The sequence below is a fragment of the Symphalangus syndactylus genome, chromosome 18 (assembly GCF_028878055.3).
Source record: "Symphalangus syndactylus isolate Jambi chromosome 18, NHGRI_mSymSyn1-v2.1_pri, whole genome shotgun sequence".
Lineage (NCBI taxonomy): Eukaryota > Metazoa > Chordata > Mammalia > Primates > Hylobatidae > Symphalangus > Symphalangus syndactylus.
The window spans coordinates 107,366,244-107,438,332 of record NC_072440.2 but is presented as its reverse complement, the minus strand read 5'-3'; positions in this window follow the sequence as shown (position 1 = coordinate 107,438,332).

Sequence of the window (72,089 nt, the reverse complement as noted above, 5' to 3'; positions counted from 1 at the left end):
AGTTACTCAAAGGTCAGAAAACTCTATGAGAATCAGAGAAAAGAAAATGTCAACCTGGGAATTACTGGATATGTGCATGTGCAGAAGGCCAAATCTTTTAAAAGATAAATATCATAGACAGAGAGTGCGCAGAGGGACCTTCGGGTTTTCACAGTTTACCGTGAGATTTATAACATCCAAGCTGCTCAAGACAGCACTCCGTGTAGCATTCAAAGATCTCCAGGAGCTACTTTTATTTGTTTCTCAGCCCTTCACTTGCTTCTTTTCATTCCTTTTTCCCCACATTTCTGGGGACTGGAACTTAACTTGACCCAGGTTAGATTAAATGTTCACTCCCACGTCACATAACTGTAGCCAGGAAGTTAGAGTTATTTTCTTAAGAAAAAATTAACAGCTGCCTGAAATGTTTAGTTAAAGAAGAAGACTGGTAGATGGTTTGTTTTTTATTATCTATGACTAGAATAAAACAAACAAAAAAGTACATCAAAGATTCTACTACTACTACCCTCATCAGTAACAACAAGAAGAACAATACATTGCTGACGTCCATCCAGTGACAAATTTTGGAAAAGGTAAGCACAAAAGGACTAGACCTGAATACTCATGAGAAGGTTGCTCACAACCCCTCTTCCACATGCGTGCTTGCAGCCCTGTGCCAGGCAAGCATTCTCTTCCTTATCTTGCCCTGGGAACCCTGGAGAACCCAGGAGATAGAGTGATAAGATGTGAATATGCAAGATAGTTCAGACTTTGGAGTCACACTGAACACCAGATGTGACTTAATGCCACTATTTCTAATCCATGTGGCCTTGAGTATGGTCACTTAGAAATCCCTTAACTTCCCAAAGCCAAACTTGCCTCACTTTTAAAATGGGCATGAGAGCAATATCTGGGACCTCGAAGAGTTGAGGATGCACGCAGCACACTAGGCCCAGTGCCCATCCCCGCTTCAGCTCTGGACTCCACTAAGAGAAATCAAACATGGTGAAACGTGGTCCTGAGGATGACAGCTGCGATTCACTTCCAAGCTTCAGACCCTGCAGTGTCACCAAGACAACTGCATTGTTTCAGATGCTGCTCCTTAAGGGGCCAGAATTAGCCCAGAGCATGAACCAGATTCCCTTAGTACTAAAAAGTCCTGCCAGCACAATGGGGACTTCCTGTAAAAAGCAGTATTATTGTTCATCCTTAGGGTCTACAAAATGCTTGGTTATAATTATACAGTATTATGGATAGAAGTGTTTTAAGTTTTGAAGACTAACCAGGAGATAACACATAAAGTAGGATTTTAGTGTAAAGCTTCTTAAGATGTATTTCCATGTGATAAAAGACCAGATAAATGTGTTGACTCACTCTGTCCTGAAAAGAAAAACATCAGTAAAAATTAATTCTTGTTACTCCTGTGTTCAGGTTAATAAAAACATTGCAGTACTTTGAAGCACTTGAGAACTTACTGGTTTTAAAACAATGATGACCTCTACAAAATAGCCTACATTGACAAGGTGTTGGTTAGAGGCAGTGTGGAGTGAACTAGATCCATATATATAGTTATGAAAAGCTTTGGTGACGTTTCATGAGTTGCGTTTTTTACAGATTTTTTCAACATTTTAGTTGTATTTTTGTTTCTATTTTTAGGTAAACCAGACAACTATGTTATATTTATCTTCAGGTTTAGAGGAATTGTGATCATTTTGGCCTTTTACATTCAAAAGGAAATCGTTGTGGTAGGTGGAAATTATTTGTCACATCTAACTTTCTAGAATGGCAACATTTTAAAGGTTAGATAATTTTTTGGAAAGAAAAAATAGTACCACATTGCCCTTAAGATGTCACTTTTGCTGGTAAGTAGTGATACTTCCTGGGGCAAATGTCATCTCTGCACCGCAGGGCACCACTGGACATGGAAGTGCAGCCCTCCCCCACACCACTCCCCAGTGAGCTCACTACAGCCTTTTGAATTGCACTGGAGCTATGTGGGCTTCCAAACACATTCTTAATGATCAGCGGACCGTGAGCTCGGAATCTTTGTTTCATGCCTCCATCAATAATCGATCTGTAATTTCCATATGATTAAGACAAAACTGTCTCTTTAGTGAGGAAGTTGCTTTACTTCCTAGAGAGACATATATAAAACATACAAATCAAGTTAGGGAAAACTGAATTTCCACTGCTATAGGTAAAGGAAAGAGCCAATTGTCCCCATTTAAAATACATAATTTGTATTTTCTCCCATTATACTAAGAAAAATGTAGAACTATATTTGCCTTCTGATTCCAGTTCTCCTCTCCTGGGTGCAGTCATACACCTTTGCAAAAGTTCATATGCCTTCTTTTTAACCAAATCCCAATTGCTGGAGAAGTTTGTAAAAACTTCCTTTTGTGGGAAATAAATACCATTAATGTCAGGACTATATTCTGTTGTTTTGAGGCAAGGTATTCAAACAGAAATGTGTGAGAATTTCCCCAGAGACAGGTGCAGGAGTATCTCAGAGGAGAACATGACACAAATCTCCAATCTACCGCAAAAGCCCTTTTGCCTAAAAATCATTTTTGTGGGATCTGTGTCCATAAAAATTAGAAGAAATTTGCCTTTGCTGTCCAAAGTAAGGTTAAGAAGACTGTGATTGGGTATCGGCATAGTCCACAGCCATTGCTCTGATGGAATAATAAGAGGGGAGGACCATCCTTTCCCATCCTACACTGGATAGGTCTAAGGTGAAGCTGCCCACATTCGACTGACTGGCAGGTGCTGTGTGATAGAAATTTCCTGGAACCCACAGACTCCAGGCCTTTTGGAAAGTATGTGCACCCCATCTTCCGGCTAAGCTCAAAAGCTGCCTGGGTAACAGGTTTTTTTTTAATTACTTGGCATTATATTTAATATGGAAAAAGACATGGTAAAACAACTTGTCTTTGTCTTAATGTGCTGTAATTTACCTCTCTCACTAAGTATGTTTAAATCAAATGATAATATTGCCCATAAAGGCAAGACTCACTGATTTCTTTCAGGCCAAGCATGTAACCTTCCTTGAGCCAAATCTCCTTAAACTACAAAAACACGTCATTTGAATGACAGTCTTTCTTTATGTTGCAGACTGTCAAATGCTCTATAGAGTTGAAAGGTTAGATATAAGTATTAATAGTTTTATTGAGAATTCCCTTTAGATGCACATTTCTACAAAACAAAATGAAGAATCCAAAAATATACTATAAGCAGTAAATGAATAAATTGGAAGCAAATACACACACACTGTCAATTTTTCAGTCTCTCACCAATATATTACTGTCCATTTTTTCAGTGTATAGAACGACTCCCAACAGAGTTACTTATCTGTACAATACCTGGCTTTTGTTTTATTGTAGAAATGGACAGGGAGAGCAGGAACAAGCTTCCCTTGTCCACTTTCTTGTGGACACATAGTGGTTTTATAAAAGTGCCCATGGAGGCATTAAGCAAGCTTTTGTTAGATTCCCTTGAAAAACAGGGTTTTCTGGCAATTTGTTCCCTATTTGTTCAGAGATAGACTTAATGCACCTAACTTATACTGAGAATGGGTCTGAGGTTTTGCAATGTGTTTATTTATTTTATTTTTAACTGCCTCTGCCCCCGAGGATCTCATTAAAGTGAGAAACAGACATAGTGCAGTCGTGGATTGGTTGTGTGGCTCTTGCGTATTCTTGATAATACCTAAATTCTTCCACTTGTTCCTATAAACCAAGGTGGATCTGACAGGTGTTGTGCAATCATAAAACCAGAAAGGATTCCTTGCAGCAAGGGTCACTGAGAAGGCTGAATGCTCATATATATTTCCTTCTTTTTACCTTGGAGCCTGAGGTTCAGCATGAGAAGACAGAGGCTCCGCACAATACTAAAGGGCACGCAGTTAGACAAAGAATAATTTGAGAGTTTCATGTAACAAATAGTGATGCACCTTGATAAAAAATATATATATACATATACATAGATTTTTTACATATTTACATTTAATATATAATATACAATATATAATATTGTATATTACATATTATAATTATATATTACATAGCATATAATATATAATTATATATAATTATACAAAAATATATAATATATAATTATGTATAATTATACAAAAATATATAATATATAATTATATATAATTATACAAAAATATATAATATATAATTATATATAATTATACAAAAATATATAATATATAATATATGTAATATATATAATTATACAAAAATATATAATATATAATATATGTAATATATATAAATATATATTATAGAACACATATATATAATATATATATTTTAAATTACTTGGCATTACATTTAATATGGAAAAATAAATGGTAAAACAACTTGTCTTTGTCTTAATGTGCTGTATATATTATATATATTAAATGTATGTATGTAAAAAATTTAAATTATTATATTAAACATATATATATACACATACATACATTTAAAATTGATAAACTCTAGAGTTCAGACATAAAAGTAAGCTAAGTTACAGATTGTGATATTTTAGACTTGTAGAATCTGGAGCAGTCACTAGTAGCCTGCTGTCTTACCATCCAGAAGCATCAGTAAGGCCTGGGTGAAGAAATGGTAATATATTAGTCATGATAGATTTAGTCCAAGTCAAACCTTATCTCTGCCAATGAAGGGTGATCAGAGGTCAGGTTGAGGGAGAGGGCGTAGGGTGGCAAGGGAAGGGGTCTGTCATATGCAATTGTTTCAACAGGACAGAGATTATCTGTCTGGGTGAAGAATTACCTGGCGAGGAGAAGAAAGGTGGCTGGGGAAACGCGCTGCTTGTGTTGAAAGTGAGTTCTACTTGGCCGGGCGCGGTGGCTCACGCTTGTAATCCCAGCACTTTGGGAGGCCGAGGCGGGCGGATCACGAGGTCAGGAGATCGAGACCACAGTGAAACCCCATCTCTACTAAAAATACAAAAAGTTAGCCGGGCGTGGTGGCGGGCGCCTGTAGTCCCAGCTACTCGGAGAGGCTGAGGCAGGAGAATGGCGTGAACCCGGGAGGCGGAGCTTGCAGTGAGCCGAGATTGCGCCACTGCACTCCAGCCTGGGCGACAGAGCGAGACTCCGTCTCAAAAAAAAAAAAAAAAAAAAAAAAAAAAAAAAAGAAAGTGAGTTCTACTTAATGCTATATGACTTTGTTCCTACGGGCATTTCCTTTGCCCTCATCTCCAAATGTGTAAATATAGAATAAAATTTAGAATTAAATATCAGAAATTTATTCAGAACGTTAGTAGTCAAGAGCTTCATTTAACTGGATGTAATAATTGTATTACATGTGGATAATGTGGGCTCAGTATTCATTTTAACTTTCTCTTGAGGATTAAGGAGCTCCTCTGTGACTGGTGGGGGGCTCCAGACGGTTCTCCCAGGTCTCATGCTGCACGGAGACCCTGCCCTGTCCAGAGGGTCATGGACAGGAGTGAAATAAAGGGATTGACAATGTAGCCCAGCATCACATGGCTGTGAGCATTTCACAAATTGCATTGGATTTGATGCAAAAATTTCATTTGGGAAAATCTCCTTCCTGGATAAGCTGATCTGGACGAGTTCCCACATAGCAGCAGGTCATGGTGGACTTACCTTGAGAATTACAACTACCAGGGAGTCATTTTACAGAAAGAGTTAGTAAATTTGTTTTTGTATAAAACAGCTGGGACCTCATACAGCTTGACTGATTGGATCATTCTAAGACACAATCCTATTCAGATGTAGGTACTGTTTTGGAAGGAGGGCACTCTTTGAGTTCGGCACTATTTATACCTTACCATTCTAGCCAACTCTTAATGGATGGCCGGATGGTTTATTAGTATTAGGTTTTAATATGGAAACAGCATACTACTATTTACTATTTCCTCCACTCCAAAGCTAACCTAGTCCAGAGAACTAGACTGAGATATTGATCCTCTTCTATTCTTAGAGAAGAAAGAGGGTAAAGTAGAGAAAATTCTGATAATTCAGAGGAGACATACCAGAAACCTGGGCTTCATCCTTGACTGTGTTACAAACTAGTGTGTGACTTTGAACAAGTCTCCGAATGTTAATTCCCTCATCACTAGGGGATCATAGACTTGATTTTCTGTTCCAGGATACCATTAAAGTGAGTGGGGCTACTGTTAAGTATAATAATAATGGCAAGACAGTAAGCATAAACCAGAATGGCTCTGGGCAAGCCAGACTTATGAGCACCCTGTGTGTCCATAAACTGACAATTCATGTGGAAACTTTGCCCCTTGCATTCAGGAGAACAAATTTCTCTTTTACATATTGTGATTCCAAGTATGATTTCATTTGGAACAAAACTTTCCCCAGGGAGAAGGATAAATCTGAAAATCACAAATCCAGTGATGTAGAGAAAAATGGCCTTTGTTTCTAGAAGCATTGTGGATGTCTCTTCAACTCCATAGCATGTAGAAAGGGCAGAAGCCAAAGTTCGAAACGTGGGCACCTACTTGGTGGTACCTGAATAGTGTGCACAACTACTGGTATCCTGGCATCCTAGCATAGCCCAGTGAGAACGACTGTGAGGTGGGAAACCCAGTGCGCATGCATCCATCACTCACCAGCAGCGGGGAAATGCAGCTGGCAACAGAAAAGAGTTTGTCCTTTCTCGGTCTCCATGGAGAGAAAGAGAGAGAGAAAAAGACAAGGGGAGGAAGAAAGACAGAAAGGAAGAGAAAAGAGAGATCACTCAGATGCAGGATTGAATTCAGTTCAGGAAATGCCTTACCCACTCAGTTCAGAAATAGTCTGCTTGGAAAGAGAAAGATAGCCTCAGCTTATTTCCACCAGTCTTATTTTTTTCCCTCTCTTCTTTGCTTGCTTTTTCATTTTTGTTCCCATGTGCTTCTCCCTGTGTATACCTGGGGCATAGATCAATGCAAAATTCCAGAAATATAAGCCCCTTCAGGCCAGGAAACTTTTCCAACGTGTTCAACACGAGTACTTAGAACACCATTTGGCACATAATAGGTTTTCAAAAAACTTTTTGCTGAGTCAGTAAAGGATTAGCTCAACTGAAAAACCCAATAGACAAGACGTCTGGCTGCCTGGAAAGGATGAAGGCTGGGGTATGAGCAGACAGGGGTGCAAGTGCCTTCGCCATCTGTGGTCCCTGCTCCTGCCACCCCAGCTTGGCTTCTCAGATGGTGCTTCTGCCACACAGTCACTCTCTTCCCACTTTAACCTACCGTTTTCCTCTTACATCTAGATTGTTTAACCAACTTGCTATGCAGGAACTTCAAAAACCAAATTAGGGAGGTTTATCTTCATTTCTTTTAAAATGGAAAGACCTTTGGAATAAGCTGCAAGAAGACTGTGATATGAGTGTTCTTAAGGGGCAGGATTTAGCAGTACATGAGTCCTCGTACTGGAACTCCGTGGAAATTTTGAATGCATGGTTGCTGCTTGAGATTTTCTACAGGCTTCCTTAGAACTCTGAAGGATGTTAATTTGGTACCACATGTTCTCATTTATAAGTGGAAGCTAAATAATGAGACCACATGGATAGACAGGAGAACAACAGACATTGGGGCCTACTTGAGGACGGAGTGTGGGTGGAGGGAGAAGATCAGAAAAAATAACTATTGGGTACTAGGCTTAGTATCTGGTTGAGGAAACTATCTGTACAACAAACCCACATGACACAATTTTACCTAAATAGCAAAACTTCATATGTACCCCTGAACTTAAAAGTTAATTTAAAATAATAGAATTTTAATTTAGGTCAGCCATTATGTGAACGATAGCCAGTGGCGATAACAACAGTAGTTCACATTTGTTTTAGTTGTTACTGTATGCCAGGTATTGTGGAAGGCACTTTATATGATGTAGCCCATTGAATTTTCACAATCATCCTATGAGTTAGGCATGCTATCACCACACGCTCAGGATAAGGAAGCTGAGACAAGGCTTGCATTTTCATGGGAAAGATCTCGGTGGAATGAGACAAAGCACTGTAACCTGTAGAGGACCGTTGTGTGATTTAGTAGACAAAGGAAGGAATTGTGTGATAAGAGCTGAAGATGAGTGGCCTCTGTTTGTACCAGTCCTCTTTGTCCTTCTGTGTCAAGGTAAATTATGCCTTTTGGAATTAATTCGTTGATTCTCTTACCTTGCACTTACTTGTCTTGCTTAAATCATAGAATCATAGCTCAGAATAAGGTCCATTAATGTCAGCTTGTCTACATTCCCAAACCAGGTAATGCTAAATCAAAATTACATGAGAATATGTTCTAAAACAACTGTGTGCTCTGCATGTTCTAAACGGAATGCTTGGCAGAAATACCAGGATAATTTAATGCCCCAAACAATTCCTCAAGTACTTTGTATGTTATGTGATTCACTGTAAATTTGAAGAAAAAATAAAGAGACAGACTGATAGAGATTTTTTTTCACAGTAAACCAGAAAGTCGATAAGAGAGCAATGGATCCCACCAAGATATATTATTGAAAATGTCAAGTAAAATCCTTTGTTTTCTAGTTAATGCCAATGTAGAACTTTTAAAAAATGCAATCTTAGTTCACAGTATTTTAAAATAACATAGAGAAACATCTTTAAATCTATGTGAATTTAATTCTGTGAATCTTATACAAAATTACAATGACTCTTCTTTTTTTCTATTTCCTCATTAGCAGATGCTTTATTCATTTGGTCTTAATATCAAGGTTAAACAGAACTTGACTATCACTTCAACCTCTACGTGCCCGAGGTTAAATGTAATATATGCTCTATTCTTGAGCCCTATTTATACTTTTAACCATTTGTCTCATGTATTATAAACTCCCAAATACACCATGAAAGGAAGAAATTGGAAACTTAACAATTTTGAAAGCATCAAAATCCAATTAGATACTCATCTGATTCATATGCTAAATATGCAAGGAAAACACAATGTAAAAATGAGCTATAATTGTTTTGGGAAATGTTCCAGAGACACCAGCATTATTTGCAATAAATTATTGCGGCTTTCTTTTTCTTGTGTTTCTTTAGATATTGTAATTACAATATTGATTACCTCTGAAGGATTAGTCCATGACTAAGTGAACATAACTTGCTTTGCCTGGGTAAATCAGCAAACACTACACGTTGTTGATTACTAATATTTACTACCAATTAGTAACCAGAGAATAACCAATCACATATCCTAGGCTTTGGATATTTTGGATTTATGAGAATTGCTTCATGCTAATGTGGAACACTTCTTTCCCAATGCAGGTGGAATGTTTCATTGAATTAACAGAGGTCACTATCAACATTTTAGCTTTTCTTGTTTGCTAAGAAACAAAACCCGGGAAGACCTACAAATGAAATAGATTTAGCATTCATGCCCCAGCTCTGATCAAGTACCTTAGAGCTTCAAGAATAATTCTATTAACTCACTTAGCGTTACACTCAGTATAACCCCCCAGAGTTTCCTGGAGAAGAACACAGAATAAGAAACATTATTGATATAGCACTGTTGCAATAAAATAGTGGACTAGCTCGAGGATTGAACACTGTGGACCAAGCTGAATTTTGCATTTTCAGGCCTACCAAGAGCTCATAAATGCTCAGCCATGGGTTTCGTTTGCATTTACCCTTCTGTATGATCCTTCATTTTTTTTTATACGCAAATTCAACTTCAGGTGAATGGAACAGGCTCAGATCAGGCAGGTGCATCTAGTATTTAATACAGAGACCTCCTTTAAGGTAGAAAGAACTTTCCACAGTCCAGAGATCATTACTGGGAAATCCGGGGGCCCACGGAATGCCTTTATTCTTCAAATAGTTCTACTACTACCTCTTACTCACCATTGCTTACCCTTCTAACCATTTCCTCAGTGTTCTAAGAAGTCTTTTAAATTCATATATTTTATTTTATTTAAATTCATATATTTTATTATTTTAAATTACCTTTACAGTAAACTTAATACACAACTTAATTAAAAGCATCAGTGAATTCAGTCACATGATTTAGAGTTTGAGGTCATGTTTGCTTTTATAGAGAAATACATTGTTTATTTGGATAAGAACGTGACAGAGGTGCCCTGCTGCGCAGTGTAGATTTTACCCCATATCCTCCCAACTACAATGAGCTTTTCCATTTAAATTATTATTATTATCTTTTTACTGGTGGAAGATTGAATAGAGCAATAACTCTCTGAAGTACTCTGTGGAGCCTCGATAAGTCTGGAAGATATCACAAATCGTTAGTTTTGGGGATAAAAAGAAATGCTCGCAATTTGGCCCTGCCTACGTTCACTTAAACACACAAACACACACCTATAAAACTGTTGGCCTTTGTTCGTGGCTGTATACGTTGATGTTATTCTTCTGAAAAAAAATCAACAAATGGCAAAAATCATTTATATTTTTATGTATTTACAGTCCAACAAATGTCTTCAGAACTAATCTTTTCATAGAAATATAAATATATGCAATGGATGTGTTCTTCCCCCATTATAAATAATAATAAAATTTGGAATGTTACACAAACACCATTACTATTATAAAATCTATATAGAAGAGTAGCAATTATATCATATTTTTCCAAGAAAAGAGAAAATAGGTTCCTATGATTTCAACTGTATAAATATGTATACAACATAAACATATATATACACATTATATATATATATATATATACAAAATGTAATAAAACACACAGAAGAGAAAGTCTTATATTTGGATGGTAAGATGACATTAAATATTTTAAAAAATGTTATCTCATTTTGTCTTCAGTTAAAATAAATTCATTAATTTTAAGATCAATGTTAAAACACTGTTATTGTGCAACTAACCATTATTTGAAGTCAATAATATTAAAAGATACTTATTTAAAGCACCAGCATCATCAACTTTAAGTTGCAATTTGGCATTTGTATTACTCAACTGTTTCTGGAAATTTATTCGTATAAAAATTGTTAGATTGAAAGAAAAGAGACAATGACATCTGTGTGAAGATGAAATTTGGGGTGATGAAGGGAGCAGTGGAGCCCCTATTTCCTTGTTGACAGGCCACAGATTTCAGAATCTATTACGCAGTGACATTTCAGTGCTGTGAAGCCTGCTCACCCTGGCGCATGGTATCTGTTTGACGGGCCATTGTATTCAGCATGGTGAATCCGCAATTAGGGAGTGTTAGTAATTCGATATAGGCAGCAGGACCCCGGGGCATCCGATATCTCCAAGGCCCCTCAAAGAGAACATGTTCAAGGGGAGGCCATTCAAATAATGGAAATTAGGTCAGTGTGTTAGAGAACTAATTAGAATTGTCTCTTTATAAGAATCAGAAAATGTGTCCTAGAGGCATTTCAGTGATTGTGGATAAGATTTAAAAAAAAACGAACAGAGTTGTGATTTGGATGAGGAACCCGCTTAAAGGGAGACACTGCCACTTTGGCTCTTAGGAGATTTAGCCATATTTGTTTAACTGGGGCAACAGTGAGTTACAAAAGTTATCCTAGAACAAAATCCCTTTCCTCACTAACGAGGGGGGTGGACTTAGGTGTCATGTGGCAAATAGTCATTGCCAATCCCACTTGTGGGCATGGGATACATTTCTCAGGATGATCAAATTTTATTTGAGAATGAGGAGAGAGAAACCTCTGTCTGCTGAAGCACCACTGATTGCCTCAAGCATCTGAGGGAAAGATCGGTCTCAGCTTGTCCCACACTAGGGACCAAATCAAACCCTTGGTGATTTTCATCAGCTTCAGGAGCAGGCAGATATTTCTGCAGGACCAGACAGGAAATTAGGCTATTAAATTACAGCCTTTCTCTGAGAGGCCCCGTCATTCTCCTCTCCCTTCCTACAGATGTTCTATCAAAGCAAGTCATTGTAGCCATTTATCTTGCCAAACTTAAAATACCTTCTCCAGAACTAATTTTTCCCTCAGTACTTGAGGTCTTTGTACTCTCTGTCTTGCTTCCCTCATCTTGTATCTGTAAGATTAATTTGCACTCGCTAGGAGTTCAACAACAAAATCAATTTCAATCGGGTCAGACGAGGTCACCCCAGGTTCAGTAGTGTGAGGAAGGAAATAGATGATGATCATTCCAGGAGCACAATGCTAAGGTCCAGTCTGAGGGAAAAGAAAAAGCACATTCCCATAAAAGCAATAAAGAATTCTTTCTAAACCGTCAGAAACAAATAGGAATTGGCTTATTTTCCACCAGAGTTTCCAAAAACTATACATAAATAGGTAAACTATGCCCTTCAAAGGAAGCAGGGAAAATTAGCAAACACAATTTGGCATATTCTTTGTAGAACTGCTTTAGAAACATATTCCAGCATCACTGGTGGGCTTACTTTCCTAAGCTCACATTTTCTATATAAGAATCTTCTCTGGCATACTGCACAAACCAACTTAGACAGGACTTCTGAGCATACTTTCTGAAAAAAAGTCAAACAATGATTACATTTATTACCCTCTGTCATCGAAGTGTGTTGTCAGTGGGCAAGGCACTCAGTGAGTAAATTAAAATCAAGCTGTGTGTCTCATTACTCTTTTTTTGCATTTTACTTGATTATTGAGGTAAAAAATTGAGACTAAAAACAAAGTTTTCTCTGTTTCTTCTTTAAAAACTGTAGAATCTATAATGGTTCTTGACAGTTTAATTGGTATAAAAATATATCAATCACATGGGAAATAATTCTTATTAGCCTCTACTCCTCTTAATTCAAAATGTATTTTTGGTTACTGGCTATGCAGAAATGCATCCTGTTGGCTATTGGGACAGAGAAAAGATTAATCAACCACGGGTCTTATTCTCAATGAGCTTATGTCAGAATGATCCTACAGCTAACAAATGTGGTGTTAATAAAGTAGGATTATTTTTAACTGGAAAATGATGATAGTGCATTTACGATGTGTAAGTGATTATTTTAGATGAACGTATTATTTCATTCAATTGCAACAGGCACGCTGGAAGATTATTGTATGGCTCTAACTTTAGTGGCACAGATAAAAATCTCCTCTAGCTAATTTAAGGAAAAAGAGATTTATTATAGTTATTGATTGCCAGAAGGACTAAAGAAAAGCAACTCTAGACTGAGATCTGAATGTGGACGGCCATCATCACGTGTAGACCTGAGCCATCAGGGGAGCCACTGGCCCTCCCCAAATCAGGACATCACAGCTGTTTCTGAAAGCCCACGCAGCTGCAGCTCCCAAAACACAAAAACAGAACGGGTTTCTCATGCACCATCTCTACTCATAGGATGTATTTACAAACTCCACAATTCCAACTAATTCTGGTTGGTAGATCTGACAATACATCTAAAATTTTAATTTCAGCTGAGTCTGAAAATTGCTGTTTTTGCCTTTCTAGCTTCTACACCCATGAAGGGGGTTGGACCGATCAACCAACCAACAGTATCTGTCACAGTGGTTATTATCCCATTTTTCACAGGAGAGACGAAATTTAGGGATGATCTACATATAACAAATACATGAGGCAGCAGGGCTGTGAGTCAGATATAACCCAGATATTGATATCACCACTCCGTTCCATTACTCTACCAGCTGGACAAACAATTATATTCTAAGCTATAAAATACTTAAGTCCAGAAGACAGAGGCACAGAGTATTTGTGGATTAAAGGGGCAAAAGGTACTAGGACTGACGGAGAAGAGGGAAAGTCCTAATGCTGAGAGTCACAAAGACTTTCTTAAGGACATGGCCACTTACCATACTCTGTGAAAGACACAAAAAATTTAAATACAAGTAGCCAGAAAAAGAAAGGCCTTACAGAAAGAAAAGAAAAAATGGAGTAAAGACACAAGGCAAATGATTATGATGAAGTACAATTTTGGTTAAGATACAGGTAAATGAGGAGGAGTGGGAAAAAAGAAAGTATAAAGAAATGTGTTTTCTCATCGTGTTGGGCTTTGACCGCCAGTGGAGGCATCTGGGCTCTAGAATGTCATTTGTGGGTTTCTCAGTGGGAAGTGTTATGGTCAGGTTTATGCTTCAGGAAAATCAATCTCTTTATCAGTGTGCCTTAGTAATTGGGTAAGAATTTTCCATAAAAATGTACTTACAACACAATCAGAATTGGTTACAGACCCAGCTATCGTGACAAGGCTTGACTCTACTTTGACCTGGACATTTGGAAGGGGGCTATGAGAATGAAAGTTGGACTCAGTAGGGTACAGACAGAGCTTCATTCAATTTAAAACTAGTAGAGTTCTGCTATTCACAAAACACACACGTTCCATAGATATTTTTATTATATAAAGAGGTTGGGAAGGAAGCCTTTGACAGTCACCAAAGGAAGAAAAAGATTATTGAAAAGTGAGATGTGAATATAAATACTTACAACTTTCTTCATAAAAAATACCTAAAGGGCTTTAGTCTTGTGTTTGGAAAATTTTTTAAAAAAAATATATATAGTACAAAAAGAGTCCATCCTATAACCTACTTGGATATACACAGACTCACTAAAATGGTAGAAAAACATTCTCACATTTCATGTGACTGATAAAGTGTGAGGAGATTCAGAATAAAATAAGAATCCACTCCATGGGAAGCCAGCCCCAGATGGGAGGCCTGGACTAAACAGCTCTAGCCTCATGACTATAAATTTTGCAGAAGCAATCCTACAATAAGGGCAGCAAAAAAGGAAGTGAACCCACTCTAATTGAGAGATGCTTATTTTGTGCTTAAAGTACTCGTTCTGAATATGATTTTGGCACAGAACTTGGGTTTAGGCCCATTGTTACACTGGAAACAGACGCATGCATACACACACAGGCACACAGGCACCTAAAAAAATCAGTGGTATGCCTGTTATCATAACTAATGAAAAGCCAGGGCCCAGGCACTTGTCCCTTGCCCAGCTCTTAATGGAGGTTTGCAGAGTGCACATACAGAAGTGTGTCTCCAGGGCTAGTCTTGGTGAGGGAGAATTTCTGCCATCCTAGCCCCACTGGCAAGGCAACATTTAAAATAACAGAAAAAAATGAGAATGCACATTTACGGGCATGGTGTTAGATGACACCAAGTAATAATTCAATTTAGTAACTGCAACAGGCCTTTAAAAATATACATTGAAAATAATAGAAATTTGTCATTTCCCACAAGATCATTGCTTTCTAATGAGCTGCGTAAGTGTGAAAGTGTGAATTTTGCCCATCCAGGTCGTGCCCAGGAGGATGAGAGTAGGAGAAACCGAGAGTGGAAGTGTCCTTGCTCTGGGGAAGGATAGGCCCAGGGGGAGCTGGAGAGGGCAGAAAGCCCAGTGGCTCTGATGCAGGATTCAGGGAGAGAGGGCAGGAGGTGCCTGCAGATTTGAAATGAGTTTATAATTTAAAAAATGTTTCCAACATAAATTATTCTTCCCCTTTTTCCCCCCAGTTGCTGAATGAGACCCATATTATTGTTAAGGCCGTAGCAAATGTGGGTCTCCTTGGGCGTGCGATGGGTTTGCTGTAGCTTCATGGATGCGTGTGAGAGGATAACCTGGAAGGGAAGCTATGAATTGGATTGCATATTCACAAATGATAATCATAATAATAATACTTCTTTATCAGAGAAAAATGAAAAAATTATCATGAAATTCAGGAGAAAGAAACACCTAATTTGGCAGCTCTACTTGAAAATCTGTGTCTTTTACACCCTTAATGTGGGCAGGTAGAAATGTTTGGATTCTACGCCCCGGTCTGATAGAGCCGGGACCACAGGCCCAGAAGCCTTGTGCTGTCCTCCTCGGTGCTGAAAATGATGCTCGCAGGAGGTGGAAAAGGCATCTCCATTACATTAATGTTCACTGTGAGGCAAAGTGTGGCACTCTTTAAAGCATGTGGCCTCAAAGAGCTAAAGTACACACACATGCCTATGCATGTGCAAATGAGCAAATATGTACATATAAGCACACATGTGTCTACACATACACTCAGACACATGCATATATGTGCAGGCATATGTATATACGTATGCAAATACATATACGTGTATATATGTGCAGGAATATGTATATACATATGAAAATACATATATGCGTATATATGTGCAGGCATGTGTATATACATATGCATGTATATACATATATGTACACACATACACATATGTATATACACATATAGTCCAATACTCCAATACATATACATACACAGGTATGCACAGACATATACATATATGGCTTCAATCAAACTTCTCATGTAAAACAAGACTGCGTTTTTTCCTGGTAAACAAACAGAGCGTTTGAAACGATGTTTGGCAACAGCAGGAGAGCACAGGCAGCCGGCACACAACACGCCATGGTGCTGATAGAAACACACGTGGGCAAACACCATCATGGAGGATCATCTGACATTATTTCTGGAAGCAAGAACCACAGCTGTGCATGATGAGGTCTTCTGTTATTGAGATTTTATACTAAAGATAAATAAGAATTTACATGAATACTTACCGACAAGCACATTTATTGTATCAGAAATAAAAAATAAAATACTCATTTAATAGCACAGATTTGGTGAAGTAAATGGTGGTGCATACTTAAAATGAAACAGTAAGCAGCCGTTTAGGACGATGTTATGTTAATAAATATAGCTATGTATGAAGATACAGTGAAGTGAAAGTAGCTTATAAAACAGATTATACACTATGAACCATTTATATAAGCAATGTTTAGAACTCAGAGCAGTAAATATCATAATAGTTGCAGTTATTTTTGAAGTGAAGAGAGTAGAGGTGATTTTTGTTTACGTTTCCTTTGCAAGTGTTTTCAAAACATTTCTGACATATGATTTATAATATATGTGCATGTACTCTGTCCTTCATATTGAACACTGCTGTTTGTCTCTATGGGAATTGCTTCTAACTTTTCTATTTTCATTATGCAATGTCCTTCAGACCTGGCCATGATTTTTTTGATAGTTTTTGATTTTAGTTTTGCTCAATATTTTGATGATATATTTTTAGCAACCAAATGTTATAAGACAAATTAGTAAAACGATAGGAAATCAAACTATGGTCTGTAACAATGTGTAAAGTCCAGCAGTGAATTTATTAAGGTGTTTTACCAGAAGAAAAATTAGATTGCCAAGTGCTGCCAAGAGAGAGGGAGGTATCATTGCCAGTCCTAGGTCACAAAGCTGTTTTGTTGCTAATGACCTGAAATTCTCATCGAGCATGTTTGCAAGTCTGTGTGTATATGTAAATATGTATTCTTCCTATTGTATATTTAATCATCTATTCGCTTTGTTCAGTAGTCCTCCACTTCTGTTAAGATAACGCTTGAGAAAGAGAAATTTCCTGAGGTTTAGGCATTTTGTGTTTAGGAACCATGTGCTCAAACGCTATTTCTTGATGAATTTCAAGTCTGAACTTCTAAGAATAGGGAAATGTGACACCTCATCTAAATAAAATGTAGGCAAGACGGTGCCACATGGGGAAGAATCCAAGAATCCAGGATTTAAGTCCCAGTTCCATATTGGAAAATGGTTTCATTGTGTACCTGTTTCTTAAACTCTCTGAGCTTTAGTGAACTGGCTACCAAATGAGCTTCAGAATGCTTTCTCTATTTCAGTCACGTAAGTTGGCATAAGAACCAACTTATGCCAAGTTTCATGACAATTTCACTAGTGTAAATTTTTGTTTAAGTCATAAATATTCAATTAACAAATAAAAGTAATAAATAACGAGTTAATAAGAAATAATTTAAGTATAAATATAAGATGATCCTATTATTATTACCTCCGTAATTCTCTGTTTCCTTATTCGGAAATGTTGGCTACTTCACAGTACAGCTCTGCCTCTCTTGGGACTAATCAAAGCCTTGATATAAAATAAGCAGGACTAAGAGGAGCTACTGACATCTACCCGCCCCTCATGAAAACGGGGTAAAGACCAGAGACAAAGTTTTCAATCTGGCACACAACGCAAAATTAAAACAATAATAAATAAAAATAATGATAAAAATATACACAGAGTAAATAGATCTTTATGCTAGTGTCAAGCAGTGTTGTAAATATTTTCTCTAGATCAATTTCTGGAATCCATACAGCAATCATATTGTTGACACTATTCATATCTCTATTTTATATATGAGGAGACTGAGACTGATTAACTTGGCCAAGATTACACAGGTAGGAACATATCCTGCTGATCCGGCCCCACCGGCAATGCACTTAGCCATTATCCCGTGCAACTTCTACTATCTTCAAATTATTCTGAAGAAAACCCAGGGGGAAACAGAGCTTTTTTTAATATGCTGCTCTCATTGGATCCTGTGTTCCTGCTGTGAGTTTTAGAGCACAGCAATGCCTTGATGAGAATGGGAAGGGATTTCTACAAATGTCATTTCTCTTAGGAAGGGTCTGGAGTCAGGTGGACCCGAGTGTTTAAATACACATCCTGCCTCTCATTAGCTTTGTTGCTAAGCACTTGCCTTTTCCAAGCCTCATTTTCTTCACATTAAATGTAGAGAAAAATGAGTATTTCATGGGGCTATTGTGAAGATTAAATAAAATATCTATCAGTAGTCCTACTATAATGCCTTTCAGAGAAGGAAATCCATATATGTGTTATTCCTTCTCTTCCATATCAAACAGGATCCCATAGTCTATTGTGGTGTAGACTTTGCCCAGTGGGCACTAATTGGAATGCCTAACTGGTCTCCACCTTCTGGCCACTCTTTCACTCAAGTCTCTTCAATTTTTCATCAAAACACTGACCACCTTTTATCAAGTTCTGCCATGTTCCTTTTGTTTGCAATTTGTACCGAGAACCATAGACATGAAATTGAGGGTTTAAGTTAATGGTAGGGCTCAGAGCCAAAGTCAACAGACTAAGGAAGAGCTTTGCTTCTTTCTTTAGATTTATCTTTTATTCCTTTTTCTACTTATAAAGAAATTGTTGTTCTTCTCATTAGCTTGCTTAAGGCTCTCCCTCGTTGCTTTCTGTTGCTTCCAAACCAAGAACTCCAAGAGGCTCTTCTTAGCCCCTGAAAACTGCCACTTCCACTAACACCTAGAACAAAGAATTTGGATAATTGTCTTAAACATGAACACCAGTGATGATGTTTACTAAGATGAGGTATGATCACTTAGTTTTCTTCCCTAAATGTAACTATATTTTAATTCTTTATTTTAGAGATTTGAAAAATGTGTGTTTTATAAGACATCTTATCAAGCAGAGATTAATTCTTCTATAACATCATGACATTTATAGGTCATCCATTATTACTTATGGGAAATAACAAGACTTAAGTTTTCATATATGTCTTATTCCACCACCATCTTGAAAACAATGGATGCAGGGCAGATAAGCCCGAAAGTTGAGCTTAGCCAGTGGAGGTTCTTGGCTTTGCCCAGGAAAGAATTCAAAGGCGAGCCACAGATAGAAAAAAATAGCCTTATTGAAGGGGCAGTGTTACTGCTCCGTGACTGCTCCTGAAGAGCAGGGATACCCCATAAGCAGAGAGTAGCAGTTCAGGACAGTTTTCTAGTCATATTTATACCTACTTTTAATTGCATGTAGATTAAGGGGCAGTTCTTCCAGAAATTTCTAGGAAAGGAGTGGGAATCATTGGGTTATTGCCATGGAAAGGGATGGTAATGCCCAACTGTTGCCATGACAATGGTAAATTGGCATGGCACACTGGTGGGCATGTTTGACTGAAAGATACTTTTATCCTGGTCCTGTTTTAGCTAGTCCTCATTCTGGTCTGCTGACTGAGTCCTGGCTCTGGAGTCAAGTCACAACTCCTACCTCATAATTGGTAGGAAAAATTAAAAGGAAAATACTTTCGAATTGATAAAGTACTCAAGAAAATATCAAGCATTCTGAGTATATTCACAGCATTCTAAAATGGACTTGTAATTGGGTACAGTGTATACTGCTCCAGTGATGGGTACACCAAAATCTCAGAAATCCCCACTAAAGAACTTATTCATGTAACCAAACACCACCAGTTCCCCCAAAACCTTTGGAAATAAAACATAAAAAATAAAATAAAAGACTTGTAAGATGCAATACAAATACTTAAGTCAAAGAATATAAATATACTTGTTTTCTCTTTTTGATATGGAATTTTCTTAAGTTTTAACTTTTGGTTTTTCTCTCAAAGCCATTTTGGATATCTGTCATAATGTAATAATGTCTTTAAAACAGGTATTTAAACTCTAAACTTCAAAAAAAATTCAAAGATCTTAGATTTATGGTGCTGTATCTGGCAGGCCTTCAGGATTCCAACCATATGCAGACATTTTGATCTCTTTTAGACTGGATGTGAGCTCTAGGACCAGGGGCTGAATGAAAGCCGTGGCTTCTGGCCAATGACAGCAAAATGCAAGGTTCACTGGCATTGTGTTTCCAAACAGAGCCAAGTTAAACTGCATTGTTATACTGTTAGCAACAATACAACTTCCTAGAAAATTGCGTGTATTGTTAATGCAGGAACACGCTGGCAATTAGCAGATGTGCCTGATTTAAAATGGGAATGTGCTTATTCAGTGTAAATACTGTATGACATTTTCTGTATCATTTCAGTTGCAGTTTCCTTGCATTGGAACATCTATTGGCAGGACAAGTTAATGATTGACAATATTGACAATAGACGCAATTAAACTGTGTAAGTAGAAACAAAATTTGCATTCATGGGCTACTAGAAATTTTTGTTTGAATTAGAAGAGGCATCTCCCTAATAAAATATGCCTACTTATAAGAGGAATAGCTTTGCCTTAAAAAAAACAAACAAACAACAAAAAATGAGTAGACGGATAATCTAGAAGTGAGCATTTTTCCAGGGAGAATAAAAGGTGCACAGCAGTGAAGAGGCTGATGCAGAAAGGACCACACCCATGACCTGAAAGTAGAGTTGTTTTTCTTTTAAAGTTGCCTTTTAGATGAATACATTCAGTTCTCTGGCAAATGCCACGCCAGTATGTGAAAGAATCAAGTATGCATGCTTGGGATCATCTAAATCTTATTTGTAGTAGCCCATGAATGCAAAGGAAAAATAAAAATCTACCATAAAACTCCCAGCAAATTCATTTTCCTCTTGGCTCTAATCCCTACAGGGAACACAGTAAAACCAGCACCTAGGGAGGGAGCTGAGGTCGCCCGGGCCTCAGAGCCCCATGGTGCAGGGGTGCGTGTGTCCTGCCAGGGATCAGAGTGTGTGCACTGTGGGTCCCAGGTTCTGTCAGTGATGCAGATGGACAGTGTTTTCTCCTGAGAGCGAATGACGGCCCAGCTAGAGGCGGTTATCTCAGGACACCAATGGGGCACCCTGGGGTTTGCTGAGTGAGGTGCGTGGGGGCTGAGGCAGCTGCTGCCTGGGGCCTCTGGGCCAGGGCTGGTGAGGACCCCCAAGTCCCCCGAGACTGCACAGCAAGGGGCCAGCCTGGCTGGGCTCCTCGCTGCCCACAGGGGTTGAAGGCAGCTGTCACACAGCCTGTCTAAAATAACAACTGGTCACAGCAGCGCCAGGTAAAGGCAATTTCTCTGCAGATAGAAAAAAAACCTGAAGCTTGTGATGAGCAGCTTGCTGATAAGATCTGAGGAGTTGGGCGAGTGGGTTCACACAAGCGCACTAACAGGCAAAATGGCGAAATCCGAGATATGACCTTCCAGGGTGCTCCAGGGAAAAGGGAGGAAACTGCCAGGTCAGCATGTGTACAACTCCGGTAAACACACTGGCCATGCTCCCCTCCCAAGCCTTAGCAGCTCACCATGCAGGTGGGCAGCCCACCCCAATGGAATAATCAGGGGAGAAGGACACAAAACCCTGGAAATGAGGTGACAACATGTTAGCAGCCCTCGCTTGCTCTTGGCGCCTCCTCTGCCTAGGGGTCCACCCTGGCCGCACTTGAGGAGCCCTTCAGCTCACCGCTGCACTGTGGGAGCCCCTCTCTGGGCTGACTGAGGCCAGAGCTGGCTCCCTTTGCTTGCAGGAACTGTGGAGGGAGTGGTGCAGGTGGGAACTGGGGCTGGGCTCGGTGCTCACGCGTTCCGGCTGGGCGTGGGCTCAGTGGGCTCCCAGTGCTGGGCTGCCCGCAGGCACCTCTGGCCCTCTGGCAGTGAGGGGCTTAGCACCTGGGCCAGCAGCTACGGAGGGTATGCTGGGTCCCCCAGCAGTGGCAGCCCACCTGCCCTGTGCTTGAATTCTCGCCGGGCCTCAGCTGCCTCGCCATGGGGCAGGGTTTAGGATTTGCAGCCCACCATGCCTGAGCCTCCCCCCAGACTGCCCTGCTGTGGGCTCCCCAGTGGCATGAGCCTCCCCAGCGGCCTGAGCCTCCCTGATGGGCACTGTCCCCTGCTCCATGGCACCCGGTCCCATCGACTGCCCAACGACTGAGGAGTACTGGGGAAGTCAGCTCCGCCGACAGCCCAGGTGTGGGATCCACTAGGCCAAGCCAGCTGGGCTCCTGAGTTGGGTGGGGTCTTGGAGAAGTTTTATGTCTAGCTGGAGGATTGTAAATGCACCAATCAGCACTCTGTGTCTAGCTCGGGTTTTGTGGATGCACCAATCAGCACTCTGTATCTAGCTAATCTGGTGGGGACTTGGAGAACTTTCATGTCTAGTTAGAGGATTGTAAATGCACCAATCAGCACTCTGTGTCTAAAAGCTTGTAAACGCACCAATTAGTGCTCTGTGTCTAGCTAATCTAGTGGGGACTTGGAGAACTTTTATGTCAAGCTAGAGGATTGCAAATGCACCAATCAGCACTCTGTGTCTAGCTCAGGGATTGTAAATGCACCAATCAGCACCCTGTCTAAACGGACCAATCAGCTGTCCGTAAAACAGACCAATCAGCTCTCTGTAAAATGGACCAATCAGCAGCATGTGGGTGGGGGGGGTCAGATAAGAGAATAAAAGCAGGCTGCTCGAACCAGCAGCCGAAAGCTGGTGGGGTCCGTTTCCACACTGTAGTGTCTTTGTTTTTTTTGCTTCTTGCAATAAATCTTGTGGTTGCTAACTCTTTATGTTTGCACTGGCTTTATGAGCTATAACACTCGCAGCGAAGGTCTGTAGCTTCACTCCTGAAGCCAGCGAGACCAAGAACCCACCAATCCAGACACAGAAGCATGTCAACATCTAAAACCAAAGACAAAGGTCAAACCCTGCACTTGTCCTTCAAGTCTCCCGCTTGGGCCTCTTCCCAGTGTACTTTCCTTCTTTTCATTCCTGCTCTAAAGCTTTTTAGTAAACTTTCCGTCCTGTGCTAAAAGTTTCCTCAGTTTCTCCTTCTGCCTTATGCCCCTCAGTTGAATTCTTTCCTCTGAGGAGGAAAGAATTGAGATTGCTGCATGTAGGGATTCACCACCAATAAGAGAAGCAGTTGAATTTCAACTTCCAAAGTCCAATGTGAGAGCTGGCTGACATAAGTCACTTCAAAGTGATATGGAGCTATTTTTAATTCATACTTATTTTATAGACAGAAATGTGAATATGTTACATTTGTAGACAGAAACATGAGTATGTTACATTCTTAAGTTTCTAAAAATTAAAACATCATTTGGGGTTGTTGACCACAATTTTTACTTTTTATTCATCAAGTGAGTAGAAATATCAGATAGCTCTAATTTAGATTATTTTCATAAAGTGAAAAATCTTTAAAAAGTTATATACTGCATCTTCTTAGGCAACCATGAAGAGAGAAATCTATTTTCTTTGGAAGACCATTTTAAAATTTTTTCTAATATTTTAGATAATGGCAGTATATGATCATTTCTAAAAATTTAAAATGCAATTACATATTAAAATTACATTGATCATATCGCATCTCCAAAAAAATAGTGTTAATATTTGTGATATATGCTTTCAAGCACTTTTGAACAGGTGTATGGGTAACAAAAAATGTCATTCATATGACAGTTTGATTTTTGTATAGCTGTATATATCCATGTACATACTAAGCATATAGATATTCCAAATGGTATATGCTTCTGGTGTAGTGAAATAGTCTATGTGTTTTTTAATGTTGTATGCTTTTTAACCTTTTGAATATATCCCAATGTTTTGAAGTATTTTTCAAATGCATGACAATGGCCGCACGGCATTCTCTCATTTGAGTGTGTAATATTTAAAACACTTGTTCAAAATGGCCGTGCTTATCCCGTAATGTTTTCATTTTTAAAATCTAGACATGAAATTCCAGGATAAACTGGTAGAGTCATGTTGAGGGTTGTGGGGCACTTTTCACAAGTAGCTCTCAGAAAGCTATGACCAGCTTAGCTTCTCCCAAGCAGTGTATCAGTTCCTTTTTCACTGCACCCTTGACAAACCTGGAGGCTTAAAAACATGTCATCGTGACATGTGAAAGGTGTCTTTACTTGTTGGCATTTTTACTCATTTGTTTTTTTGAAAACTACGTTGACTGTTCACACTATGATGTGAGCTGTTTATCTCCTTGCTGTGCTCTTTATTGTAAACACATTTTTCATAATAATCCAATATTTTATTCATGTATAACGTGCCTCTTAATTCTATTTATGATGCTATTCAATGTAAAAATGTCATGAAATGTTTATGCTTGCAAGTTGTTAAATTCCACTGTTCAATTACTGACGTTTTCTCCTTATATTTACCTTTTTAACAAATAAATCTGATTAGTCTGAAACTTAAAATGATGAAATTAGTATTACAATTGTCAAGTTGCTAGCAGTTTCTCCAGTATCATTTATTATGTCCATCTTTGTCCCCCTAATTTGTACTGTACTAATTTCTTCAATGTGCTATTTTGTTTCTCTGAAATAATTCTATTCTTTGTCCATTGTTAGGTAAGTACCACACTGCTTTATTTCAGAGCTAAAATGTACTTTCATGTCTCCTAGCCCCATTATGTCTATTTTATTTTACCAATAGTTTCCTGTATTTCCCTTCAAATGAATAGGAATATTTCTATGATGTTCTAAAAAATAGGGGATTTGGCTTCTAATTTCATTAACCCATTAATTCATTTTGAGAAGACTGTAAATTTTACAGGACTTAGTTTTTGCCTCAAGGAAGATTATGTGTCCTTTTATGTGCTTCTATTTTTGCTTGCTCCTTCAGTTGTATTTTGTAAATTTCTCGCTATGCTTCTAACATATTTGTGTTTAAATTTTATATTTATACAAAATATAAAACATGTTCATATTAAAAGATGGCATTTAAATAGGTTTAAATACTGATATCTTGGTTTCCAAATCCCACTCTTCACTAGAATGAACTGAAGTTCCTGGAAGAAGCAGTTTGCCAGTTTGGAGGCCAGGAGAGTACAAGCGAGTGTAGGACATCTCATGCCGGAAAACGAAAATATTCAAACATTGATGGGATGTGGAGTGTGGCTGAAGGGGAGGAGGAGAGGGCACCTGCACGGCTTGCCATTTTCTACTGCTTGAGCGCAGTGCAGGGTACACAGGTGGTCTCAAATTGTGAAAATTAATTGAGCCTGTAGAGAGTTTCAGTAAGTCCTGTGTGTGTGTGTGTGTGTGTGTGTGTGTGTAGAAAGCTTCAACAGAAGGTTTGAAAACTATGAATAAGAATGTAAAAAAAGATAATTCTAAGGGGTTCCTACTGGCTAAGTTTGAAACAATTTCACCATGAAATTACTAATGATACCAATGAATAATAATAGATTGAAAATGAAATGCATATAAATCAAGATTTTTTAAAAAAATGAATATACAGGGAATGGTTTAAGCTCTACTTCACAGAAGAATGTCAATTAGTAAATATTGAAATGTAGAAGGAATGAAAGAACTACAAAATAAGTGCAATAATTGTTTCAGGCAAGAACCATCAATGAGTGAAAGAAATCATCGGATATTATTGTCACAGATTACTTATTAATTACAAATGAAGATGTATCTTTGCAGTGAACAAATCTGGCAGACAAAACCTGAAGTTAAATTTAGCATCACCAATATTGGAGCGACCTGACATGAGATTTCCTCTGATGTAAGGCGATGGGAATTACAAAAAAAAAAAAAATTGCTTACGTAGTATATTACCTAAAGTACTTAACATAAATAAAGGGGAAATAATCAGACTTATCTTGATTGTAGACATTCTCCAAAACGACAAGCACTTATCCTTTAAAATTATCAATGACATGAAGCTTTAAAAATGCAAGGGAACTTGCAGTGAGCTGTGATCACGCCACTGCAATCCAGCCCTGGGCGACAGAGCAAGACTCCGTCAAAAAAAAAAAAAAAAAAAAAGTAACAAGGGAAATATTTGAAAGGAGATAAACAAAGAGAAAAACTAAATTCAAAGGGTAGTCCTTGGATGAATCCTTGTTGGGGCATGTGCAAAAACACACCAAGTTTTATTTCCACAGGCCCTCCTGCCAAAACTTGAGGGCAGTGAGCTGTTGCAGCCACATCCTTAGCAAGGAGCATTAAGATGTATTTATTTCCAAATGAAAATTCTGTTTTATTTTACTATAATAGATAAATATATCCTTAATTTAGTAAATATGAAAATACAAAAAAATGAAGAAATGTAACCATATTCCTCCTTTGCAAAAGACAAAGCCTGCATTTTGGTCTATTTTTGCCCATACTAGTTTTATGTATAGATTATTTTTATTCATTCTATAATAGTTATGGGTTTATTTTTATCAAATATTTATTAATCACCTTCAATAGACAGAATATAGAAGCAGGTTTCTGCTAATGGGATAACACTTAAACTTTTCAAAGTATAGGATGTACATGCTGTCGTTCTAGTTGACATTTACATCCAAGCTGTTCAATGTCCTTACACCTAAATGTATACTTTAACTTCCTTCCAACTGTATCATTCACAGAAAACACAATCTTTTTTCAAAACATTGGACAGAAATAATGGTGGCTTACACTAGGGTAGTAAAATATGAGAATAAAAATTATATTGTATGTATATACTACTAATATAAAAATATTGAATTAAAAATAAACCATAAGAAAATGGGATCAATTCAGAAAAAATGGAGGTAATTTTGAAGGTTGGCATGAATAGTTTATTTGGTTGCTCATGTGAATTCAACACATAGGAAAGCTAAAAGGTGGTCATTGGTTTTCATGATGATATTAGTGAGAATAGATTTGGTTTAATAGTAGAAGCTGAATTCAAATTGAAGTGGTATGTGAGTCTATTCAGGCTGCCATAGCAAAATACCTTAGGCTGGGCACTTTATAAATCACAGAGATTTACTGCTCACAGTTCTGAGGGTTGGGAAGTTCAAGATCGAGGCAACAGCATGTGTGATGTCTGATGAGGGCTCACACTCTGCTTCAAATGTGGTACCTTCCTGCTGTCTTCTCACATGGCAGAAGAGGCAAACAAGGTCATTGGGGCATCTTTTATAAGGGCTCTGATCCCATTCATTAGCAAAGGCCTTCATGACCAAATCATCTCTGAGAAGTCCCACGTCTTAATGCTATTGTATTGGGGATTCTACTTTAACTTATGAGTTTTGGAAGAACACAAACATTTAGGCCATAGCAAGGGGACTGAGGAATAAAAAAGATGTAAGAAAATGGAAGATTTTATTTAGAGGAAAACACTTTTGAAGACAATGAGCATAAGAGAAAGAAGATCTGAGAGAAAAAAATCAGAGGGTATTATGGAATCAAAGAAGGGCTCCTAAAATGAAAGACCTTCAATGGCACTGGGAGGGAATAAGGAGTGAGCCATCCTGGAGTTAATGGAAAGCAGAGATGATTAACAGTCATTAACAGTATAAAGGCCCTGAAAATGAAGGCAGTGGGATTTGGTGAACATAAACAGAAGCTGGCTTTAGGAGAAAAAAACAATTCATTTTTTGTAATAGAAGTTAATGAAGGATTTTTCCAGGTATACAGCCATATTTACTGCAAATATTGTTTCTGCCCATGTGTTTATAAAATCAGTAAGTTCTCTTTGTCTTATTTAATTTCCTTAGCTAGCATTGCCAGAGCCATGTTAAATGTTCTCTTTATAGGAAACATGTAATTTTAATCATGTTGGTAATGTACAAATCTGTTTCTGTATTATTATTACCATTATTTATTCAGTAATTAATTATATCAAATTTTTGTTATCAATATATTTAAATATTTTGAATTATTATGTTTATTATATCAATGATACCTGAAAGTGGCTTGCTTTCATATTAAGTAACCTCTCAGGGACGTACTGTATGCTTAATACATATATATAGTATGCTTCATACAATAGCATTAGGAGGTGGGACCTCTCAGAGATGATTTGGTCATGAGGGCCATTCAATCTCTAAGTAAAAGCTATGTCGATTTTCTTAACAATTAGAAAATGAGAAGTGAGGAAACAAATGTCCCAGATAATAGAACCCTTGTTATAGCATGAAAATAAATTTACTTAAAACTGTAATCTATAATAACCAGGGAGGCATTTCATGTTTCTGTAGTGAAAATAACTGCAGAAGAAGCAAAGAGGAAGACCTAAAATATTAATATCTGTTATTTGTTCCTTTCTGATTTTGGCAAGTTGTTGCAAGAGTGAGATTAGCTTAAGAAAATAATGGTGATTTTGAAGACAAAGATGTATGGCAATAGAGTCTAGTTGGAATTAGACTCTCACAGATTTGGAAAAGGCAGTTGCTTTTCTATCCCAAACGGCAGGAAATATATATATAGTTAATTCTTTTTGTCAAGTTCTTTCATTTAGGGTTTTTTTTTGTTCAAATATGGGGTGATAGGTGTCTCAAAAACTTCCATGTAGCTACTTATTAAAATGAAGCAAAGAAGAATGAGCCCAGCATCGGAGCACATAAATAAGAAAATCTTTTTTCAAAAGCAAATTCAGGTAAGAATGTTGAGGGTTACTAACTGGCACAGAGTATAACCAAAATAAATAAAGCAAAACACAATCAATTTTTGCAATATTTAATGAATATTCACTTCAATCTTTGAAGCAATCTCTATACTCCCAAACTCACCATAGAAGGAAGTAATCTACAAAAGTAGTATGTCCTTCATAGAGGGAATACTGTATGAGATCCCTTTCAAGTAGGGCCAGGTGGGGTAACAGACAATGCCGAACTCACAGATGACAAAGCCAGTGACCCAGACCACCTTGGACAAGGATGCGCTTCCCAGAAAGTAGAACTAGGGTCTCACCAAGGAATATACACTAACGCTGGGCTTTAGGGTTTCAAGCTCCTCCCAGACAGGACTTACTGATTCTATGAATTGTGATATTTTGTGTCTCACATTCTTTACATTTTCCAACAGAGATTTTTATTGTGATACTCCTGTTCCTGATCTGCCATATATTTTGTTAGTAGTGAACAGGTCATTTATGTCATCTAAAGATCATGAGACAAGGGGGCTCTATGTTCACAGCTTGCAGAGAAAGCTCTACATTCTTCAGAATCCTGGACTTTGATCTGGATGCAGTCTAATGAAAGTTCAGGTTTCTTGCCTTGGGGTGAGTGTATTATGTACAGGAAAAAGAGTTTGCACAGCTATTTTATAGGTCATTAGTTGTTCCTTCCTTCCTGATTACACAGCCACCCAGCTAGAGATAACCTTTTCTAGCTTCCCTTCTAGGTAGGTGGAGCCGTGTGAGCAGGGCTTTGCCAATTGAATGTGACAAGAAACTAGGTATAAAACAGTCACTGCTCCTGTTATGAAATGTTTCCCCTCTGCACGGCCTGGAACCACACACATGGTGGTGGCATCTTCAAGTCTACAAATGGAAGACAAAACCTAGGAGTGAAGTGGCTAGAAGAGAAAATAAATCTGGGCTTTTATGTGACCTCAAGAGGAATTACTGGCCCCCAAACCTGAATCAGTTGTAACATTAACTGAGAAATAAACTCCCTATTAAAGTTTTCGCACTTGAGAGGCTCTTCGAGTATCTTAGCCTTTGCCCTGATTAATACACAGTCCTGTCATTAATGAGACTCAGCCCCACGTGCTTACGTTCTATGATCTTTCAAAATGCCACTGGAATCATCATGCTAACGTTTTGTTGTCATTATGTAAATTCTATATTAGTTTTTTTTTTTTTAATCTCCTGGGGATTTGCTGCCTACAGATTTCCTATAGACAGGCAATACAAACAATTTGAACCTACTGCATCTTCAATCAGCAATTTAGAGAAACCGAGCTTTGCCTCTTCAAGTTGATCTTGGGTAATGACTTGAGGATAAGCATCAGCAGGGCATTTAAGTCTCAGAGACTTTCTAGAACAGAGAAGGTGGAGTTTTGCTAGTCTTCCTAGAAACTAAAACAATATTACCTTAGCAGATGATTAAGATAAGAAGGAATTTAGATCAGCCTGGCCTTCAAACTAAAACCCTGTCTCTACCAAAAAATACAAAAATTAGCCAGGCATAGTGGTGTGCACTTGTAGTCTCAGCTACTTGGGAGGCTGAGGCAGGAGAATTGCTGGAACCCAGGAGGCAGAGATTGCAGTGAGCCAAGATCGCCCAACTGTACTGGGTGACAGAGCAAGACCCTGTCTCAAAAAAAAAAGAAAAAAGAAATTTAGGAAGTTTGAAAACTATGGAAAAATACATTGAGCTTTTCAAGTCAGTCTTTATCACCACAGGCAACAAAAATTAGCCAGGCACAGTGGCTCACGCCTGTAATCCCAGCACTTTGGGAGACTGAGGCGGGCGGATCATGAGGTCAAGAGATTGAGATCATCCTGGCCAACATGGTGCAACCCCATCTCTACTAAAAATACAAAAATTAGCTGGGCGTGGTAGCGTGCGCCTGTAGTCCCAGCTACTCCGGAGGCTGAGGCAGGAGAATCGCTTGAACCCGGGAGGCGGAGGTTGCAGTGAGCCGAGATCACACCACTGCACTCCGGCCTGGCAACAGAGCAAGACTCCGTCAAAAAAAGCAAACAAACAAACAAAAAAACCACAACGGCATTTAATAAGCAGATGTCAACCGAATTAAAACATTCACAAAAGCAGACCTCTGAACTTAGGGAAGGAAGGGCACAGTCTGCAAAAGCAGGCGGTTTTAATCATTATGTACAAAAGGTGAGGTGTGGGGCTAAGCACTACAAATAAAATGATAGATCTAATTTATAATAACTTTTGTGAAATGGCTATTTTATTTTCACTATGGAGAAATAGTTACTGACAACTATTAGTACACAGTTCTTTTCAAGGAGCAGGACAAAGCACTAAAAAAGACATTGAACTAGAGTCTAGCAGTTCAACATTTTGTTCTATCAGTAACTAGTGGCATCTGCCTCCATTATCTTATCTAGAAAAAAGTGAGAATAAACCACTTGGCCCTCCTATTCAAAAAATGTGCTGAGAATCACATGTTTTGATGCCTACATAATACTCTGGAAAATCATAAAACTAGGATCAATTTATCTCTTTTAAATTGTGTGAAAATATATATAACATAAAATTGTAGGGCTGGGCACAGTGGCTCATGCCTGTAATCCCAGCACTTTGGGAGGCCGAGGCAGGTGGATCACCTGAGGTCAGGAGTTCAAGATTAGCCTGGCCAACATGGTGAAACGCAGTCTCTACAAAAATACAAAAATCAGCCGGGCGAGATGGTAGGTGCCTGTAATCCCAGCTACTCAGGAGGCTGAGGCGGGAGAAGAGAATTGCTTGAACCCGGGAGGCAGAGGTTGCAGTGAGCCTAGATAGCACCATTGCACTCCAGCCTGGGCAACAGAGCGAGACTCTGAAAAAAAAATCATAAAATTGCCATTTTAACTATTTTTAAGTGTATAATTCAGTGACATTATTTACCTTCACAATGCTCAATTTACCTTTGTAATCCATGAGATTGCAATTTGAGGTACGATATATCTAGGAAATCAAAACATCATGCTTATTTGGGGCTTAAGGGCAGGAAATAATCAACTATTTACAAGAATCATATAGTTCAATTGAGGTATGAACAGATAAAAAGTCATACAAAGCCACGTTTTAGATGACAGCAAATGTGCGATCAAATTCTGCGATATGAGTTATCTATAAATTAATCACAATTAACTGGACTTCTTATCACTGTTTATTAACAGTCGTATACATCTTGGGCTTGGGTAATCATCATGCGTCAAGGGCAAGAGAAAGGAATACAGATCAACAGCCTATTCACACAAACTTGGGACACCTTTTAGAAAAAAGTATTTTAAACTATGTCTACAGTAGTGAAATGTATAATAATTGGATACCATTAGTAGAGTTTTAGGTTTTTTTGTTTGTTTGTTTTTTGTTTGTTTGTTTTGAGATGGAGTTTTGCTCTTGTTGCCCAGGCCAGAGTACAATGGTGTGATCTCGGCTCACTGCAACCTCCGCCTCCCGGGTTCTGGCAATTCTCCTGTCTCAGCCTCCCAAGCAGCTGGGATCACAGGTGCACACCACCACGCCTGGCTAATTTCTGTATTTTTAGTAGAGACAGGGTTTCATCATGTTGGTCAGGCTGGTCTCGAACTCCTGACCTCAGGTTATCCACCCTCATTGGCCTCCCAAAGTGTTGGGATTACAGGCATGAGCCACCACACCAGGCCTAGTAGAGTTTTTAAAAAATGGTTCTAGCTTCCCAGCAACTGATTTTTACGTCAAAGCTTCACAATTGTTTTACTGTTTTAACTTTATTGAAACGTTGCTAGCCTTGCTTCTCAACACCAGGTCTGGCCTTATGCAAGGACAAGCTGTGAAGTCGCACCTGGCTCCACACTCAGAAGGACCTCATGCTTGGTTTAATGCTCCCCTGTCTTGAAATTTTTCGTAATTTTATCTTTGAATTTGTGTGAGTGATGTCCAATGAGACAGGGCAGCAGGCATATGAGCAGAGGCGATGCACACAACGCAGGGGCCAGCTCCGTGTCTTGCTGCCCTGCACTTCCACGGCATCCACGATGCCATCGTGAGCATAATATTCCACAGGAGCACATGTGACGCATGGGAGGTGCCTTAGACCGTTTGCACTGCCATAAGGAATACCTGAGGCTGGGTAATTTATAAAGAAAAAAGTTTTATTTTGCTCATGGTTTTGCAGGCTTTGCAAGAAGCATGGCGTCAGCATCTGCTTCCAGTGAAGGCCTCAGGAAGCTATCATTCATGGCAGAAGGGGAAAGGGGGCCTGTATGTCATATGGTGACAAAGGGAGCAGGAGAGGGAGGAGAGGAAGGTGCCAGGGTTTTTTAAACAACCAGTTTTCACGGTAAGCTAATAGAGCAAGAACTCATCATCACCTCGGGAGGGCTCCAAGCTATTCATCCGGGATCCATCCCCAGGACACAAACACTTCCCACCAGGCCCTGCGTCCAACACTGGGGATCACGTTTGCATGTGGGATTTGGAGGGGACCCATGTCCACACTGTATCAGGAGGGCAGTGAGACTCAAAGCAATGCAGCCTAACCATGGTGTGTCCTCTCCTGGGTAAACAGGGCCAGCCGACAGCCCCAAGTAGTCACACTTTATAATGAAACCAGAGCCTTCTTTTCTGAACACTGGCAGAAGGTAATACAGTTCTAAGAAAAACAAATGACGGAAGAGCCCTATCATGTTCTTTCTTACTCATTCTATTTCTCTGTGTTACTAACGACTAACAACGGAAGAGCATAGAAGGAAAGGGAAAGGAAGGCAGCACACAGATCCTTTTCCTCTTCAAGCCTGATACAGAGATTGCTGGCAGAATATAAGGACACCAAGAAGTGAAATAAAAATAGCTGAGGTAGTTTTGGGCTGAGTTTCCAATGATTTGGTAAGAACAACATACATTTGCCTGTATGAGCTATGGAGGGTAAATCATGCCATTTTGGTGATTCTATATGCAAGTTAAATGCTCTGGTATTTTTATTAGAAATTAGTTTTGCAAATGATAAACACATAAAAGTGATTGATTTTTGCTGAGAAAAACATTAAATAGCAAATTTTTAAATGCCACAAGTTAGAAAACAGACCAATGAATAAAGAAAAATGCTTTATATTTTAATTTATTTAATGGCATTTTTTTGTTTTTGAATACATTTTTATTTTGCAATAAGCTTTGCAAATTATGTACTGGCTCTGCTCAAAGCAACCTCAGTGTTGATATTGTTAAGCATTAAATGTTTAATCAGATGAAAAACCTGATTCTAAGTTAAAATTGTATAAGATTCTAAACTATTTCTGCATTTGATTAGTGTTTGAGTGCAGATAAACAAAAAACACATGAATTAAATTTACTTTTAATACATCAAACAATAAGAATAGGGATACAAATTCATTAGTTCTATTCCGATCTTGTTATTTATTTTCTTCCACTATCTTTGGTTTGGATGTTTTTTCTTTTTTTGTAGTTCCCTGAGATGTGACATTAGGTTGTTAATTTGTGATCTTTCTATTTTTTCGATGTAGGTATTTAACAGAATAAACTTCTGTCTTAGCTCTGCTTTTGTGGTATTGTAGAAATGTTGGAATGTTTTGCTTCCATTTTCATTTGTTGCACTTAAAATAAATTCTGTCTTAATTTTGTCATTTACCTAAAGATCACTCAGGAGCAGATTGCAATGAAATGAAAAGTTAGTTCCTTGAAAAGATAAAATCGATAGACCAGTAGCTAGACTTACCAAGGAAAGAACAAAGAAGATTCAAATAAGCACAATCAGAAATGAAAATGGAGACTTTACAGTTGAAATCACAGAAATCCAAAAGATCGTCAGAGACTACTTTGAACATCTTTATGATCACAGACTACAAAATCTAAAGGAAATTGAGATTGAATCAGTAATAAAAAAATTACCAACAACAAAAAGAGTTCAGCTGCACAAAGAACTGACACCAATCCTACCGAAACTGTTCCATAAAACCAAGGAGAGGATCTTCTGTAACTCATTCTACTAAGCCAGCATCACACTAATACCAACGCCAGCCAAGGACACAACAGAAAAAGAAGACTATAGACCAACATCCCTGATGAATATAGATGCAAAAGTCCTCAACAAAATACTAGCAAATCAAGTGCAACAGCATATCAAAAAGATAACACACTACAATCAAGTGGGTTTTATTCCAGGGATGCAAGGATGGGTCAATATATGCAAATCAATAAATGTGATTCGTCATATAAACAGAATTAAGAATGAAAATCATATGAACACTCAATAGATGCAGAAAAATTATTTGATAAAATTCAGCATCTCTTCATGATAAAGACCCTCAACAAACTAGGCATAGAAGGAAAACACCTCAAAATAATAAAAGCATATATGAAATACCCACAACTAACATCATACTGAAAGGAGAAGAGTTCAAAATATTCTCCCTAAGAACTAGACCCACTCTCACCACTCATATTTAACATAGTACTAGAAGTCCTAGCTAAAGTAACCAGGTAAGAGAAATAAATAAAAGACATTTAACTTGGAAAAGAGGAAGTCAAATTATTCCTGTTTTTTGATGATGCAATCTTATACCTAGATAATCCTAAAGATTGTTTTGGAAGACTTCTAGATTTGATAAATGAATTGAGTAAAGCTTCCGAATACAAAATTCACATTAAAAAATCGGTCGATTTCTATAAACCAATAATGAGCAAGCTGAGAACAAAATTAAGAAATCAATCCCACTTATAATAGCTATGAAAATAAAAATAATATACCTAGGAATATGTATAACCAAGGAGGAGAAAGACCTCTACAAGGAAAATTATAAAACACCAATGAAAGAAATTGTAGATGACAAAAGACAAATGGAAAAACGTTCCATGCTCATGGATTAGAAGAGTCAATATTATTACAGTAATCATGCTGCCGAAATTAATCTACAGATTCAATGTAATAAAATCAAAATATGATTCAAAAAAATTATAAAATGTATATGAAACCCAAAGAAGATACCATACAGCAAAAAATAAGGTGATTTCTCAAACAACTAAAACTAGAACTACCATTCAATAGAGAAATCTCACTACTAAGTATTTACCCAAAAGAACAAAAATTATTATATCAAAAACTACCTTCACGTGTGTGTTTATTGCAGCACCATTCACAACGAAGATGTGGAATCACCTATGTATCCATCAAGGGATGACTGAATAAAGAAAATGTAGTGTGTTTTTGTGTGTGTGTGTGTTTTATACACTCAGCCTTAAAACTAAAATCTAAGGGTACTACACACACACTCACACACATATATATAGATCGATGAGTGTGTGTGTGTGTGTGTGTGTGTAGTATCCTACTTAACCATAAAAAAAGAATAAAATAATGTCTCTTGCAGCAACACGGTTGGAAGCAGAGGCTATTATCTTAAGTGAAATAACTCAGAAATAGAAGGTCAAATACTACATGTTGTCACTTATAAGTGTGAGCTAAATGCATACAAATGGACATGGAGAGTGGAATAAAACATGTTGGAGACTCAGAATGGGAGTATTGGAGGGGGTGAGGAATGAGAAATTACCCAATGGATACAACATTTACTATTCAGCTGATGCTTACACTAAAAGCCCAGACTTCTATGCAATATATCCATATGACACAACTGCACCTGTACCCACTAAATCTAAAAAATGAACATTTTAAAAAATCATGAGAAAAGTACTATTCAAAATCTGTTTTTATTATAATAAACACAATTTGAAATTACCATTCTCCCAAAATACCTAGAGTCATTAATCTTCCATATAAATGTAAAACGTGACCCCATTTAGTTATGAAGGAGCCCTTTTGTTTCCCAGTGTATATATTTTTGTAAAACCGAGGTCACGCCCACTTCAGTCATCCACGCCCACTCCCTTGATTTTCGCCTTCTCTTTGCATCACTTTGTCCGTCCACTTTGTGATTACTCACTTCATAGTCGTTTTCAGGCATCACATTTCTACCTTCAGCCTCAATCTAAGCAAAAATATCTGTGGAAATAGTTTTGATGTAGCAACTAGTTTTTTGAAATGTGTTAACTGCTTAGTTTTCAAAAATTTTTCTAAAAGAAGGTGCGTGGTGTGTGCAATTTAGGAAATCCCTTTTCCCACTTGATTCCTTGTGAATATTTACTCAGGATAAGAGGTGATAACATTTAGTTTGACGACTTTTTAATTGTGAGGTTTTTTAACTAAAAACATTAATTAGGGTTGCCATTTAGAAACCCACCCAATGAATATTTCAATGCAAAATATTTTACGTTGATAATTTGTTGAAACAAAACCTAAATGTGATTGATTCTAAAGAACAGCCCTGAGGTATTATTCCCATCTTACAGGACAGAAAGAGGGAAGTAGAGAGAATGGGTGACTTGCGTCCAAGGCCACACAGTGGAATTTTCTGAAGAGCCAGGTTCTGAGAGCCTTGACCCCCCAACTCCCAGCCAAATACAGCATGACAGAATCTTTAATGAAGTGTCTTCTTATTTTTTTTTTTTTTTTTTTTTGAGACGGAGTCTTGCTCTGCCCCACAGGCTGGAATGCAGTGGCGCAATCTCGGCTCACTGCAAGCTCCACCTCTAGGGTTCACGCCATTCTCCTGCCTCAGTCTCCCGAGTAGCTGGGACTACAGGCGCCCGCCACCACGCCCGGCTAATTTTTTGTATTTTTAGTATTTTTAGTAGAGACGGGGTTTCACCATGTTAGCCAGGATGGTCTGGATCTCCTGATCTCGTGATCCGCCTGCCTCGGCCTCCCAAAGTGCCGGGATTACAGGCGTGAGCCACAGTGCCCAACCAATGAAAAGTGTCTTTTAAAGAAAGTGTTAAGAGTAGTACCCAGGGCACTGCCACCTTCCCGCCTCCCATGAACTACTCTGCTTGGGCTCTCTCCTGGGTGTCATTTAGTGACTCTGTGCCTTCCATCCTTTCTCTGTTCCATTCTCACCTCCTCTACCCTCAGAAGGCATTCTCTACCACTAAGTAGACCACCACACGTTTCAAGGAAAGCATCCCTACCTCCTCCTTGAATTAAGAGTTTCTCAGACAGTTCATTTCATTGATGGGCAGCTCTTTTGAAAGACTCAGTTTTGTCTTCAATCGAGATCTTTTTCCTTCAAAACTTCCCCCTTGGTTCTTTCTTCAGTTTGGGAGGAAAGGGAGGAGCATAGGGAGTATATGGAATTGATGCCTTTCTTTTGAGCTATTTTCCTATTGAGTACAAGTATTCTGTGCCCCTGCAACTCCTCCAGGTGAAGTCTCTCCTTCAGGATTCTTCCAGAGGGCACAGTAATCAATGCATCATCTACTTTCTGGTCTTATCTCTTCTGAGTGCATTCTCTTCTCATCAGGGGAACAACGCTTCCCTCATAATTGTTAAAAAAGAAATGCACTCATTGTCAAATGGATTTTAGAAATGGATCAGTTTGAACATGCATGAGGTATGTAGTTTGTAATTTGCTTATGACAGCCTGGCTGTGAGTGACATGGAATCTGAGAGGCCAGCCCACCAGCTTCTGCTGCCCCTGCTTTTGGGAGACAGTCAGTCATCTAACAAATTTTGTGAGAATGGCATTAACTAATTTCTGGGGAACTGCGGCCATACTGAAAGCAAATGCAAATGCATTTATTTTTCCTGTAACGCCAAACACATGCTTTGGTGCTGCTAGAAAAAGAAGCCTCCTTGGCTCGCCAGTGGGGTGTTGGGGTGTGCACTCACCCAGCACATACTTCACCATCTTTTACCACCTCGAACAGGTAGGTGCACCTGCCTTTCTGCACCATACTTCACTCACACACCCCCAACACATACATTAGCATCATCTTTTATGACCTCAAAAAGGTAGGTGGCTTCTTTCCTTTAATGTTACATGGTCTGACTCAAAGCTTTAAGAGACTCCAGGATGGATAACTGGAAGATTAACTCTCTCACTATCCAATAATTGGCAGTTCCACATTTTGTGAGAATATTCAGTTTGACATGCAGACACTTTTATCTGCCATACAAATTTGCAGTTTTCATAAACTGGAAGCGTTTCTGCGGCTGTGCTAATCCACAGAGGGAAGCACGTTTTCGGAGCAACGGAGTTCAACCAGAGGCCAATCTTCGAATATATGTGAGCAAGAAAGGGAAACAGGAGAAGAAGAAATCTTGTTCTTCCGTTGGAGAGAAATAAAAATAGCTGTGAATGTTATCATTTTCAAATTGGTACTAGGAAAAGGAGACGTGATCCAAATACCAAGTGGCGCTGGTGGCTCCAGCAGGGCTCCAGGGGGGGCCAGTGCCAGGCCTGTGCAGAAGCAGGGGCAGCCACTGTCCCTCATAGCGGCAGCCAGAGCTCACAGGGCCTCCTGTGCACTGGAGGCCCCACCAGGACATCTCTGCAGGTTTGCCTAGAAGGGAACCAGGAACCCAAGCATGCCTGCCAAATTGCAAGGGTTATGCAGGTGGGCGGGGAAGTGTGAGCCGTCCCCCAGACCCAGGAAGTCTTAAATACCATTTTTCCTATCAAAGAAAAAAAAAAATTGGTCTTGTTGCTTAAGAAGACAACAATGGAACATCTGCCTTTTTGCTTCATTTCAGTCATTTGAGAATCTCAGCACAGCCTCCTTCTTTAATCATGACAGCTGGTATTTAGGGCTCACACAGCTTCTCTCATACCCAATATTCTGAAAGAATGAAAGACCTAAAACTAAAAAAAAAAAAGGAAGCTTCCTTCCTTTCTCTAAGGGACCCTGTCTTTGTTTAGGGTTCATTACTCTGAAAGAAGCAATACCCCTCCCCTTATAACATGCTTCTTGGGGTGAAGTGGTTAGGATGCATAAAATGTCAAGATTGAGAGTGAAAATTAAAATATTCGGAGTTAGGTTTTCTAAAATTATTGGTAACTTAATAGTGAATTGGAAAAAATACCTATGGCATAATAAAACAAAAATGGAACAAAAGTATTTGAGGGCTGAGCCTTGATACAAACACTTGTCTCTTTTTCCTAGAGGCTTTCGTGGACGCTCCCTCCGTACAGAAAAATTGCCGTGGGTGCTGACCAAGCACACTATCTCCAGCCACAGCTCAGCACTGTGGCAAACACAGCTGGCCTTATAGGACACCTCAGACCATGTCATTAGGCTTCTGTGCTTGAAATCCTTCTACCAAATGAGATTTTAATAAAACAAAAATTAGAAGGCACTATTTTATCAAACTGAGTGATTTAAAATATGGATGCATGCAAATTAGAATATTTTAGAGGTAGAATAATCCTCTTTCTTTATTTTCTACGTAACAAACCTGAGCCTCAAAGACGTCAGGAGACTCAATTAAATTACAGAGTTAGTAAATGGGAGGGACTGCAACCAAAACGAATCAGGTCATCACCTTTTTTATTCTGTATTTTTTATGCTCTCTCAGGGCTTCTGGAGTCCTGTGTTCAAAATCTCAAGTTATATTTCCTTAGAAAACACAGAGAAAGATAGCTGGTGTTAGTGCAGGATTGAAGAGCAATGCTTGTTAAAACAGCTCTCAAATGGAGAGGAAATCTCCCTGCCAGCCCAGCTTTCCCAAACTCAGCAGGACACCAGGTGTTTGCTAGAGGGGGAGGGAGGTGAAGAGCCCAGAAGTCATAGCCTGGATTGAATTTGCCAACCTTGTTCCCAATCCACATAATATGCAACAGGTCAATCATCATTTAGTTCGAGGCCCCCAGGTCCCCAAGGTGGGTTTTCCCTTGGTGGAAGGTAAAACGTGGGGGGGACCTTGGGGCAATTGAGCACAGGCTGCACGTAACATCCATCGCTCAGTCAGGAGCCCGGAGCACGGGCTTGGGAAGGGCTCCCAGCTTGGAGGTGCTCAGAATTTGGTCAGGACCTCTGGGAGCTGTGACATCTCGAGTCCAGGAGTCATAGTAATACAGGTGCTTGTACAGAAACAGTGAAAACCAGATATAATTGGCCAAAGGAATTGTTCATTTGAGTGGATGAAACCGAAAAATGGTAGTTAAGAAACAAGTTAAGGAGAAGCCACGGGAAAGAGGCCGGAAGTCACAGGGAGAAATGCTGTGCTGCTTCACCCCAGATGGGAATTCCACTGCTTTCTGTGCCACTGGTTGCCGTCCATTCAGGCAGGAAGGTAGCTACTGAGGAAATTGCCACCATATTGATTGGTCCATAATTGAACACCAAAAACCAAGTTGTGTACAATGGTGGATTCAACTGGGTTGCTTACTGAAGGTTTTTGCCAAGTTCATTTCTAAAGATTTCTCTTTTTTTATTATTTAACGTGAAGTTTTGCATCACATATATTCACAAACTTGCTAAAAAATATGTTATAGAATGCAAACATGTCTGAATAACACACACAAAATACAGTCTCTAAGTCTCTTCTAAAAAGAGACGTCTGTAATGTGTTACTGGCTTGGGTATAATATTGGAATTTATGTTTTCTTTTGTGTTAAATTCTAGTCTTCTAGCAAGACAGGAGTTATCTCTGCAATATTCCATATTGACTTTAAAATATTATATATTAAACTTGTGCTTTAATTACACTGGAAGTGTGAGATCCTATCAGAAGTTTAAATGTATGTGATCCAGCAACCCAAATTTTCATTTTGTTTTTATGATGGTTATAACCATCCGCTTTTTCATTCTCTTAACGTTCATGATTTGCCTCATCTGCCTGGGGAGTTAACACAACTAATATCAACTAACAGACCTCAATTAATTCCTAAGTAATTATTTTCTCATTATGCCAAAAGAGGCAAATAATCTGCCAGAAAATATGATCTCATCTACACAAGACAAGGAAGTATAAAAAAAAAGAACCACTGGGGAGTGTAGCCCGGAGTCTGACTGTTCAGATGCTTGTGTTCACACTTGACATTGAGCCTGGCCATGATGTGGATCTCTGCCCACTTCATCTTCAAGGGGAACTGCATTTGGAGCACGCCTTCAGCAGGGTTGTGCGTATTGGTACATTCTGTTTCCAATTCACCATGCTATATTGGTGTACAAAGGGTCTCTTCTGTTAGATCACTGCTGCTGGGGCATTTATTATAATGATCTTTCTCAAGGTTTTTACACTAATGAGTTTTCGAGCACATTATGTCTAGTACCAAGACTGAGAAGCGGAGCTCTGCACAGGTGGCCGTGCAAGCCCGGCTGGCCAGGCTCCAGAACAGTAAGGCTGAACATAGTCAATGCTGTCTAACAATGGCATGTTGTTCCTGCCGTCCTGACAGCTGCTGAAAGATTTTCTATTCTTATCCTGCTTTTAAACACTCACAGCATAATGAATTACGAACTCTCAATGTGGCAGTGATGTGTGAACTACTGTGGAGGCAGCGGTATGCTCAGCAACATCTGGATTACAGGTGTGAATACGAACGGTCGTATCCTTTCTTAATTAATGTCTAGAGAAAGGCATTCTGAATGAAGTGCTTGCCCCAAAAACTTGAGTGTGATAGAAAGGGAACTACGTCTTGTGTTTAGAAACCAAAATCATGTAACCATTTGGCTTGCAGAAGAAAACAGAAAAAAACACATCCGAAAACTCAAGTAACATTTTTTTTTAATTATACTTTAAGTTTTAGGGTACATGTGCACATTTTTAAAAGACAGTAAATGAAGGTATTTTTGTTGTTGACACCATATTCTCCCAGGTTGACATTACATCCATTGATGGAGGTTGTCAAGTTTTTGTTCAAATGCCTAAATACGAAGGTGATTGAAAGCTGAGAGCTAAGAGTCTTCTGCCTGGAAAATGCAGAGCACACACGTACATTCTGTGTGGAATTTCAGGTGGCCCAGAAACTCCGATTTTCCTGTTATCCAAATCCTGCTTTTATAGATACTAAAGAATCCATCAGACTTTAACTTAAAAAATGTTCACCAAAGTCATGTATCTATAGAGCAAAAACCACAACCCTGGCAACCTGGATCCCAGTCCGGGGCCGTTGATTTCATTATTGTTAAGAGTTATGTCGAAAGTGGGATTTCAAGGAGAGAGGAGGCACACAGAGGGATCTACGTGGGATGCACTTGCCTCAGAAAGGCTAAAGGACCATCCTTGTCTCTTAATGGGCTCATTTCCAAAAGAAATGAGGACTCAGCTCTGAAAGCACAACTGGGCAATTCTCCTGATGGCAGCCTCATATGCAGTGATGATACTTTCAGGGAAAATGATTCAGAAGTATTAGAAAATGTGCAGATAAATCTCAAGTGGTGAGAAAAGTTAGACCTCAGACATAGATGATTAAAATATTTCATACAACTTAAAATTTAAAGTCCATATAGCAGGCGACTTTACACCTCTAGCTGCATTGTTTTAATTTTTCTTCTGTTCAGAAACACTTTTGGAGATTTCTACAAGTACCTCTTCCTTATCTTTCATTCCTCCTTTAGATTTAAATTCATTCAGCACTTTTTAAAAGATTTGTACAGTCTCTCAGAGCAAATGGATATGTGTTGACTCAGGAAGAATTACACCTATCATCTCAGCTACTCAGGAGGCTGAGGCAGGAGAATCGCTTGAACCTGGGAGATGGAGGTTGTAGTGAGCTGAGATCATGCCACTGCACTCCAGTCTAGGTGACAGAATGAGACCTTTCTCAAAAAAAAAAAAAAAAAAAGGAATTACTCACCCTTTGTCTTTGGGAGACAAGATTAAAAGTTCCCTGGGAAATCCTGGGAATTCTGCTGTCCTCCTTTCTGACATAGGTTGCCTCCTCCATTTCCTGTCTTAGCTGGATCCATTCTTTGTGAATTTCATTCTTATTCTTCCTAAAGTCTAGTTCCAGTCATGGTGCCCACTACCTATACTCAAAGTCTATAGTCATTTTAGATTCTCTAGCCAGTAAACCCAGTGCTTCTGTTGGTATTCAAGGCCCTTCACAGTATCATCCCACCTTATGCTAGTCACATGTCTCATCAGCAGCATATGGATCAATATTTCAATCAGACTACACCATGCCTCAAAGAAATCAAGCCTCACAATACTTCCTCTTTTAGAATTAGTTTTCATTTCTCCTCCCTCCTATTATTGACTTTCAAAATGCTATTTAGCTTTCCTTTATGTACATAGTGTATGTATAGGTAGATGTCTTGCACCTCCCTGCTCTGGGCAGTTTTTTTTTTTTTTTTTTTTTTTTTTTAGAGATAGAATCTCACTCTGCGCCCAGGCTGGAGTGCAGTGGCGTGATCTCGGCTCACTACAACTTCTGCCTCCAAGGTTCAAGCGATCCTCCTGCCTCAGCCTCTGCACCACCATGCCTGGCTCACTTTTGTGTTTTTAGTAAAGATGGAGTTTTTCTATGTTGGCCAGGCCGGTCTCGAACTCCTGACATCAGGTGATCCACCTGGCTCAGCCTCCTAAAGTTCTGGGATTACAGGTGTGAGCCACTGTGCCCAGCCTGATAATGTGTTTTAATGTGTTTGTTTTACTTGTATATATACGTCCTATTGAACTTAACAGAATCTTGAGCAGGTAGCTAGTGCTTAATTTATTTATACATTATTATACCATTTAATCCCCATTACTATCATGTAAGGTTGGCATTGTTAGTAAAACTTCATAGGTGAAGAGGAGGATCAATGAGATTAAGTTATTTTATCAAAGTGTGGTTTTCTGCAAGGGCAAGTTTGAAACCTGACCCTAGTTTTGCTCCAGGACCTAGGTGTGCTCACTCTACCTCGTCTTTGTGTTGAAAGGAGTGGTTTCCAATGACTGTTTAAGTGACAAGTGCCATGAATAACTACAGCTTCACCAGATTAGATTGTCTCAATGCCCTTGGCTTGCAACTCCCTCCCACAGCCAAAAACTGTCATGTTAGGCCCATGCTGTATTACTGTATAGTTTCACAACATAAACTTTTAAATATCGTATAATTTCCTCATAAAGAAACAATTATGGGCAAGTACAGAATCAAATCACAGCAACTTCACTAACAGAAGATCTTCTCCGCTGTGATTTGGTTTTCCAGCATCCTATACGCAATTCCAGAAATGCCGTTTTACCTCTACTTTTACTTGATAATCCACCTTCATGAACACATACGAACGGTGGGAAAAGAAGCACTCATTGAATTTCAAGCATCCTTCAAGGAGACAGGAAAAAAATGGCATCCTTTGTTGTTCACAATCTATGACTTAGGCAGTTGGAAATCGATAGCTGGCCTTCTCCTTTTTTCTTTTATCTCATCTTTCTCCTTCCTTTAGTCCTTATTATTCTCCCTACTTCTTCATTGTGTTTGTATGTTTACTAAATATTCAACAAAAATTCTTGTTTCTTTCTGCACTTTAGAGAACTCTTTCCCCTAAATAATGTAAGAATTACAATATATTGACTACTAACTGGTGCAAAGAAATTTACATACATTATTTATGATGTTCACAATGATTCTGACAAGGTTTTATTTTTCTCATTTTACTTCTATAAGGAAACTGAAATATCTACTTTTTTTGTCACACTTACTAAATTGGCCAGTTTTCATTATCAATGTATTGTTTGAACTAGACCATGCAGTTGGGGTTAAAGAATCAAGTATGTCTTATTATATATTTACGGTTTTGCAAAAGTATGTTGCTGCATTCAAAATTAGTGTAATCACTTTAGCAAAACATTAAAACTTCAAGTTGGAAATATCCAAAATTAGAACTATTAAAATGGGATCCTTATAACATAATGCTACTCTCTTTGAAATTTTCATAGATTCAAAAGCAATCAATACAGAAGCTGTCTCTCCCTACCTCAGGTACATATAAATTGCCCAAATTAGTAGCATTTAGTTGTTCTCACTTATTTATTTACTGAGACAGAATCTCTCTCTGTCACCCAGGCTGGAGTGCAGTGGCATGATCTTAGCTCACAGCAACCTCCACCGCCCGGGTTCAAGTGATTCTTGTGCCTCAGCCTCTCGAGTAGCTGGAATCACAGATGTGTGCCACAACGCTCAGTTAATATTTTGTATTTTTAATAGAGATGCATTTTCTGTGTTGGACAGGCTGATCTCGAACTCCTGGACTTACGTGATCCGCCTGCCTCAGCCTTCCAACGTGCTGCGATTACAGGTATGAGCTGTGTCCAACCTAGTTATTTTCAAATATCATGAGGATATCATATAAAATGGCCAGAGTCTGGAGAAAAGAAATATGAAAGGAAGTACAAGATCGTCTTTACTACTCATTCTACAATTTAAAAAAGAAAAATAAACATGTGATTACAATTAATCATAAAGCAAACACTGTTGGTTTCCACATCTTCTCACTCTGTCATTACCTTGTCAGGTGAGGAAGCTGAAGTTCCAGGAAGTTAAGAAACTGATAGGTAGAAAACACATACAAAGCTCCTTCTTTCATGTGTTTTATATATATATATATATATACACACACACACACACAAACACAGGTGCACACACACAACACATATACACATAAATGCACACACATATGCACTTGTATACACACAGAGAGACACACACACCTGCACAAACACACACAGATGCACAGACACACACATACACATATAAACACACACACACACACACACATACTGCACTGAGTTTCAAGTTTCTCCTTTTCCAGCTCATTCCACCTCTCTACCTTGGCTTCATTCTGCTGAGCTGAGACTAGTCAAGCGTGTGTTTCCTTTGCCCATGGGATTCCCACAAGGCTTTTCTGGGTGGCTCCCTGGAGGAGGCTGGCAGGCTGGCCAGGGTGTGATTTGCTCCCAGCCATCTGCCCCTGCAGTCGGGTTACTCCATGGCATCCACAGTCAGCTGCAGTCAGCAGGTTTTGCAGGATGCCAGGTCTGTCCTCCTGAAGCCTCTCGGAGTCACCAGCCTCAGCCAGCTCACTCTTCCTCTTTGCAGGTGTCAGCTGCAGGGCCCTCTTCTGAGATCTGTGGCACTCAGAGTAGAGGATTGCAGACGCTCTCCTGAGTCCCACCTGCAAGCCCTCAAGTTTGAACCATGCAATCCTTCCCTTTCTCTCCTCAGCCTGGGCTAGTAGCTTTTTCCCAAAGATAATCAACCGGTCCCTTCTGCCTTCTTCTCCATCCTGGTTATATGTTGTTTATATTAAATTCTCCTGATTCAAAGCAAGAAAATAAAAAAAAAAAAAACCAGTTTGTGTCCTAACCAGAAACTGACTAATATATATGGACAGAAAGCATCCTTTCACCTTTGTTCTGGGAAAGGGAAGAAGCAAAGGGAAGAAAGAGGTCTGGAATACGCTCTCATATTTGAGTGCCGGGCCAGCTTTTTGCAGGCTGTGCTAACTTCGGTAAGTCACATCAGTTGCCTGAGCCTCAGTTTCCTCATTGTGAAAAAAAGATATGGGATGCCCACCTCAAGGAATTTTATGCATATTCAACTCAATTAAATAACAAAATGTAAGCATTGGACCCTGCACGCTGTTGGCACCAAGCAAGCCCTCAACAAATTAACTGACTCAGAAAGGGACTGCTTCTGTGTGAGTGAAAATCCCTACCTTTGCTTTGCCAGTGACGACCATTCTAGTTACCCCCACGTGGAAATGGGTGGCTAGACACAGGACATGCAGGCCAGAGACTGCACTGGGATAAAGTGGACCCTGGAGAAGAGAGAAAAAGCTTTCCAGTGATGACAAGCAAAACACTTCCGAGTTTAACTATTTGGAAAAGCAGGTTCATAGCTCTGACATAATGGTGAAATATGATTCTCTGATGAAAAACCTATAAAATCTCATTCCGACTGCCAGCTTTAGGATACATTTTACATGTTTGCGGTTGGTGATTTACTAGCTATGAAAGTATTTACTAGCCATGAAATAATGTAAAAATTATACTTGCACTATCGCTCCACCCAAACTACAGAAAACAGTGTTCATGACACGCTGGGAGCATGTGGACGGCAGCAGAATATGAAAGAGAGAGAGACGAGGCATCCAGTATACTGTGAAAAGGACTCCTTTTCCTAAGTGCAGACATTCAAGGAGGGTCACAGCTCAGATCATTCCAGGGGTATCTACTGCATGCCCGCCACATGTCATGATGTGCAGGGGCCCATAGTGACGATGGCGGCCTTAGTCACTTTGTCACCTGTGCCAGGCTCCCCATTCATCACTTCTAGGTCCTTCTAGAGCAGAGTTTCAGATACTTATGAAGTGTGGGATCTAGACTGGGGCGCTTCTTTGATATCTCAGTTTGATCTATAGATTTTCACTCCACTAGGCTGTAGAAACAGCCCCAATTTTTTCAAATGCATCGAGTGCTGTTAATGATTCTAGAGGATCAGATTGTTAAATCAGGAGGTAGATGCAATGTGTAAATAGTTTAAAGGCAGCCTGATTGCATAGGTAATTTGAAAGTTAATAGGTTTTATTTAGTCCAAATAAATGAGTAAATTTATTAATAACTTTGACATAAACCTTATTTGTAGAAAGTATGTATTGCTTTTATGTATTTCACCCCCTTCGAAGTTGATTTGGAGGTAGCAGATATAAAAATATCGCTCCACAAACTATCCACCAATATAAAAGAGAATCATTGAATTTTAGGGCAGGCATAGAATTTTATAAGTAACATAAACTCATTTTGCAAATGAAAAGAGGAAGACCACAAACATCTGACCTTGGCTGGAGTATAACCGTTATGATTATTTGAAAACCACCACTGCCAGGGCTGAAACCTTTTAAATTACTCACCTTTATGTAGCAGGATAACGTAATTTGTTATTTGATAGTATTCATAAAGAGGGTAATAAATATAATGAACCCAAAGTTACTATTTCTTTTTGTTTCATGTTTGGTTTTGGTCTTGGTTTGCTTGTTTGTTTTTAATGTTCAGCTGATACCTGGGAACCCCATCCTAGCAAGGGCTTCTCCTGGTGAGTTCTCCATCCAGGAAGTTGTTGCCTACAAAGATACTGCTGGATTTCTCAGGTGGAGGGAAGAAGCGGATCCAGGGTAGTTCTGAGTACAACCACATTCAACCTGAGTGGGAAAGCGAGAGATGCCAGGGACGCAGGCAGAGAGGAGGGCTATGAGGTGATAAAAATGAGAACAAGCACAGCCCTTGAACAGCTGAGCTTGCAGAACACTGCCCTGCTATGTGCTGTGGATCTCAATCCCAAGAATAGTAAGTGTCCAAGTTCATGTCTTCACATTTGCAGATAGATTCTGTGTTCATTACAGGACTCAGTCTGTCTGAGCTGCTATAACCAGCACACCATAGGCTGGGTGGCTTAGATAACAAACATCTATTTTCTCTCAGTTCTGGAGGCTGGAAGTCCAAGGCCAAGGTGCTGGAGTCTATTGATGGCTTGGCCCCCTTCTGATTCATACATGGAGTCTTCTGGATACACCCTCACATGGCCGAGAGGAGAGAGAGGAGAAGCAGGAGCTCATAAGAGCTCTCATCCCATCCATCAGTTCCACCCTCATAACTGATGACCTCCCAAAGTCCCCGCCTTCGAATACTATCAAATCGGGGGTTAGGGTTTCAAGGCACCGACATGGGGGAACACGAACACTCAGTCCCTAACATGACAGGTCACACAGTTCTATTTTCAGCCAAATGACAATTTATACAATGATTCCACCACCAAGGCCCAAACACAAACTCAGAATGCTGAAAGTACAAACACAGATGTAACTTCGTAACATTTTTGAGAGAAGAAAACCCATGGATTGAATGGTTCATTGCCATATCCTCTCCCAAATTTTTTGCTTTCTATCAGAGAGCAATTCTCAATGGAGAAAGCAGCATTGCATTGGGCCAATTCTCCACTCAAAGGTAAAATGGAACTCCACCAGTGTCAGCTACCAAAGGGGGAACCTATGGCTTGGGAATCATATATCCTTCTTCCTTTACCTTCACACTTTTCTTAAATGCAGAATCAACTAAACAGATGGATCAAGGGGTTCTAGTAAAAAGGTGGATATCTGGTTAGCTTTTAGGAAATTCTAGCAACAATTTAAACCACGGGTCCTATACCTTCTGAGACTCAGAATCCTCTGTGGCTTTTTCCACTGACACTATGGGTAACCCAGGAGGAATAATAAAATAAAGGCTATAAAAGGAAACCTTTCCAGTGGGCTTGGTTCTTTGATACTTTATTTATTGATCTACACTATCAAGATTCTCCACATATAGCTTTCTTTCTGAGCACCCCTAAACAAGGCTGCTCATCCTAACTAAAATGTATCTCATCTTTGCCTGACACTGCTTTCTTTCTTCTTCATTTCTGAAAATTCAAATGTGAGTGCCACAGAGCTTTTGCAGTTAATAATTAAATTACTTGAAATATGAATGAGAAACAATGCAGAGAAAACGACAAAAACAATTTCTTTTTGAGATGGACTCTCCTTCTGTCTACCAGGCTGGAGTGCAGTGGCACGATCTTGCCTCATTGCAAGCTCTGCCTCCTGGGTTTACACTATTCTCCTGCCTCAGTCTCCTGAGTAGCTGGGACTACAGGTGCCCACCACCATGCCTGGCTAATTTTTTTGTATTTTTAGTAGAGACGGGGTTTCAGCACTGTGTTAGCCAGGATAGTCTCAATCTCTTGATCTTGTGATCTGCCCGCCTTGGCCTCCCAAAGTGCTAGGATTACAGGCATGAGCCACTGCTCTTAGCCAAAACAGAAATTTTATACTTACTCTTATGAATTCATTGGCTTTTTCCTTTGAAAAAAAAGTTACCTTAAGTGTAAGGATTTCTACCTGTCTCACAGTGGCTGGCAGAACATTATCTGGTTACCATCCATAAATGAAGTCATCCTTCCTGCACAGGTAGGATTTCATAGCAGCCCTTGTATGGTGGGGCTATAGGGCTCATCTTGAAACTGATGGCCCCAAGTCAGGATGGGCCCTGCCTAACCAGGGCTGCCCTTGTACACATCATCTGTATTAGTCTGTTCTTACTCTGCTAATAAAGACATACCTAAGACTGGGTAATTTATAAAGGAAAGAGGTTTAATTCACTCACAGTTCCACATGGCTGATGAGGCCTCACAATCATGGCGGAAGGTGAATAAGGAGCAAAGTCACATCTTACATGGCAGCAGGCAAAAGAGGTTGTGTAGGGAAACTCCCCTTTTTAAAAACATCAGATCTCATGAGAATTATTCACTATCATGAGTAAAGCACCAGAAAGGCCAGCCCCCATGATTTAATTACCTTCCACTGAGTCATTCCTACAACAGGTGGCAATTATGGGAGCTGCAATTCAAGATGAGATTTGGGTGGGGACACAGCCATCTCCCAGAATTTGCCATCAAGATTAAAATCTATGAAGAGTTACTGTCTTTGAAATATGGTATTCTTCAAACCTATGCTCTGGAACTATATCTGCAAATTCTGGCAAGTTTTTCTCACCTTGAATTCACCATCTATATTCTGCATGAAAGAGGTCTGTCTTCTCTCCTACTATTTTCCAAATGAAAACTGGTTGTAATCGCGTTTCCTAAGGCCCCTGGCTTAATGACTCACAGGATATGTCATTCGGGCAAGGGTGCAATCCCAGTATTAGAACACTGAGTTCTAGTCTCCTGGGATTTGGGGACCAACAGATGATATCTATAACCTTTGTTTTTCCATTTGTATAATGTATTTCAAAACATAAGTAATGAGCATGATCTCTTACAGGCATTGTTAAGTGTTAGTAATACAGAGGAAAAAAGAGCTTATAGGTTAATTTAGAAAAATAAGTTTTGTGCATCTTTCATGTAATTAACACTATGTGGGATGCTATTTTGTAGATGTTATCTTCATCCTTTTTCCAGTTTTGCAAACCAATTCATAGAGGTTAGATAATTTATCCAAGGTCCTAAACTACCTATTTATAATTGGTAGAGTCTGAGTCTGCACCCAATATTGCCTGGACACAAAAAATTGCCATTTCCATGAAGCCATGCTCTAAAATGAGATCTCTTCCAGTACACATATTAACAGCCCTGGCTTTAAGCAAGACCTTTTCTATCTCTTCAGATACTAGCAAAGTTGGATGTTGGATATAAAATTTCCAATTTTGTCTAGTACCAGTATTGTACTTCTCAGGTTAGTGAAAAAACTAATAGCTACAGATATTAAATCATGATGATTACGAAGATGCTTTGCAATCTATAAAAGTTACTATAGATTGATCCTGTTAAAATCCCTATTATTTCTGTTGCACCAGGAAAGGAGAAACGGAATTGCTTTTTGCTAGAGACAGAAGATTATATTCTCATCTAGGGGTGAATACAGTCGCAGCTGGGCCTTTATAATTGTGACTCATTTAAAATGCCTCGTTATTAAAACTGGATTGTTTTGGATTGCGACTTTATTCAATTGAGACAATTATGTGTTCTGTGTGATTCAAATCAATGATTTCAGGCAGCAGTTGATTATTTCAGCTTAATTTGTTGTGCCTTTTGCGTTTTTAGACAGTCATTGGATATCAAATTCTGAAATTAGATTTTAATTTCCTTTTGTGGGAATTTCACATGTATATTGCATTAGCTTTCATAAATGTCATGATGCTTTTCTCCCTATGCGAGTTCATGCATAAGCTCAGAAAATATTGATCCACGGAAGCACAGATTCACAGACTGTATGCAGAAGCACACAAGTCTCCCGTAAAGTGAAGCTGCTGCTGTGGCTTTGGGACAATTGAGTGTATTCAATGTGTCTACTGTCCCAGCTCCAGGACACTTTGATGAAGAAATTTCATCCTTTTGTAGGTTTTCTCTTTTCTATGCTTTCTAGGAGGAATTATTTAGAAATCAGTGGAAGCTCCAGGAAACGCTACCATAACGGTGAAGCAACTGTATGACTCAGCAGCTGGAAATGTCCCAAGACCTTCTCTCCAAGGGTTGATGGCAATCCACGGTGCACACTGATGATGAAATGTATTCCCGTAAACAAGTCTTTCCTCTAACTTATTAAGACACCTGCAGCCTTAAGTGAGTCTTGTGGAGGCAGACAGGTCCCCACAGTGTCATTTGTTTTAGAGGCAATTTCGACTCTCAACTCACAATCTGTTCCCAGCCACGCCCTGGGAGTGGCAATGAAATTGTCATGTTCTTGTGCAAAATTATGATTTTTAGTTTTGGAAATATGTAAAATTACAAGAATGTAAAACTCACCACTAGTGCTGGGGCTGGCTATACTGAATAATGTGTGGTGGGTTTATCTGATAACGGCAGAAAATAGTGTGATGGGAGGAAGAAGCATGGAGGAGGAGCATAGATCAGGTGTGGTGCATAAATTACTAAATATTCATATGTAACAGTTATCAGCTTTGTTTCAAGGGAATGCGACTGAAGTCATGGAGGTATCCTATAGATAATAATCAATCTAATTGGAATTTGAATTAATATAGGTCTGACTCCCAAATCCGTACACAGGTTGACTCCTAAATTTCGAAAGAGTAAGTACCTATCTTAAATGATACGCAAGAGATATCAAAATTTTAAGGGGATTTGGATATTGTGACCTCTAAATGCTCTTTTCAACTTAAGGCATATGTGATTTTAGGTTGATGGAGCCTAGCCTGGGAGATGAAAACTGATATAAGAGAGATATTAAGAAAGCACTGAGACTTAAAACACACTATTCCTGTTTTGTAAAATTTCATATTAAGACCAAGAAGGTCCCATAGAGGTGACTCACTGCCCTAGGGAATCATGCAACCTAGATCAGAAATTAATATGACCGTGCCTTCCAAACTAGAAATCTGAGTTCTCTGTAATAGAGAAGTGGCTCATCCACCAAAAATAAATCATTGTGTCAAAACAAGAAATGTTTGACTGTTTAAATATGGTCAAAGAAGAATCACCTAATATATGCTGAAAATCAGTAATTCTCATGGGCATCCTACCAATTTCAATAATGTGAGCTTTATAGCAATATCGAGACCAGGAAATAGATGGTCTAAATAAATACACAATCTCAAAAACAGAAATCCTACCTTGTGTGGGTTTTCCATTACAGATCTTCATGGATTACAAAGGAATCTTCTTCATGGGAAGAGAATGATGGTACTTTAACTTGGGGTGGGAGTGGTTTCAGTATGGAATTATAGTTCAATTCTGTTTCAATTTTAAAATAATGGTGTTACAGCTTGAAATTTGAGAGCTCCTGGGAAATTGTCAACACTCTGTGAAAGATCCGACTATTTCACAGCTCACAAAAATTTTTTATTTGTTGATGACATTCTCAATCTAGAGAATCAATAAAATGCTGAATGAGGAGGGAGCCTGCCCACTTAATTCTCACTGGGGTTTAATTAATTTTGTTTCACCTGCTCTTGCCCAGAAAATTTCCCAGGAAAACTAGTAACTTTTTGTATGATGTAACAGACCAGAAAACATCTCTTACACTCTCACATCCATCTTGCCTGTGTTCCGCCCCTTCTTCCACCATTGATATTCAGTTCCTTATTACTTCTTTAGACATTCACAGCTGCCAGAATTTTAGTTTCACGGTACTGTGCTTCATACCAATTTCCTGGAGCAGGGTAGGGAAAGACCACAGGACTTTCTTCATAAATTATAGGATTATTTTAAACATTATACTCTGATATTTAAAGCTCCACAAAAATAATATCATGCTAACCTGTCTAGCTTTCATTTTTCACTACCCCTTCATGTGTATCTTCGCAGAACACAAACAGGGCATAGTCTCCCCTTCCTCTATGGTTTCAGATAACATCTATGTTGTTATGACTTGCAAATCATGAATCTAGATTGTTCTTTTGTTCCGTATACATATATAGCATTGTGCAGACTGATTTAGACATTTGCAAAACAATATAGTTTAAAATGCTTATAATTTTGTACCCAAACATGCTCCTCTTCCTATGCTGTCCATTTTTACTAAAAATTCAAACATCAGTCGATTAGTCCAAGCCAAAAAATCAACTGTCGAAGTCCCCTCCTTTTTTCCATTCGCGAGCATACACGCCCTCTGTCCTGATGTTCCACAGATTTTCTCTCTCTCCTTTGTCTTTATTGGGCTGTGTCCCCACTGTGCTACTTTCCTCCTGCCAACATTCCCATCCTGCAACCCAGGCACATAGAAGGCTTCTTAATTGGCCTACCATCCCATCCACCATAGTTCCAGCTATTTCACCCTCCCTCAGAGCAAAGTTTTCCAAAATACAAATCTGATTTTGGCATTAAAATATGGCCTACATATCTTAATGAGATTTGATCTGGAAGCTCAAAGTCATTTTTTCCTCACCACCTGTTACAAACTCGTAAGCTCCAGTTATTGTGAACTTCTTCAAATTCAGGAACACATCCTTAATTTTTTGAGACCAGGCCTTTATACAATTTTCCTCTTTGCCTGGAAAATCCTCCCCGCCGCCAACCTCGGTAATTCCCAGCTGCTCTTAAAACTTCTCTTTAGGTATAATTTCTGCCAAGATTTATGTTGACACTATGGCTAAACCAAATGCCCCCTCTTATGTTTTTTTTTTTTTCAGAGCCTCTGCTCCTATCATAACACTTATTCAATATTCAAATGCTTGTTGCTTTCCCCACTGGAAAATAAACTCCCCAGGGACAGAGATTTAAGGTTTGTTCACTATTGTAGCCTTACCATACAGTGTAGTACCTGAAATACAGAAAATATTCAATATATTATTTTTTTGAATTGAGTAAAATATTTATTTCTTCTGAAACCTCATACCTGCAAATCATTTTTTTTTCTGTGTCTGCATAGTGTTACCTTCATTTAATGCTTTTACCCAATCCCAGATCCCAAGAAATGTCAATAATGTAGGTTACTTTTGTCCTGCTCTCAGAAGTCCTTCCTGAAAATACCAGTTCACAGTAATCATTCTTTTGTTTAAAAATACTTAGAACTTATTATTTTTTTCAAAAACATTTTTGCCTCTCAATACATGACTTTTCTGTTTCTCCTTCTCCCTACCACAAAATGTTCATGATTTTCCATAAGGGAATGTTATGCTTTTCATCCCACATGGAAAATACTATGGTTTGAATTTGTCTCCTAAATTTTATGTATTGGAAACTTAACCTCTAAATTCATGTTGATGATATTTGGAGGTGAGACCTTTAGGAGGTGATTAGACCCTAAGGGCTCTTCCCCATGAGTGGATCAAGGCCATTATCACGGAATTGAGCTAATTATAAAAGGAGGGAGTTTGGCCCCCATTTCCTCTCTCCCTCTTGTGCTCACATCCATCTTAGGATGATACTCACTGGATGATTTTAGCCTCTGGAACTGTGCACCAAATAAACTTCTAGTCTCCCTAAGTTACCCAGCTGGTGATATTCTGTTATAGTAACAGAAAATGAACTAAGACAAAAATTAAAGAATATTTGCTCATTGATCAAATGGCTCTAAATGACATAGTATTTTTTCAGAATTGGAAATACCAGTACAATACCTTTTCTCATTATTCAGAACATTGACATACCACAGCAACCAAAAGTCACTAGTATTTTATTCCTTTATGTCCTTGCTTATTTGCCTGTTGATTTCCCATTTGTAAGCAATTCAAAGTCCACTGCATGATGACAACTGTATCCCAAAACAAGTAGACCTATTTGATAAATTAATTAGAATGTATTTTGAAAAATCAGCTTAACATTGATTCTTGAAGATGATTCCAAGTAGCAACTTGGACTAGGAAAACTGATTACAATGCCCAGGAGCCCCCATGGCAACACGGATGCAAAGTCTGCAACTCAATTTTACTATTCCTTGAACTACAATGCTACACTGGTGGTGCCAAGCAACTGGAATCCTTGAGCAATTTAGGCAATCTGATCAAGCAATCTGATATTGGAAGACATTGTACACAGATTGCAATAAAAAGTAAGTTCTACTTGGTTCTAAACAAGTGAATTCTTAATTTAATTCCTGATCCTACTTTCTATGTTAACATGTTTCATGAAAATCCAATTTTTTGACCATGGTATGAATGAGTTTAATTCAGTAAAGAAACATGCATTAAGTTGCTACTTAGGCTGAGTGAATGTAATAGAGAGAAAGCAATTATATTTCTCATTGCCAGCTCATTATCTCTACTCACATGTTTCTCAAGCACCTAAACTCAATGTGTCTAAATCAGACCTTATCATCACCCCAGCATGTACCCTGCCCACACACAGAGTCAGCCTTCATCTTCCTCTAACAACTGCCATTCCGATAGTCAGCACCCACGGATAATAATTAGGAGTTGGACTTAGGTTTGGATAACAAAGCTGATGGATTTTTGTTTAGAAATTATTTTTTCAAAGCCAATTATAATAGTCTATTAAATTATTTCATGCTTTACCTGCAATGCACAATAAAAGCCTTCCTGAGTCTTTCTGTTTTAATTTGCATTTTTCAGAACCACCTTTTCCAACAAAATGATATCATTCTGAGGACATTTTATCAGAAGAGTCACTGTATGTATTTGTTTTATATTCATAATATTCATCAATAATAATTTCTGTCATTGTACATTTCATGATTTGGGTCATTATTTCTATTAAGTGTTCTTCTGGGATTTTTTTCAGTCAAATTGTACAGCTTCAGAATATCATCATAAGCAGTTTCAGCAGCTGCCAAGAGTATTTTGTGTCAATTTTTTCAACTAACTAATATGCATAATGACTGTTTCAAATGATTGTTTCCATCACTTTATTAACAAAACCATAAGAAAATTGATATCAAGACCCCTCAGTTAGCCCAAAAGTGTTTCATTGTCCTGGACTGGTTTACCCTATGCCAATCGGATTCTTCCATAATGCCCATGCATTTGGCATTGCAGTGGCATCCGCTGATGCCATTGATAGCACAAGGAATCAAGTCTTGGAGCAGAGAGCCCTTCCGGTGAAAATAAATGCTAATCCATAGTGTCTTGCTCTGTGTAGGAATACACAGAGGGGCATGTGAAAAAATTGCAAGGACTGTATTCCACATCTACTGCAACCATTAAGGTCAAGAAACTACAAAGCTTTACTCTGAAAATTTCTAAAATGTCACAGAGTCAAAAATATGTACTTACTAATTATTTATGCTAAACATTTCAAAGACAAAGTTCCATTATTTAAAAATTGATTTAGCTGCGTACAGTGCCTTATGCCTGTAGTTCCAGCAACTTGAGGCTGAGATGAGAGGATGGCTTGAGGCCAGGAGTTCAAGGCTGCAAACAGTTGTGATGACTTCACTGCACTTCAGCCTGGGTGTCAGAGTGAGACCCTATATCTAAAATAAATAAATATTAATTTATAAATATTTAGGTGCAATATGAGCCTGGTATGTCGAAGGAAAACAATTCATGAAATAAAATATCAACACTGCCTTGTCTCCTAATGTTCCTTTAAAATGCTTTATCCGCTATTAGTTGAAAATATTAAGAGATCCTATGCAATTTATCTTCATCTTTAATTAATAGATAGTGCTTTTAATATTATATTAAAAATATAATATTATCTCAGAACCAAGAAAGAGATAATCAGAAAATCATTATCCTTATGTTATCTAACAAAATATGTAGAAGACCCGTACATTTTAAGTTATAAAACAATGATAAAAGAAATAAAAAATCATCTAAAAAATAAAGCAACTAAGTATTTTTATAGGTTGAATGACTAAGTCCTGGTCAGATGTCAATTCTCCCAAAATTGAAGTACAAACCCAATATGGTCCCAATAAAAATTCTAGAAGAATTTTCATCTGTAGAAACAGACAAGCTGTTCACAAAATGTATTTGAAGAAGCAAAGGAACTCAAATACCTAAGACAAGTTTGAACAGAAAAAAGAAAATAAAGATCAAAGTTCCAAAACTCATGCTTATTATAAATCCATAAAAATCACAACATTGTGGTGCTGGCTATAGTGCAAACACATGGATCAATGGAACAGGATAGAATCTAGAAATAGACCCTTACCCATACGGTTAATTAAATTTTTACCAAGATGCAAATGAAATTCAATGGAGAAAAGAATATTTTCCACCGATGATGCTGAAACAATTGGGCATTAATAAAACAACAACAAAAACCAGAAATCTGGGTACATACTTTTATAATCTAAATAAAAGTTTCAAACTAGTCCATAAAATTAAATTTAAAACCTAAAACTGGAAATTTTCAGAAGAGAAAAGAAAAGAGAATCTTCATAATACTGCATTAGAAAATTTTTTGGCTGTAACATGAAATACACAATCACTAAAAGGAAAAAATGACAAACGCAACATCCTCACAATTAAAAAACACTGCCCTTTGAAAGACCCTGCTAAGAAAATAAAAAGACAAATGACAGGCTATGACACATTTGCAAGAAATATGTGCTAAAGGACGTGCATCCAGAATATATAAATAATTCTCAAAATTCAATAATAAGAAAACAAAAATGCAATTAAATTTTGGCTAATAATTTAAACAGATGCTTTACAAACGAAAATACACAGATGGCGTATAAGCATTTAAAAGGATGCCTAACTTCATTATTCATTAGGAAATTAAAAACTAAAACCACAATGAGCTATCGCTATACACCTGTTTAAAAAGCTAAAATTAAAAAATAAATAAAAAAGAAAGAAATACACGGGATGATTCTAACTCCTGACTGAAACTCTCATTTATTGCTGGTGGGAATAGATAAAGTCACTCTGGAAAACATCTTAGCAGTTCCTTAGGAAGTTAAACATACGCTTACCATTTTGACCCAAGGACCATTTTGACCACTTCAAGTGGTATGCAAGAGAAATTAAACTGTAGCAAAACCTACACATGAATGTTTCTGGCAACCTTATCCACAATTCAAAAATACTGGAAACATCCAAAATGTTCTTTGGCTGGTTATTAGATAAACAGTGGCACATTTGTAGGATGTAACATCTCTTATTAATAAAAAGGAACAAGCTACCCGATCCTATTAACAACATGTATGAATATCTAATGCAGGATTTGAAGTGAAAAGTCCAGACTCAAAAAGGCTACAGATCGTATGATTCCATGTGTACAGCTTTGTGGAGAAAACAAAACTGCTGGGACTGGAAACAGACCAGAATTTGCCAGGGGCTGGAGGTGGGGATGATTTTCCTACAAAAGGGTGGCGGCAGTTTTGGAGGGTGTTGGGATTGTTCTGTGTCATTATCTAGGCAGTGGTTACACATCTTTCTGTATTTGTCAAAACTCATAGAACAGTACACTGAACACAGTGAATTTTATTATAAGGGGACTTTACCACAAGAAAACTGATGTTTATATGTATAAATATATATGTGTGTACATATATATATGTCTATATAAATATATGTATATGTATAAATATATGTATATATAAATATATGTATATGTGTAAATATATGTGTATATATATATACAGTATTTTAATTATGTGAGGGAGGCTGTATTAATCCATTTTCACACTGCTGCTAAAGACATACCTGAGACAAGGTAATTTATAAAGAAAAAGAGTTTTAGTGGACTCACAGTTCCACGTGGCTGGGGAGGCCTTACAATCATGGCAGAAAGTGAAAGGCATGTCTTATATGGTGGCAGGCAAGAAAGAGTGAGAACCAAGTGAAAAGGGAAACCACTTATAAAACCATCAGCTCTCTTGAGACTTATTCACTACCAGGAGAACAATGTGGGGAAAACCGTCCTCATGATTAAATTATCTCCAATTATGTCCCTCCCACAACTTGTGTAAATTAGGGGAGCTACAATTCAAGATGAGATTTGGGTGGGGACACAGCCCAATCATATCAGAAGCAAGACTCTGATATTGCAGAAAGATACAGCAGGTGTATTTGGCTCCATAAATGTGCACATATTTACATGTATTAGGAAAAGAGTATTGAAGGAAATAAAGTATTTCCACAAATCTCAGAGAAAATGTTTCCATGAGCTCACAGGATATATAACTATATGAAAGAATATAGTTATATTTTCCTATCTAATTTGCCAAGGCAAAAATAGAAAAGCTAATTTAAAAAAAAAAAGAATAGAAAAGGCAAATAGAAAAGCAATTTAAAAATGGAAAAAATCCACATGTGGCCAGAAAGAAACCATTATTCTATAAAGAGCCTAATCCAATTGAATTAATAGTATACAGTTGACTGTTGAAAAATACGAGCTTGGATTGCACGGGTTCACGTATACATGGATTTTCTTCTGCCCCTGCCACCGCTGAGACAACGAGACCAACTTCTTTCCTCTTTCTCCTCTGCCTACTCAACATGAAGTTTTGATGATCCACTTCTACCTAATAAACAGGAAATATATTTTCTCTTCCTTATGGTTATGTTAGTAACATTTATTTTTCTCTAGCTTACTTTATCATAAGAATATGGTATATGACACATGTAACATAAAAAGTATGTATTAATAGACTGTTTATGTTATTGGCAAAGCGACCAGTCAACAGTAGGCTATTCATAAGTTAATTTGGGGGAAGTAAAATAATACACTCAGATTTTTGACTGTGAGGTCTATGCCCCAAACCCTTATTGTTCAAAGGACACAGTTGTCCTTTGAACAACATTACACAGGAAAATTAATAAACAAATGAATTGTAATTAATTGAATATGAAAGCAGAATTTTTTGACAAACAGGGGTTCCCTGGTACTTGAAATTATGAGCTTGGACTAATAACCAGCTTTGGGGAAGCTACCCATGTGTAAGAGGATTCCTTCTTAAAGGACACTAGACATTTATTACATCATCTCTGGGAAACGTGTTAGTTTTGTAGGTAGGGCTGTTGCAAACAAATCCCCTAACTGGGAGGCTTCAACAACGGAAGTGATTCTCTCACAGTTCTGAGGCCGGAAGTCTGAGACCCAGGTTGGTTCCTTCTGAGGGCTAACGTAGGGACCTGTTCCAGGCCTTCCTCCTGAGCTTGCAGATGGTGTCTCCTCCTTGTGTCTTCGCACTGTCTCTCCTCTGTGTGTCCGTGTCCACATTTCTCCTTTATAGAAGGACACAGTTCTATTGGACTAGGATCTGTGCTCATGACCCATCCTAACAGGATCTTTTCAAAGACTCTCCCCCTATGAGTCTCATTGGGAGGTACTGGGGGTTAGGACCTCAGCATATGAATTGTGGAGACACAGTCAATCCACAACAGGGGACTTCCTGCACGGCTGAAACTAACAAGTGGAAGGTCTGAACTGAAAGCAGGAAGTGTGTGTGTGTGTACATATGGGGTGTGTGGTGGTGTGTGTAATGTGTATGTGTATATTTGTGGGATGTACGAGGGGCTGTGTATGAGGTGTGCACTTGTCACATATTTATGTGTATGTGTGTATTCTGTGTGCCATATGTATATGTGTATCTGTACAGTGTGTCATCTGTGTAAACGTGTATTTAGGTTGTGTGTCTTTTGTGTATGTGTCTGTGTAGTGTGTGTCATCTATGTGAGTGTATGCATGTAGGGGATGTCTGTGTGATGTGTGCCATGTGTATCTGTGTGTGGTGTGTGTGTGTGTGGCATCTGTGCACGTGTATGTCTGTAGGGTGTGTATGTGTATATGTCATGTGTGTGTCTGTCTGTGTGCAATGTAAGTGTGTGCCATCGGTGTACATGTATGTATTTTGGGTGTGTGTGGCATATGTCATCTGTGTGAGTGTACATAGGTAGGGAATGTCTGTGTGATGTGTGTTATGGGTATCTGTGTATGGTGTGTGTGTGCCATCTCTGTGTGCATGTATTTCTGTAGGGTGTGTATGGTGTGTGTCAGGTGTATGTATCTGTGTGTGGTGTTTGTGTGTGTCATCTGTGTACATGTTTGTATTTTGGGTGTGTGTGGTATGTGGCATGTGTATCTGTGTGTGCTGTATGTGGTGTGTGTATGCATATGTATGCAGGGTATATCTGTGTGGTGTGTGTCATGTGTATAAATTATGCAGTCATGTTTCTCTAATTGGGGTGTTTACAATCTAGTTGAAGAAAGATATTCAGATGGGAAAAGGTAACCAACAGTAAAAATCAGCATGGGCCTGGCACAGTGGCTTACGCCTGTAATCCTAGCACTTGGGAGGCCGAGGCGGGTGGATCACCAGAGGTCAGGAGTTCGAGACCAGCCTGGCCAACATGGTGAAACCCCATCTCTAATAAAAAATACAAAAATCAGCCGATGTGGTGGCACATGCCCTTAGTCTCAGCTACTCAGGAGGCTGAGGCACGAGAATTACTTCAACCCAGGAGACAGAGGTTTGCAGTGAGCTGAGATCACACCACTTTAGTCCAGCCTGGGCAACAAAGCGAGACTCCATCTCAAAAAAGAAAAAAAAAAAAAAGTCGGCATGGGAAAATGCCAGGCATTCTAAGAATAAATACATAATTTAGTGAAATAAAATAACTTTCAAATGAAGCAGTGACACAGGATTTATAAAATATATAAAATTAAAGCCAGGCCTTATTAGAAATGTCAATAGGATTTAGATACGGATGAAATGAGAAAAAATAAAAACAGGAGCTTGAATTGAGGTGAAAGACTTAATTCTTCTTGTTCTCAGCAATTGTGACAGAGACATCCCTCTTCCCTCCAAAGTCATGGCGTGGCTACTGAGTGGCTGTGGCCAGCAGACTGCATGCCCCACCTGCCAACACTGGGCATTCCTTCCATACAGTTTCCTTCCTTTTTTTTGAGACCTGAAACCTGGAAACACAGAAATGCTGCACTTCCAGCTCTGATAACATGAGGAGGGAGAAGAAAGGGGTTCCTCTGCGACCATGTAGGAAGCCACTTTTGTGCCCAAATGGCCTAGAGAATAGACAACCACCAACTGCAATGTGCTCCATGGGGTTTCTGCTATATTGGAACCACGCTTAGGGGCCTCACTATTACCGCTGCCCGGCCCTTACTCCTAGGGTATGTGGTCTGTGTATTAGAATGACGCGTGGCTCTTAGAAGAAAGCACATGTGGAAGTGCTTTAAAAATCATAAGGCAATTTTTTCAAGGTGACCTGTGGCACATAGAAGGGTAACGTCAACCATTGACAGCCTGATCGAGTACAAGGATTGAAAAATAAGGATAAACGCCAATCCCCCTGGAATGTGGATATAGAGCCTAAATAGGCATGAAGAAAATAAAATCTTAGTAATCATATAATAATAATACCTCATTAAATTTAGAAAGCCATATTTTTATCAATTCATTCTTATACATCTTAAGTAGGTTTAACAGGTGATTCTGTTTAAAAGGTAAGCAAACTGAAACACTGAACAATGAGGAAAACTGTCCTATATTTGTGGTTAACAATTGGTGGCAAAACTGATACAAGTACCCTAATACTAATCTCTTACAGGCCCACAGACCCTACTTTCCCTCCCAAAGGATGTTAAGAAGAGCAGACCACACATGAGCTCAGAAAAGAGAAATTTCCATCATTAAAGTAGAAACCTTCATAATTCTACAGACCTAAAAGTATAATTTTTAGAAAGTTTTAAACGATAAGAAGCTAAGAATTTTCCATCTGATTTGTGGTCACCAATTATTTGTAAGGCTGTTCAAAGGAATGTCCAAAATGATGTTGCTGACCTATAACGAATATCAGAAGGAATTTTTATGTATGTAAACATAGGGCCATTTAATGCTATGGAAGACAAATGTATCTACATTTCCGTGCAAATGTCCACAAGGAATTCTATTTTTTTTTTTTTTTTTTTTTTTGAGACAGAATCTCACCATGTTGCCTAGGCTGGAGGGCAGTGGCGCGATCTCGGCTCACTGAAAGCTCCGCCTCCCGGGTTCACGCCATTCTCCTGCCTCAGCCTCCTGAGTAGCTGGGACTACAGGCGCCTGCCACCACGCCCAGTTAATTTATTTTTTTTTTTTGTATTTTTATTAGAGACTGGGTTTCACCGTGTTAGCCAGGATGATCTCGATCTCCTGACCTTGTGATCTGCCCATCTTGGCCTCCCAAAGTACTGGGATTACAGGCGTGAGCCACAGAACTCAACCAAGGAATTCTAAATTAACAGTTTTTTCTTCTAAACAATCATTTGCAATGTTGAAAATACTGGTTGATATTTCTCTCAAATACAAACTTTCCAATTAGAAAGTCTTTCATGGTCGGGTGCGGTGGCTCATGTCTGTAATCCCAGCACTTTGGGAAGCCGAGGCAGGCAGATCACCTGAGGTTGGGAGTTCGAGACCAGCCTGTCCAACAGGGAAAAAACCTGTCTCTATTAAAAATAAAAAATTAGCCAGGCATGGTGGCGGCACCTGTAATACCAGCTACTCTGGAGACTGAGGCAGGAGAATTGCTTGAACCTAGGGGGCGGAAGTTGCAGTGAGCCAAGATCACATCACTGCACTCCAGCCTTGCCACAGAGTTAAAGTCCATAAAAATAAAGCTCCCTTAATAAGAATTACCTTCCTTATCTTAAAATTTTAAAAGCACTGAGAACAGCTGATTTGGGGTGAAGATAGTTCCTTCAGAAACAGGCTGATGTGACTGAGAGGAGGCTCCAGCAGGGGAGCGAAGTGGCTGTTGGCGCAGGGATGACCTGGCTGCACAGGCCCTTCAAGAGCCATTCTGCCCACCTAGCTTCAGGAAAGAAATTGTCCTGGGTATCTATAAAATAGACAACAATCAGCTTGAGAGTCAGAACAGGATGCCGAAATGTCTCCATTGGCAGATCTGAGAAACTCCAGAGGAAATTAAAGAGTGGGTCTTCCGATGGAGGCGATCCCTAACAGAAGAGAGAGTAGACTAACAACGTCTTCCAGGAGGGAGTGATGACTCAGAAACTTACAGGAGCCGAGGAAAGAATCATGAAAAGCAAACAGTGGAGGTAAACAAAAACAAATGAATGTATACATGGAAGAGTATCCCATGATCAGAGTTACTGGAATGCACTTACGCAGATTGAAAGGGAGGCTGAAAGACTCTTGGCAAGACACTAGATAAGAAGAGAAATAAAACACACGGCCGGGCGCGGTGGCTCACGCTTGTAATCCCAGCACTTTGGGAGGCCGACGCGGGCCGGATCACGAGGTCAGGAGATCGAGACCACGGTGAAACCCCGTCTCTACTAAAAATACAAAAAATTAGCCGGGCGTGGTGGCGGGCGCCTGTAGTCCCAGCTACTCGGAGAGGCTGAGGCAGGAGAATGGCGTGAACCCGGGAGGCGGAGCTTGCAGTGAGCCGAGATCGCGCCACTGCACTCCAGCCTGGGTGATAGAGGGAGACTCCGTCTCAAAAACAAAAACAACAAAAAAAAACGCTTGAAGACATATGTATTACATCACCGAGGTTAGAGGCCCGTAATTCTGCCCCACTGGTATTGGACTCTTGTATGAAAAGACTTCAACCCACTTCCAGTCATTTGGGAAGATAAACTGAGGAAAGAGTTGGCAGATATAACATAGGCTATCCAAAAAAGTTTTAATTTCAGATACATGATGAATAATTTTGAGGATAACTATGTCCCAAGTACTTTTATGAATTAAAACTTGGGATATGCCTATAATAAAGAGGTATTTATTGTTTATTATTATTTATCTGAAATTAAAACATGCCTCGGTGCCCTGTATTTTTCTTTGAAACATCTTGCAGCCCTAGTTGAGAAAAAGGCGGAAAGACAGATGTCCCACACTAAAGTCTGCCTAAATCAGAATCCCCAAATGTGAAAGCTATTAGGGCTTACGGAATGGATACTAAGGATCAGGGAGGTTTGGCTGATATTAAGTATCATGTTAAGGAAAATCCCTGGTCTCAAAGAGAATTTCAGGTGTCAATATTGCATCTCATTTGCCTGCAGGGAAAGAATGGAAGTCCACGGTCTTCAGAGTAAGTTACGCAATCTACTTAAGCCTAAAGACAGTGTCCCCACAGCATCCAGCATTGCCAAAAGGATGAGATATGTGACTGTAGTTTCTAAAAGCAGACAGCATAGTTTCTAAGTTACGCAAGACTTTGTGGAGCAACAAAGAGTAGAGTTTCAAATGATCGCATTTATGGAGAGAAGAAAAGTAGACAGGAAAGAGGAATTCTTACATGGAAGTATTTACTCCTTTCCACGTTTTCGGGGGTTCACACACAGCATCAAGTTCTGCTCTGCAAATGGCTCAGCATGTTGGGGAATTGGTGGCTGCATAAAACTATCTGAAAATGCTCAGTTTTCGTGACTCTTCGGGTTTCCCATCAACATGAGTCTACTCTGTTGAGCCCAAACCCAGCCCTCATCCTGCTGGGCTGAGCAATCTGTCTTGGCTCCTAATCTCAACTCGAACATAATTCTGAGCACATGGCATTGAAGTTGTGTGTTTACATGTCAGCTCTTGGCCTCACTCCCTCACAAGTATCCCATTTAATAACAGCAGTAAGCCCGGTGCGGTGGCTCATGCCTGTAATCCCAGCACTTTGGGAGGCTGAGACAGGCGGATCACCTGAGGTCAGAAGTTTGAGACCAGCCTGGCCAACATGGTGAAACTCGGACTCTACTAAAAATATTAGCCAGGCGTGGTGGCTCCTGCCTGTAATCCCAGCTACTCAGGAGGCTGAGGCAGGAGAATCACTTGAACCTGGGAGGCAGAGGTTGCAGTGAACCTAGATCCTACCAGTGCACTCCAGCCTGGGTGACAAAGAACGGTTCTGTCTCAAAATAATAATGACGATAATAATAATAGCAGCAGTAGAATTGGTGAATGAAATACCTGCTGTGTGACTGGGTATTGTGTACTTAGTGTGAAATAACATAAGTGAAATGCAAAGAATAGTGAATCCATGACAAAGCCCTAGCATATTAAATGTAAACACATGAGAACATTCCAGGAGTGCAACAAGGAAGGCAAGCGATGCAGGTGCTGACAAAACGCAGTGGCTCCGGATGTGCCCTCGAGGGAAGAGAAGCCATGAGGGGAAGCAGAGAAAAGGGTGTCGGTAGAGAAGGAGGTAAGAGTACAGCAAAGGAACAGGAGGTAGGCCGGGCGCGGTGGCTCACGCTTGTAATCCCAGCATTTTGGGAGGCCAAAGTGGGCGGATTACCTGAGGTCAGGAGTTCAAGACCCATTTGGCTAACATGGCGAAACCTCATCTCTACTTAAAAATTACAAAAATTAGCTGGATGTGGTGGCAAGCACCTGTAATCCCAGCTACCCAATAGGCTAAGACAGGAGAATCACTTGAACCCGGGAGGTGGAGGTTGTAGTGAGGTGAGATCACACCACTGCCCTCTAGCCTGGGCAACGGAGTGAGACTCCACCTGAAAGAAAGAGAGAGAGAGAGAGAGAAAGAAAGAGAGAGAGCGAAAGAAGAAAGAAAGAAAGAAAGAAAGAAAGAAAGAAAGAAAGAGAAAAAGAAAAAAAGTTAAACAAAGCAGTAAGTAGTATGCCACTTTTCAACTTTTTTGATCAATGGCTACCAGATACTAGAATTTTAAATTTGCTGCCTTCAAAATGATTTACAGTTGGCGAAGAAACATCTTGATTTAGATTTTTTAATAGAAATCAATGACTGAACAATTCAAGTTTTACTAAGTAAAATTAAACAACTATTGCCTAATTCCAGTGTAGTAAGCACAGACAGGCAAAACGAACTACAGCTCCCTGGGTGAGGTGTGATCCCATCAGGCCTCGACAGAAGGAGCCATCTGGAGACAGGAGACCGGCAGGCAGTCTGCAAAGCATTACCCTGGCATGCTAGATGTCACCTTTTCAGCTACAATGGCTATAATTTGAAGAGCTAGTTTCTCTAATCTTGAAGCTTTATACCTTTCAGATGACACTAAAGGAATGATTTTCCTAGACAAACTGGGTATAATTTGGGTAATCTCCTCATGGCAGGCACCTGTACCTTCATTTGCATTTACACAATTCCTTTTTAATCTGGTAATTATGTAAATAGCAGACAAGATTTTTGACATCTCACTTTCTTATTCTGCTTTGGAAACTGACTAGACATTACATTGCAGGCAATTTGCTATTTTAACGTGCACAAAAGATGGATTCATTTAAGCAAAAATAGTGAATAACTGCATTTCTATTCTCCAAAATGCACCATGTATTTTTGTTCAATTGTATAAGTCCACAGGATTTATAGACCTGGAGGAGTCCATTCAAAACTCCGGCTCGAGTCCTGGACATGGGTCATTGGTGTCTTTTCCATACCCCTCCCCCGACCCTGACTTGCTGGACTTGCCCCAAGTCTTTATATGAACAACTGAAAAAAACAGACACTGTCCTAGAAGCTAAGGCCACAATACAGGCGTTATGTATAACAAGCTCTAGTAATGCCACTTTTATTATAATTACACAACCAGCAGTGCAACACTTACCACTAAAAAGGCAAAAAAAAAAACCATATGAACATGTATTTTCTAAACCAATTCCCTACAAACTAAATTATTTCTGGCATTGTATTTTAGTAACTGTAAATTTCTCCAAGTTAATTATTCACTGTCCACTAAAGTTAGGGGACAGTAGAGGTAAAATAGGATGACAGTGGTGAGATAATGTAAAAGGCACCTGTCGTATATTCACACTAGCATTTGATAAATGCTAGCTGCCTCCTCACCCTAACTCTGACTGTGTTCTGGACTCTCAACCTTAAGCCTGCCCAACAGTTGCCAGGGGGCTGGTGTCTCCTGGGTGAGAGGCATGCAGTCCTATTACAGACCCGGTACCCTAGCCATGGGCAGCCTGTTGGTACAGTACATGCCACACAGTCAGAGTCACTCTGACCAGGCACTCCTGAGGGTCTTTGACATTAGGAGATGCAGTGAATGTTGAATTACTGGTCCTGCAGGATTTATATATAGTCAGCATCTCTTTATCCCAAAAGCCTGAATTTACAAACAGGGTAAAAATGAATGCCTTTCATCAGCTTTAATTTTCTAATGCAGTGACCCATCCTAGCACTGTGTAATAACAGGTCCCAGAGAGACAATTAAAATAAATCACCCTACAGAATATGCCATTAAAATCATTCATGCCTCATCAGTAACCGAATTGTCTTATATAATATATCCTGAGGAAATATTTATAACTTTAGCTTCAGTTCCCCAAAGCACACATTGATTAATATTCTGCCCTTGTTGTAGATTTCTCAGAAATTGAAACATGGTTCCAGTATTATTTTCTGGGTGACAGTCTAATTTTATTTTAATGGGGAACACCAGTGGCTAATCATGAACCAATAGTTACTGATCCATAAGAGGTTACCTTCCCACAGAGCCCATGGAAAACACAAGCCTCTGCACATTCCTTCCTTTTTAAGAAAAACTCTTGAATGACGGATTATTTTTCCTCTCTAAATTAAGAGGATGTTGGTCTTTGGAAGGAACAACACTGAAACATTAAATATATTCCTCCTTTACTCTTCTAGAAAAGTATATTCTAAGTAATGAAGAAATTGTAAACCAAAAATTAATTCTAAACCTCCAAACTGACTGAACGGGGAACGCTCTGAGCCAAGGGGATCCGAGAGAAGCTTGAAAAACTGAATTCCTGGCAAGACAGGGAAGGGGGTTCAACACACTCTCTTTGGAGTTTAGGTACAACTGACCAGCATTAACATTGAAACAGAGATCACAAAACAGAGTTTTTGTGGCAATAAAATATCACATTTCAAACTGACACTGGTCCAACATCATATGACAAATAGCAGGCCATGAGAGAAATTAAAATATTTTACCCTAAAATAAATATTTTTGGCATATTTTGAAATAGCTCTGCAAAGCCACCTGGTGTGATTTGACAGTGTCCCCATCCAAATCTCAACTTGAATTGTATCTCCCAGAATTCCCCTTGTGGGAGGGACCCATGGGGAGATAATTGAATCACGGAGGCCGGTCTTTTCCGTGCTATTCTCATAATAGTGAGTAAATATCACGAGATCTGATAAGTTTATTGGGGGTTTCTGCTTTTGCTTCTTCCTCATTTTCTCTTGCTGCTGCCATGTAAGAGGTGCCTTTCACCTCCCGCCGTGATTCTGAGTCCTCCCCAGCCATGTGGAACTGTAAGTTCAATTAAACCTCTTTTTGTTCCCAGTCTCAGGTATGTCTTTATCGGCAGCATGAAAACAGACTAATACACCATCTTTTATGGAAGAAATTTGCATCTGTAGAGCATCTCCATTAATACAGTCAGGGCTTTGCTCCTCTAGGAGAGATTAACTATGAGTCTGACATGTTTTAAGGTCCATCTGAAAGGAAAACAGGTATTTACCATCTACTCTCTCTGAAAGCTGCTGCCAAGGAGACTTCATCTACAACACAAGAACCTTGGGGTCGATGACCCCCGCTTCTCTTAACTCAAGCATTTCTTTCTACTGACTTCAAGTCTTTAGACAAAGCTTAGCTCTTTCCACTAATTACCAATTAGAAAATCTTTTAACCCACCTATGACCTATAATGTCCCTCCGTCTTTAAGATATCCTGCCTCTTTAGGCTGAATTAATGTACACGTTTTAGGTACTGATGTATGATTTCATTTACAATTCCTATTTCCCTAAAATGTATAAAGGCCACCTGTAACCTGACCTTCTCAGGCAAACTTTCTCAAGACGTCTTGAGACTGTTTCCCCGGGCCAGGGTCACTGATATTGGCTCAGAATAAACATTTTTAAATATTTTCCAGAGGGTTTTTTGTTTTTGTTTGTTTTTGTGTCCAAGGAATATATGGGGAGAACTCAAGTATAGGTTAACAAAAGCCACATAGTTCCTCCTATCAAAAACTTCCCACTCTTTACTATTCAAAGAAAACTTGAGGGTTCCACAGACATCCAGCTCACAGTGGACAATTGTATTCACTTTCTGCCACCACAGGGTAAGACCTGGCCACGTCACCATCTACTGGTGAGTTGCTCAGCTCCTACGGGCTAAGACAAACAAGAATAAGACCTAGAGAAAGAAAAACTCTATAGTAGCATAATTAGGTAAACTTTTCATTTTGGTAAACTTAAGTCCTCAGGCACTTCCTTGGCATCTATTATTTGGAAAAAGTCCTCAAGTCCCCAGACACCATCCTTGTCATCTGTTATTTAGAAAGGGTCTTGTTTTTTGAAACTCGTAGGTAGTACCCCTTCTTACTACAAGGAAAGATATAAATATTCTATGTTTGAAATCTCTACATTATTTACTTTCCTAAGCTTTAATTTTCCATCCTGCTATTTTATAGGTAAAATACCTGCTAACAACCTGAAACTGCAGTGGTAGGAATTGCTGGGATTGCATATAGAGCAGAGCCAGTCATCAGGAAGAGGAGCATTAATATGAATAGATCCACTTCTTCTGAACAAGTGTTTAATGTTAACACTTTTCTAGCAAATCTCTTTCCTGACTCATCCCTGAAAGCCTTTGAATGCGAAATGCTTGACCTTTTGAAAAGCGCTTCATTTTCCTATTTGTTTTCTATAGAGTTTTACAGCATGCCACCCT